Here is a 68498-nt window from a genome sequence, read left to right as displayed (position 1 = left end):
AAATATGAAGATGGAAGAACAAATGAGAGTGATACAAGAACAATTAGGATAGGAACATGCATGAGTGGAAAGGAGAGCCCGAAGAGCCCAGAAGTCAGAATGTGAACAAGCACGATGAGATAAAGAGGTCAGAAGGAGGAACAAGCAAACTCTAGAGCCAGGAGAGAAATATAGACAGTGGGAAGAGTCCCAAATGTCCAACCTGAAGGGGAGAGTCCACAGATTCAGGCCGACGCGTCTAGTCTAAATCGTTATCTAAATCAGATAGAAAGATCAAATTTTTAAAGGACATGGTCCAGAACTTAACATCCAGAATGAGATATATGGACATGAACATGAGAAAATATTCAATGGACGAGTTCTTGCTCGAGGAATGTGACGATGATGATGACACGCCTACCAAGTTCTTGAACTTCAGTGGAAAGGGGGACTCAAGAACTCACCTATTCTTTTTCATGGAAAGCATGGCCAAATATCGACATAACGATAGCAGGTTGATCAATTGGTTCCCCCAAAGCTTAAAGAGAGAGGCACTAGAATGGTTTGCCACCCAGAACCTCCAAAACATAAGAGAATTTAAGCAGATGATCAATTTGTTCATGAAGAGGTTCAGATTTAATGTGGAGGCCCTTGCTACCATAAGTCAACTTTGCAATCTCAAACAAAAGAAAAAATAAGGTGCCCACGAATTTATCAACCGATGGTAGTCTATGGTCATCAGGTTGAAAGAGTCTATCACGGATTCTCATGCATTGGTCATCCTGATGGATAACTTCTCTAAACCTCTATAGAGCCTCATCAATATTACTCAGGTTGACACGTATGTCGAAGTCATAAAGAAGGCAACCACCTTCAAGGTAGGCAAAAAGAGAGGACTGTATGATGGGTTCCTGAAAAACAATAAAGAGAATAGCATATATAGAAAATCATATCCGTCTAAGGATCAGATCATTGTTGTAAGAACCTCTGGATAGAACTCTAACAACAATGGACAAAAGGCAGGTAACCAGAAGGCCTCCAAGAAGCAAAACAATAAAGGATATGGGGGCATTCCTAAGTAGATTAGGGATCGAACATTTGCCAAGTTTGAGCAGTCTCAGTCATAAGTCATAGATTTGCTGCTATAGGACAGACTACTCAAGCTACCTGATGTGTCTAACCCTCCCCAGATGAAAGTGAATGACTCAACTAAGTACTGTTGATATCACATAGTTGTGGGGCACGATATCGAAGACTGCTTTATTCTGAAGCACATCATCTAGAACCATATAGATAGCAAGGAACTTCTTTTGAATGCAAAACAACCAAATACCAACAACAACGATCATACCACATCGATTCAGGTATATGAAGTGAATGAGAAATGGTTCTCAAAAAACAGTATAGAGCAAGGGTCCTCTGCCAGAACAATAGTCTGCATTCCATGAACCATCATATGCAGTAATTGTTCTTATTTGATACCTCTCATATCCCAAGTCTGCTATCAAGGAAAACAGAGGATCCAAGGATGAGGAGTTCCATAGGAGAACCGAAAAGCCAGTTAGGTAAACGTGGTTAATCTGGATCCACTAGTCAACAATCATACTAAGGTTTTTTCTCCAGCATCCCACCATTGAATATCCATCATGAAAAAGGTGGTCTCTCTGTACCGTCGCAACATTCCAAACCTAAGGAGCAAACTGACACACTGATTGTTCGAGAAGAAATAAACCCATCAACAAGTTCAGTCATAAGTGGGGCATCATCCAACTCGGGCTAAGTGTTAGCCAAAAGGTCCAAGGTTATTCTTGTTTCACCAAGAAGGAGAACACAAAGTCTCGGATACAAAAGACTCAAGGCAAAAGCCAAAAAGAAAAGCTCATGTGGGTCCAGAATGACCATCTCACAAAAGAGGCCTCGATAAAACGATCGGGCACATCAGATAACAAGTGATGGACTCTCCCCCCAACAAGGGCTCAACTTGGAAAAGAAGAAGCTCCAAGGTAGCCTAGACTCTATTGTCTCACCTTTAGAAAATGGTCACCATAAAAGGGCAACTACACATTAGGGCAGAGCCACCATGGTCTGGTGAAGGAAAGATCTTAAGCACAAATCACCATCCTTTAGCCTCAGGTGAGTCTCCAAGACCTGGACTTTGTAAATTGTTTTTGCAAAATCCAAAAAAATAAAAATAAAAATCCCCCAAAAAATCGAAAAAATACTAAAATCCAAAAAAAATGAAATATTTAAAAAATTCAAAAATATTTTCTTCTTTTTAAGCTATCTCTTCATTGTATGAGCATGCTATTCTTTTTTATGAGACTAGGAAAACTTTTGTCGTACAATTTTTCAATGATGCCTTTCTATCAAAATCATGTGGAGGCAAGTCAAAGGAGTCTAAACCTATCAAGAACCCAAAGATAGGATATTGTAAAGCGATCCAAAGTTTAAGCTTCTCAAACAAGAAAGAACCTCTAGTAGCAAAGCATTCAAACATCACATCGCAAACCTGGGTTGACCTTGTTCAACAAGATCCAAATGGTCTTTAAAGCTCGATATACCTCTAGACACTGGTCCGACCTCCGTTCAGAGGGACCTATAACGGTCTCTGCACTCCAGTTGTCCTGAACACTGGCCCAACCTCGTTCGGCGAGACCACAAACGGTCTTAACACCTCAATCATCCTTGAATTGATCTAACCTCATTCAGTAAGACCCATAATGATCTTGGCAATCCAGATCACCTTGAATTTCATAGTCATAGAAAGATGATAGAACTCCATTCTGATGCTAAGCATATAATTGCATTAATCATTAAAGGTTAAAGATCTTCCCTCAAGATGGATCCAACTCTTTTCACAACAGTCCTTTTCCTCAAGTAGATCCTTGCACCCGAGAATCTAGCACATAAAGCATCCAATTCTTACGGTAAGATAGAAAGTGACACAGTGAGGCCAATATACTTTTATCCAATAATTTCATCTTATGAATCTATAAGGATGAATTATAGGGGTATAAGATTATTATCAATGCATAAATGTAAAGCCTTTGGAAGCTCAACTAAGTGACCGACTCTCTAGGAAAAGAGTTGGCCTGCTGGAACAACTACAAAAAACCCTTACTTTTCTGCGCAAATGCTGCTGAACGGACAAAATAACTCTAAAGCCTAAAATGGACCCCATCTTCAAAAAATGTGTGTTTGTTTCTTCTTTCCTTCCTTTTATTTGTTTATTTTATTCATTTAATTAATTTTATTACTTTAGAGCATATACTTACACATTTCTTTTGTTTATTTGCATTATTCAATGTTTGCATTTCAAGCTACAAAAGTTCAAAACCTGTCTTGGCTTTACCTTCTCTTTGAGGAAGGATGGCAGAAACTTGAATGACACCCCCACATCTTTTAAAAAGATTTTTTGCAATTTAAAAGGTAAGTCTCACAATTTCTATCAACAATTAGTTTAAAAATAAAAATAAAAATTATACACAACTGACGATAAAAATTGTCGGTTATATTTCTTATACTACGATAATTTATCGTCGGCTATGTTAGTTTAAAAACAAAACAAACAAAAAGTGAGCATAGCCGACGATAAAAATCGTCAACTATATTTCTTATATCGACGATAATTTATTGTTGGCTATGTTAGTTGCAAAATAAATAAAAAAATATTGGATATAGCCGACGATAAAAAATCGTCGGCTATATTTCTTATACTGATGATAATTTATCATCGGCTATGTTAGTTTCAAAATTAAAAAAATGGACATGGCCGATGATAAAAATTGTTGATTATATGCCTTATACCGACGATAAATTATCGTCGATTATATTAGTTTAAAATCGATGATAAATATCGTCGGCTATATGATTTTAAGCCAACGATAATTATTGTCGGCTATTGATTAAAATCAACAATAATTATCGTCATATGATTATTGGCGATGATTAATTATCATCAAAATTATAAGTGATATTTGGTGATATTTAATTATCATCGTAAGTTAAATTCGATAATATTATTGTTGGCAATATCTCTTCCTGACTATCTTCCATGTCTTCCTATTTATATTACCAACAAGATAAGAGCGATAATAAAATATCATTGACAATAGATGTTTTTACTACGACATAAAATATCATCATGATCAAATTATTATTGACGACGAACGATAATTTATCATCACTGTTTTTTTATCAGTAATGACATATTTTCTTGTAGTGAAGAGGAGATAGGATGTAGAAGCTCACCCAACAAGTTACTCACTCTAAGGAGGCTCACATGCAGAAAACAGCCCACACGTGGGGTCACTCCTGTCACACTCTAGTACACGCAATTATTTTTTTTACTTGATTTCATTGCTTGAACTTTTATGTTTGATTTAATACATGGGAAACATTATACCTATTTATACTATTGGTGGCACGGTTTACACCACCCATTTACCGCGATACTTACATAATTATTAAAACTAATATTAATGGAGGATAAGTATGAATATTAATTAAGTTCCTTGTCTTGATGACTTTAGAAGTCGCCGATGTCAACTGACCTCAAGGCTGCTAAGTAATAGACTTAGATGGCCGTCATCCAATTTGAATAAGGCCAACTTGGATTTTTGGTAGTGAATCCATATAGGGTCCAGATCCAATTACAAATTATCTACATTAAAAAAGTATACAAAGCTCTACCCAAATTGAATGTTTGTTCGTGGTAATAATGTGATAAAAAAGCAACATTTTTAAACATATCATGTCTTTATGGAATAATATTGGTGCTGCAAAACTGTATAGCTCCTATAGCGCCATGACTCAAACAACAACCAGGATTGTAATGTAGGAATGCTGAGTGAGGAAGTGAACGGGCCGGATTCGGTTCGGATGTAGGCATAACAAATTCGGGTGAACATATTTTCAAATAATCCAAATCTGATAAACTTGAATAGCTAATGAGTTATGCAGATTACATGTAATAGATCAAGTTTAGATGTTAATGGGATTCAGATTAAGATTTGTGGTCATATATAAAACTCTAAACAGTATCTGAATTTGATTAATAATCCGGTGTTGTACCCCATACTGAAATCTGATTAAACAGAATAAGATTTGGTTGGATATCCCACCCAAGCCCGAACCATTGACATCCCCATTGCTGAGGCCAAATCTAAGCCGATCAAATTGCAGGCTGATTTACTCACTTGAACCCAGTTGGGAGCCCAATATGAATGCTCTAGCCAGCCACCTAAAGGACTGACTTTCCAGCTGGCATCAAACCCAGTACCCGAGAGAAGATCAGTCGAGAGTAGGTGTCGGACCCAGGTAGAACCAGACTTGGATCAGATTTTTAGGCATGGTATTGTCTTCGGACCTAGGTCTAATCAGGTCTACTATAAGAAAAACCATGCCCAAACCCGATAAGAACTTACATGAACTAGACCAGGACCATACCCTGTAAAGTAATATTTTTTATCATTTTTACATTGAGAAATTGCGGGCCTTAATCAGAACTCGGGTCAGGTCCAGGTCTGGTATAAAATTTCACAAACTATACCTGGGTCCATGTATTAATCGGACTTTCAGGTACGGACCTGGGTCTTAATCGGGTCTTCTTAGTTGTCACTATACCCGGACCCTATAGGGTTTGGTCCGGGTAAACCCGACCTATTGACACCCCTGGTCCAGAGGCACCTCTGACAGTAACACTGTCAGTTGTGCCTTGGATGCTGTTCATCTTAAAAATAAACGGCATCGATGGCATCCAAAGGAGATCTGATGGTATTACCATCCTAGCGCACCCTGACCTGTTCCCATCAACCAGTACGCCAGCAGGGAGAGACTGTAGTCTTTACCATAGTGACAAAAATTAAAAACGGCAAAAATCTTATGCGTCAAAAACTCTAAAGATTTTGAAAATTTTCATAAATCTTATATTTTTTGGCAAAATCTCGGCAATAAAAAATAAATTTAAAATATAAAAAAAAACAAATTTATAAGAAAATATAAACGAAACACATCTAAAAATAAAAATCTCACAATAAATATCTGCTAAAACAGTAAATATCACGATATTTGTTACGGTTTGAAAATCTCACGAGAAATTACTGTTTTAAACTTTCAGGCAATTTCTTGCGATATTATCTTGAGATTTTTTATAAGTCTCGCGATATTTGTTACTGAGGTCTGTACCCATGATATTGGTATAACAAGGGGATCCACTGTGTCTGTTGCATGCACATAAAAAAAATTTGGCCTTGGAATTTAGCCCGTGACTGGCCATCCCATCGCAGAAAAAATATTTTATGGGAAGAAAAAACGTAGGGTCCACACTGACCCAATCGTTTCTTGTGGGTCGTGACTTTCATAAGAAATGCATTTCCCGTGTAGGTCTGAGAAACAAACAGGCCCCGTAAGAGAAAAGAATGGCTTTTTAATTTATGATGATTTTTTTTGGATTTTCACAGGAAGTGAATTTCTCTAAATGAAGTTGGTACAAATTCAAAACATCGGCGTTATTTGTGACTATGGGATATTTATTATGCATGAAGAGCACATGTGAAACCCTAACTTGATAACCTGTCATGCTTGGCTTCATTCATTTGTAGCACTGAAACAGGGACCCTCAAGGCTACCCGTTTTCCCCCTCTAGTAAATTTTTTTTTTTAAGAGAGAGGGAGTGGATTGAGGGAAGGACCATCTGTGGATAGCTGTTCAACTTCCTATTTTCCATTGGTGTTTTAATTCAGCTATCCACACCAATTCATTTTTTTTTTTTTACCACTGAGATGGTATCCCATGTGGTAAGTGGGGTCCTGTGCCAAGCTGAAAAACTCATTCCAATTTCCTTTTGTTTATATGTAATCGGATTCTGATATCCATCAAATTCAGATATTTTGTCAATTCAGTTGCAAAAAATCAAAACCATATCTGCATCCGATTATAATCAGGTATGGTTTTGGCTTACCAAATGCAACTAATTGGAGTCAAATTCGGTTGGATAAAATCCGATTCATTAACATCCTTATAATAAGTGCAATGAACATCGTGTATTTAGGTCATGTTCTTGTATGGATCTTTTTTGTGGCAGTATGCATGTGGCTGTTGAGATAGAAAAGGGCCCCTTCTGTAAAGCCCTTCCCATAGGAATGTGGAAGTACTCGTGCATGTGGCAACCAATGCTATCAGACTGGTGGAGCACATGAGCAGGACAATATTTTTATGGTAAGTTCCTTAGACAGCTCATTCTCATCTACCCCGTGCTCAAAAGTTGGAAACACCACACGCAACATAAAGAATTTGCAATAAAAATGTGTTCTAAAGGAATCAAAGTGGAGATTGAGATCATGGACATCACAGTCATCAGCCTCATCATTCACAAGCTTTTGCTAATCCACATTTTTTAGTTCAAAAGGGAGAGTATTAAAGGGAACAAAAAAAGAAAAAGAAAAAACGTGTGGGCTCCATCATGTACTTGAACAAGACATAACTACCGTAATACCACCAACTTCCCTTGAATGCCACAAATTTGATTTCTTGCAATGAATTCTCAATGCCACCAAAGGACCATGCAAATCTTTCCTGGTGAATCCTCCTATATAAGTAATTTAAATGCAACGATTTTCTTTCTTTAAGGCACCACTGAATCTGATGCTTATCCTGCATTCCTAGAAAAGAAAAGATGTTTCTTTCCATAGGAAGCAGATAAAAGAAAATCAGTTACATGCACTATGTACTCAAATTGTTGAAGGAGAGCAATGACAATTAATGTTATGAGAGAAGAAAGCATTCAGAGATGGGTCGCTGTGGCACGTGGTTCAGTGTTGGTATTAGTTTTGAGAGAGAGAGAGAGAGAGAGAGAGAGGGAAGGGCCAGCTGTGGATAGCTGTTCAGCTTCCTATTTTCCATTGGTGTTTTAATTCAGCACATTACTTTGGTGCCATAAGAATAACAGACACCTGCCAACCGCCAGAGCAACCATTGCGGCACCAAACCAGGCATTCCTACCGGGAACGCCCGGTAAACCACCGGGAAGATATTGTGGGACTGGAGCTGGACTAAAAAAATCTCCCCCGAGTCCATTTCCCCGAGAAACTGAGAAACAGGAGAAAAAAAGAAGGGAAAAAAATATTTGGAGAGAGAGCACAAGTTGGTGTTTTCCTTTAGCAAGTCAAATCTCTCTCTCACTCTCTCTTCGAATGGTTGATGTGGGTGTCGAAGAAACTTGAATGAGAAGGGATTTGCATTGTGGGTACTGAGATTTGAGGTTGATTTTGATGGGGAGAGATAGATCTGGGCGCTGTTGGATTGCCTTTTGGTTATGAGAGGAGGGGAGGTGATGGGTCAGAGTAGCAATGGTGGTGGTTCGAATGGATCGTGGGGATTAAGCGCTAGACAGCCACAACTACCACCCAAGTCTCCACGGGGAGCTCCCTCAACCGGCCAGGATCCCCTAACCAGCAATAGCAACGAAAACCAGCAATGCTCCTCTGTTTTCTCTCAGCAGGCCTCGATCCCACAACAGGTCACAAAGCACCAAAGAGAGTCTTCCTCAATGGGGTTGGTCCCCAACGTCCAGGCAGCCGCATGGCTCCACGAAATCATCAATCTACCTCCGCCTAAGCGAGGCGGTATGCACCGCAGATCAGCAAGCGATTCCTTGGCCTTCGTCGATGCTCATGCTGGTGTTTCTGCAATTCCCCATTCAGAGATTTCGGATAGAGATGGTTTCGATTGCGGGAGCAGCAGCACCACGTCGATTCCCTCCCGAGATTTCGACAAGTTGGATGAGGATCAATTGCTCTCTATGTTTGCAGATATAGAACCGTTTCAGAAACAGCAGAAGCAGCAAGCCCAAGACTCTGGTTCAATGATGGACATTGGGTTAATGGAGTCTCAGACTCCTATGTCTACCTCTGAGAACCCTTCCACACCATCTGAAAATAACAGTACTTGTGAGGCTTTTGTTGACGAGAAGCCGGCCAACAATCTGCTTCCAGGACAGTTTAAGAGCGACCAAGAGGTGCAGAGTGCTTGCAAACCTGAGCAACAACCGCAGCAACAGGCACAGCCTGCTGTTTCGAATTCTGCGAGTGCGGGCAGCGGCTGTATGGATCCAAACATTGATCTCCGAAGGGTGAAACGGTATGATTTCATATTGAATCTTATCATGGACAATGTGTACTTCAGCTGTGAAATATTGCTTCATAGTCGATCTGAAGCTTCTTATTTCAGTATCTGCTTCTAGATCTGCTTTTTTTTGTAGCTTGTTTTACATAAATTTTGATCTCTTTGTAGGATTCTTGCTAATCGGCAATCTGCTCAGAGATCTCGTGTTCGGAAGCTGCAATACATCGCTGAGCTTGAAAGAAGTGTGAATGCTTTGCAGGTACATTTCTTCTGTGTTATTTTTCTTGTAGTGGTTCATGTTTTATTCAATCTTTGGAGATATTTGAACGAAAAAACTTATCCAGAGAAATGAGATAAGTTGGAATATTGATTTGTGAAGAAAAGCTAAATTCATTAACCATTGACTTTTATTTCAGGCGGAAGTATCTACTCTTTCGCCGCAGGTTGCGTACCTTGATCATCAAAGGTTAGTCCTCAATTTGGATAATAGTGCTCTGAAACAGCGGATGGCTGCTCTTGCGCAGGACAAGCTCTTCAAAGATGGTATGAATTGGGCAGTTTCCTATTCTTATTGATTTTTGATATATAATGTTAGAACAAGCTGATTTTCCTTCTAATTTGACGATGTTTGCAGCACACTATGAAGCATTGAGGAAGAATGTGCAGAGGCTCAGGCAGTTGTATCAACAGCAGCAGTGTTTGCAGAAGGAAGGGCAGTCAATTGGATTAGAAACTGAGCATCAGCAGATACATGGAGATGAAGTGAACAGGAAGCTGTTGCAATTAGAGAACAGCGAGGCAATTAACGATAGCAACTGCAGTATCAGCAACCAGCAATTGTTGAAGCCAATGATTTGTTTGAATGCTGAGGCAACAAGCAACATGGCGTATTCTTCAGATTACATTGTTCATAATCCTTAAGGGCTCTATAATTGCATCATTTTGTGTTGATTTTTTTTTATTTCTCTGCCTGAAACCTTATGGTTTAGGCAGATTTTTTTTTCTTCTATTTTTCTCTCTTCATTTCTAATCGTTTTTGCTTATGGGGAGCCTACCTTTGTTTGAATAAGAATTATATTGTGTAACATAATTGTTTTCCTTGAGCATGTTATTTGGCTGGAGAGTGGATTGAGGCATGAACGAATTTTTGATTGACCCATTTACTCAAAGTTCTTGCTTTATGTTCTTTTTCTCTTTTCTTTTTTACTCTTTTCCCTTTTCTTTTATAGCATTTGAGACCTGCTGATATCATTGGTGTAAAGAGACATCAATTTGCTCTTTGTACATGGTATTATTTCAATAATGTATTTCTTACTTCTGGTCTCCTATTTTTTTTTTTCTTTTGTTTTTCTTTTTCACTAATTTGGTATGCTTTTTTTGTTTCTACCACCTTGTGGTTACCAAAAAGGTTGTAAATTCTTATGGAATTATACTGCAAGGAGTTCTCCTTCAAAGGCATCTCATTTGTTGTTGTTACTGAAATTTCCGGAGGTTACTTGATGGTTGCAATCTCTATGACTTGGCTGGCTTACTTCCCATGGTCCAGGATAGCTCCAAGGTTTATCAGAAACTCAACTGATGGAATCTATTGCAGCTGGCAAAATAATGGCTTATCCACCTGCAATTTTCTAATTCAGCAGAGAATCAGACTGACAAATCTAAGTGTTTGTAAAATACTAGTGTGTTGGGAGAGTCTTGGGAACATCACTTGCTTAAGCCTTATCAGGTTGCATGAAAAAAGGATAAACCACTGTGTCAAATGGCATAATTCATGCAAGACTTGCAAATGCAGCATAATCAAGTGAAGAAAATGTTATGGATTGCAGCATAACCAAGTTTATAACAAAAAGCGTGCCGATGGGAAGCGTATATGTAGCGCCCCCTTCCCAAACGTCTGCAGAGGCGCATCACGATTGCACCATGAAAGTGGGTCTTGCATCTTGCTGCTTCGTAAGAACTATGTCCTTCTTGGTGCTTTTGTAAGTATTAATATTTCACGATACGTGTCAACTACTACTATAAAGGGAGGGGAACATCAGCATACATTTGTCCATGGGGAAAGCTAACTCCAGTTCCTCAATTTTAATCCTTCCACTGCTATAAACTAAGCAGTTTGAAAAATGAAAATGGCAAAAATGACATGTTTCTCAAAATGCCTCACAATTTCCAAAATTATCTACACGTCTAAATTTGCAAATGCCTTGTTTTTTTAGGACCTTTTTACCCTTTATATGAGCTAACATCTTCAGGCCTGCATAATATATAAGTACATTGTCCAGATCTTGCAATTTTTCATTAAAAAGTACATTCACATGATGATTTTTGAAAAAGAAGAAAGTTTGCATAACCAAATTTGTGAACGTAAAATTATTGTATTATACAACAAAATTGATGTGTTTTTTGAAATGCCCCATAATTTTTGAAATATGTACCATGTCTAAATACACAAATGTTCAACTTTAAAAGAACTTTTTTACCCTTTACACAAGTGAATTTTTTCTAGATATGTGAATTTTCTCTCAAACATGCAAATATGTGAATTTCTTTTTAAATATGTAAATTTTTTCTCAAATATATAATTTTTTTTCCAAATATGCGAATATGTGAATTTTCTCTCAAATATATAATTTTTTTGCTAGATATGTGATTTTCTTATAAATATATAATTTTTCTCCCGAGTTTCATCGTTACGCTCTTCAGATCTCGCAACCTCTCACTAAAAACTATATTTACATGACGTTTATGTAGAAATCTTGAATTTTGCATAAACTAATATGCAAATCTGACTAGTTTTCATACCAATAAAATATATTTGCATATCAAACATGTGCATTTTTTCTATTTCTCAACCTACACACCAAATTGGTCTCCTTGAAACGTTGTACCTCACTACGTTTCATAATATCCTTGTAAAATACAAAAATTTGTGTGTATGTCATGTGCATAATTGAAAATATGCTCACTTTCACAAATACCTTATGAGTTTCGCATATATAGTATAAAATCTGAGAGAAACCATGTGAAACTTCCGTTAGGATATGATCCTTCAGGAGATCTACAAATGTGTAGAGAATTTCACATATTACAATACGAACTTTATGAATATAACCTGCGAACCTCTGTTAAGTAAATACTCATCGAGGAGATCTACAAATGCATGCTTGCATTTGCAAATATTTGTACATGAGGATCTTGTGCATCATTCATAGACTTTCTGACATTTGCACATTGGACATGAGATTCACAAGTTTTCTAAAGACTTAAATGCAAACCTTCTCATTTTTATGAATGTTCGTATCAACATTAAATGTGACGCTTCAATATTTAAAAAGTGCAGTTCACATTTTAGGTTTTTTTTTGCATTTTAGGGCTTTATTTGTAGTCCCCAACCCCTTTTATCCTATTGTGTTTCTCCTAGTAATTTTTTCCAGCATTTTTTTGGTAACTATTTTCGGTGAGTATTTTCAATGACACTTCATTAGTGACTTTTTTAGCATCCAAGACATCAATGACGGTGAGATATTTGGTAAACACATCGTTAACGGTTGAAACAATTATTTTTAAATTTTTTTGGCATGAATCTATTTTTTTAACTGAAAGTTGGCATGAATTAGTTATTTTGGCATTCTCTTTTCTTGTTAAATGAATAGATAAATATATAGCTTTAAAAATTGCTTCATATTTTACATGTTTATGTTATTTTGACATTATCTTTTTTAGTAAGCATATTTTTTTGGCATTCTCTGTTTTTACATATTTTTTACATTTAGGCATGCACGTTTATCCTATGCATTGCATTTAATTTTTTTGTGCTACTTGATTCCACTCTTAATAATAAATCCAATACATTTTTTAGATCTTGATTTGGGTTTCATGATAAAAAGTTAATCCTCTTCTCATATGCCTTTTAATTTGATTATGTTGCACAAAGTTCTTCTCATTTATGTTCATTTGTACAATATGATGGTTGACGTGTGCATTAATTCTTCTTTTTGGAGTTATGTTTATGATCAATATGTTTTTTTTCTATATATATGATCTTCAATGTAATCCCTGAACGATAAGTTTTAAAGACAATAAGTATCAATCACCAGTTTGTTCATTTTGTTTTGTAGAAAATTCTTTAATTATTGAAAAGACAATAAAATGATGATTGAAAATATAGTTATGAAGGCAACAATACCTACACGAACATCAAACAAAGTAAAGAGAGCAATAAATACCTTACCCACTTACTGATCCGTCATGCTATGAAGTACAACTAAGGCTTAACATGTGGATAGAAAAGGTACATGCTCCATGGCAAAAAATATGGGTGTCCAACATATACAACGATAAATGTAGCATGAATAAGAAGAGGCCCAAAAGGTTTAGCTCAAATAAAAAGCATTCAACACCTTTAATGGCCAAAAGTATTGTAAAAACAATAATAATAATAAGTCAGTGGTCAAAACCATGTCTCCCATCCTAAAAGCATCTAAAGAGAGAGATTCATGTACACAGTCAATGGTGAAGAAGTTGAAGGAGCAAATGATTGAGTATGAGGCTATTGCTAACCTTAATAGCCGACTAGAGGAAGTAGGAGACGCAGCCACCTGTAGTGGTGAGATAATAAGGGATAGTGTGGACACTATGAGGTGGGAAGGGCAGATGAGGTACTTTAGTAAAGGGAGGATGCTATGGTTGAGGCAAAGAAGACTTTAGAGAAGATAGGAGGTGGAGATGAGGTGATGAATGATATTGATGGTCATCAACCGAAGGAGAAGGAGAGTAACAGTTCCTCTACAGGGAGGTACCTCAACAAAATAAGAAGCTCCCGGTTATGAAGAATGCACACGAGGATGTTGAGGGGACTGAACAAGTGGAAGATGAGCCCTTGAAGGAACAAGTGCATGCTTTGAGGAAGATGTCGCAATGATAAAGAAAGTTCACTTCTTGTGAACATTTACTTTCTTCAGAAGTTATTATGTGCAGTATGTTTGTAAGATGCTTGCGATCAATTTTAATATTATATCCAATCAATCATTAAATTATCACATATATATATATATATGTGTGTGTGTGTGTGTGTGTGTGTGTGTGTGTGTGTGCTTGGTTTTGAATTTGAAATATAATATTATATAAAATTTAAAATTAAAGTTATATATTTTCCTATGAATGGTGATATTTGACTGATTTTATGAAAATTTTATTGCTATTGCAGGATTTGTATGCTCAAGACTCAAAGAATCTAAGACCTCTTATGCATCAGTTCTACTGGTTTCAAGCATATACTTAGTTCTTAACACTATCAAAGGAGGCGAATGATTGGATGGATCAAATGCATTTTTAAAAATTCTTGGAGGTCACAAAATGAAAAATCCATCATAGTCTTGTATATTCCATGGTGTAATTATATAACCCGATAACCAACACGTTTAAGATCTTTGATTTTGATATGATCATCACCTTGAAAGATGTGGCACACATCATTGGATGAAAGTGCCCTGGGGAGATAGTAAATGTACTTTAGTTTGGAGATTTGAATAACTTATCTGAAGTCTTATTGAGAGCACCTGAGGATGCATTCGAAGGTAAAATGTTGATGTTGTCATGGTTGAAAAAAATATATAACAACATGGCTAGAAGAATGAAGGAAAAGATACTTTGTGTTAGAGGAAAGGCCAATCATAGGGTAGAGAGTGAGTTGAAGGCATTCTTGCTCTACTTCTTGGGCACATGTTTATTTATTGTCTGTGGTAGAAAGTTGATCCATACAACACATGTGAAATTGCTGCAAGACTTGGATCACATCGATGAATTTACAAAGGGAGTTGTAAAGTATGCGATTTTTTTGAATTTTTCATAAATGATACGGGATTATTCAAGGTATTTTTATGAGAAATTCATCAATCATGAATAAATCGATGAACTTTTGGATGTTAAAAAGATATCTAGCTTATACTAACTCTTTATGGATCTAGATCTCGATAGGGGATCTACAAGGATCAACCCCCTCTGAAACCCAATTCTTACTATATATTTAAAAATACGAAGCACCCACTGAATTTCTTATTTTAAATAGATTTGGATGTAGTGTATATATGACCCGAATCTAAGTAACCTCATAACAAGGACTCGAATCCATTTAGTGGACCCAATTTGGGTTCAAAATAATTCAAGGACGGATCTTTAAAGAGATTCAAATCGCTCAAAACCTGTAAGATACAGGACTGAATTTGTTATATGGATCCAATCTCAAAACAAAATGGATCCAATTTAGATCCATATTGATAAGCATAATAAATCAGGAATTTGATATAGAAAGATGGATCAATTCTCAAAGCATGCGAAAAACTCATTATATATATATATATATATACACACATGAATACTCGTATTTGGATTCGAGATCCAAACAAGACCAAAAAGGGGTCTCGCATAAAATAATGCAGGGTCTGGGTCCACTCGGATCGAGACAAATGAAGAACAAACCACTAGTACTTGAAATTAGAATTGAATTCGAAATTGGATCCAATCCAATCTCAATACTTTACTTAAAACTAAAAATATGTTTTTGAGAAATAGATTTGGATTTTTTCCAAACCACACACACACACACACACACACACACACACACACACACACACACATATATATATATATAGGATTGAATTGGGTCCAATTGGAACTAACCCAATCCAAATCAATTTATATATATATGAATTGAGTTGGGTCCAAATGGACCCAACCCAATCCATATCCCCCTAAATCGAGCCCCTTATAGTGTTTTGGACTTGGGTTGGATCCAACCCAGACCCAAAAAGCCCTTATTTGGGTTGGATTCAAGTTGGATCTAATCGGATCCAACCCAGATCCATACCCCAAACACCCCCCGCCCTCCCCCCCCTCCCCCGCCTCTTCCTCCACTCTACTTAAACCCCTTATGGGGTTCTCTCTCTCTCTCTCTCTCTCTCTCTCTCATAGCCGACACCCTCTCCCTCTCGTGTCCTCACTCTCCTCTGATTCTCGTTCGTGCCCCATCATCAGCATCATCAACGAATTGCCGCCACCGCTTGGCCCAGAAGAGCCTCCTCTCACCTTTTCCCCCTTGTTCCCTTGTTGAAGCCAAGGTGGCTTTGGCCCGCCAGACAAGAGGGTGCTTGGGTCCAGAGCCGGACCTGTAAAGAGGCCAATGAGGCTTGAGCCTCAGGGCCCTTGGGCCCAAAAAAAATTTAGGGGCCCATTGTTTAGGTAGTTTATATAAATATTTTATACATTTTTATTTAATATAATATAAATATTTGAAATATTATATTTGTTTAATGTGAATGCAAATTTTATTGTTATTTTGATTCTTTAAAAAAAATTTGGAGGCGCGGCCCTCGAACTCCTACTATTAATAGGGGGCCCATTTTTTCCCTCCGCCTCAGGCCCCATAAAACACAGGTACGGCTCTGCTTGGGTCATTGCTTTCGGTAATGGCCCAGCTGTTGACCCCTCTCCTTGTTTGGTTTGATCGGGGAACCAAAGCCACCAGGGTGGTGGCTCCATTTAGCAGCCCATGGCTGCGGCGGCGACATCAGAGCTACTATCGTGCTAGCCTAGGTCCGGTTTGCCCAGGCACCCCGAACCCTGTCAGGGAGGGGGAATGGCTCGACCCTATCAAGCACACCCACTCCTTGTTTGCCCCGGGGGTTCGAGTCGGCGGGGTTGGGCTCGACTCACCAGCCCAACTCAGCCTTAGGGACTGGGTGGGCTGGGTTGGGATCAACACAATCGAACCAACCAGCCCATCTCTGCTGATGGTCTTAGTTGCATTGGGTCGGGCTCGACTCAATCGAGCCCCCCAGCCCAACGGAGCCAGGGTACCCCCAAGCTGGGGTGCACCCTGGGGCTCGGGCTGGGCTCCACTCAGCCGAGATACCCAGCCTCCCCTCCCTCCTACAGTTGGATCGGCTTAGGCTGAATTGAGTTCGGCTCAGATGAGACCCAGCCAAGCTGAGCCCCCTTTTTTTTTCTTCTTTCTTTTGGGTTTGGCTCGGTTAGACTGAGTTGGCTCAATTTGGAGGTTTTTTCTCATGAATCAAGTGAAGCTCGGTTTCCTTGAATATTCGCTCTTGAGCACATTTTTGTCATTTTGTATGAGGACGTTTGTATAATATTGTTTGTATATAAAAACCTTATTTTAAATTTTCATGGTTTTTAATGAATGTATAAAAATGCGGATCCAAATCCAAGACATTTGAGGAACCAATTTTTTTGTTGAAAATTTGTCTTGTAATCTACCTAGGGTTTGCCGACTTATTCTTTTCAAATTACTATTTTCGTTGAACTATCGTTTTAACTCTGAAAAATATTTTGACTATTAAAATTTCAAAAATAAAATAAAATTTATAAGTTGGATATTTTAGGGCATTACAGGAGTATCTTCACTTTCACACTTGTATGTAACATTGTGTCAAATGAAGCATGAAAAAAAAATCTGACTTATTGGTGTTATTGGAGGTACAAATATTGATTTGATTTTATTGGTGTTATTTTTATTTACTAATTTTTATATTGATTCATGTATTAATTCTTGTAGGTTTGGATATGAAAGCACATATCCATTGGACGATCCATTGAACATGACTCAGTCTCTCAATTTTCATGTATTATTATATGGACTATGTCACACACTAAAGAGGAAGAGGAGGAAAAAAAATTGCACACTGATAGAAGCACATATAAGTATATGTTGAAAAAGTGATTATATTTTTATATATAATACAATATAGAACTGACCATGAATGAAATTTTATTCTGTAAGTAACGTGGTGCCCTTATGGAGAAGATGTAGTAGAGAAAGGTGTGGTTGTCTAAGCCATAGACCTCGCAAGAAATGACATTTGGTTGCAAATATAATTGAAGTTGAATACCAAATGATCAGTTGAGTTGTCCGACAGTTTAAATATGCGTAGCAACAGACTCCATCATCTATAATAAACATGAGAATATATTTGCTGACAGGTAGCAGTTGCCAATTCTTTCCATGATGAAGAGGGGCAGCGAGAAAATGGTAATATACGTATAGATATACATATACATATATTAACCCGGTTTTACAAATTTACTTTTATTATAGATTGTTTACCTCGTATAAATCATGCCATTTTGCAAGGATAATACAGTTATTTTGCGAAATAAATATTTGTTTCAACTTATAAGCAATAAGATTTGAACTCTAAACATGCTGCTTGCAAGCTAAACACTTCAATCATCTTCATTCTATAATGTAAAATATAAACAAAAAAATTTATTGTTAATTAGCAGGCGTAATGAGAAAAGCTGAGTTAAACATTGGTTGAACTTAATTACTGAACCTATTCATAAGTTTGAACGAGCACTTTACAAGCCAAGTACCAGGGCCCTATTTGCATCTGTTTTCCCATCTCTTTTTAAGTTTTAGAAGCAATTCCTACTGAGAGAACATAATTGTGGTTTACATGTCCCCACATCCTCCAACTCTCTCTCTCTTTTCTCATTTTTCTTTTATTTTTTTGCCACCAAGAAAAGGAACTTTTTTGGTTCTTGGTGATACTTCTTGAGGTGAACATCATTGTGGTATTTTCACGTGAAGATCAGCAGGTTTGCTTCAGCGAACGGTAAAAATATTATAAAAATGTCCAGAATCAAAATTTTAAGCATGGGAAGGATTTTGGCAAATTGCAAGGCATTTTCAAAATCATGCCATTTTATGAAAACAGTATAATCATTTTCTGTAGTTGAATTGGGTACCCAATAGTAGCGATATAAATGTGTCTGATTCCGGTTGGATCTTGGCACTACTGAATCTGACCTCATTGGATTTGGACTCAGATACATTGTTGGATGGAAAAAAGACATGCCAGACCCATACCCAATTAGCTAATCGCATATATTTTATAAGTAATCCGTCCGATATGAATTGAGATTTGGATTCAAGTGAAAAGTCTGCTCAACCAATCTCATTATTATTCGACTTTTGTTTACTAACATGAGCACATGCAGGACAATCAAATTTCTCAAATTAGAGTAATCAAGAGGAGTTTCTGATCAGACAAAGTGACATTCCATATAGGCCTCCTCTGCCAAGAACTCTTTTCTTAGTCTTGTATTAGACAACATTCATGTGTTCTAGCATTCCATCTTGTTTTATTGTCATCGCAACAGTGTGATGCCTAACAATGCCTTCATTCTTGTAGAAGTCAATAAACTCATTATTGCAAAACTCAAGACTATTATCAATAATGAATCTCTTAATATTTTCTTGATTATTTCTTAAGTAAAGTTTTCTACCTCTTAAAAATAACAAATGCCTCACTTTTATGTTTCAAGAAATAAACTCAAACCTTTTTAGAAAACTCATCAATGAAATTAAGCATGTATTGCGCACTACCTTTAGAAACAACCCGAACAAGTCACCATAACTGAATATAATCTAAGGTGCCCTTAGTTGTGTGCACCCTAATGCAAGGTGACTCTCTTATGCTTCCCAAAAATATAGTGCTCATAAAAATCTATCTTTCATGTACTTTGATCACAAAGAAATCCTTTTTTAGTCATGCCTTTCTCACTCATATGACCAAGTTTCTTATGTCATGACTTGGTAGTATCAGATTTGTGTAAGTGAACGAGACTGCAACTGAGCATATTTTCATGGAGCCTTGTAACACATATAAGCTCCCAATCTTCTTACCCTTCATCACAATTAGAGCACTTCTGCGGGCCTTCATGACACCACCTTCAATTGAATACCTCCATTTGTTTTTCTTAAGAGTACCTAATGAGATAAAGTTTTTTCTTTTCATGTTTGAAATATGCTTGACGTCTGCCAACATTCTAACCACCATTATGTATCTTAATTTGAATTATGCCCTTACCAGTGATTTTACAGGATACATTATTGCCCACCAACATGGATCCACCATCAACGACTTCATATAAATAAAACCACTCTTGATTTAGACACGTGGAAAGAGCACACCTAATCAAGAATCTACTCATCAATGGATCAGATCCCATTGTCAGTCGCCACAAAGACTTGACATTCGCATCAACTTGAGCGATACTAGCTTTTGCAGTGATTTTTTTCTTTTTCTGATCCTTGTTGTCATCCTTTCGCTGCTTGTTTTCGAGCTTGAAGCACTTGGATTTGATGAGCCCTTTCTTGTGATAGTAGTTACAAGTCAAGTTCTTATTTCTAGATTTTGACCTAAACCTGTTTTTACTACCATTCGCATCTCTATCCTAAGTGCATTCTCTAACAACCAAGTTAACTGAGCGGTCACCACCTTCACTAATGATCAACTCTTTATCAATTTGTTCTTTACTTATGAGTTTAGTTTTAAACTCATTTATGGTGAGAGAATCTCGACTATAAATCATAGTATCCTTGAAGTTTTTTAACAAGGATGATAGGAAATACAATAGCAATAAGCAATCTTGACATCTATGTTTTCAATTCTATAATGATACATAAATTCACATATGTGAGATTTAATAGGCGTACATTCTGCCATGCAGAGCTTGTACAATGCTACTAAGGACTTAATTATGACATCATTGGTAAGAGACTTAGTTAAATATAACTATGTTAACTTTTCTTAAAGTTAAGAAATCATCTTCTCCATGAGAACTTCTCGGAGAACACCATTGGTTAGGCAAAGTTAAATAACAGTCAAGGCTTTGTCATTCAGCTCGTTCCAATCATCATCAATCATGATAAGCGACTTATTTGTATTTTCAAAAACAAGGCTTTCTTCACTCTACATTGTGTCAATACAACAAACATCCTCACTACTTACCATACCATACGTTGAAGCTCATGACACTATCAAATTTCTCAATATCAAACTTCATTTGACATCTTGAAAAGGCCAAATGAAGTTTTGACAATTTGTTAGGAAATCATGAGCAAAATTGAAATAAACCACATTAATAAAAAGAATAACAAAGAACATATATAGGATACACGTGGTTCGGTCTATAACCTATGTCTACAAGCAAATAGCAACAAAGTCACTATGATGAAAAAAACAGGAGGTACACCCAAACCTTTAATGTCAAATACACCCCAAAAAACTATCGCTCATCCCACCTAATTAACCTACACACATGAGGTTCTCCTACTTTTAATTATATCTCCACCCCTATATGTACGACACTCCTACATAAGAGAGGACTCCAAAGAAGACAAAATTAAAAAAGGACTTTTACAATTACACAAGTTCTCATGATTTGAAAAGTGAAAGTAGTCTTCTTACTAGATTAAGTCTTTAAGTGAGATTAAGAAACTTAGGCTGCTATGGGTTTCCTATCCCAATATTCTAACAAATCCAAACGGGTTGTAGAGCAAAGCAAATCCAAAATTCAACACATTTAACATACATAGACTCACACATGGAAAACATAACACCTCTCAGCCCATAGGACGTCCAAACCATAGTGGTGATTTCTCCACACTAAATCTAAAAAAATAAAAAATAATGACCACACTACCATTGATATTTTAATATCCCTACAATGGCTAAATATATTAAAAATATAAAATAATAACAAAAAATTAGTTGGCCACTTAACAAACATTTTGAATTAATAAAAGTCCTTCAATGGGAAAAGTTTATGCTTGGTTCTATTTGGGAGTTGGTGTTTTGAGTGGCGATAGGAGTAATAAGTGTGGAAGAAAATGGATGCTAAGAGTGGAGTTGTCAACTAAATTGATGTAGTTGAAATAGGGATATGGGGGGCCGTCTCCACTCCCATCTCTATTCTCATCTCTACTCTCATCTCCCAAATCTTAATTATCAAAGAGCGAGGGAGTTAAACTGAATGAACCTGAACGAATGTGATGTAATTACAAATTTAAAACTTATTTAAAGATCCACATGCAAAAATAAGGTGTTAAATCTAGATCAAAGGACTGACCGAACTTGACACATTTATGCCGACACTCCAGCTACCACCATGTAGTTGTCTACCTTGTAAGAAGCTCTTGAACAAAAACGCCGGTGGGAGAGGAACGGTGGGAGAGGAAAGACCTTCCTAGTTCTCAATGGTCTTCCATGTGTCAAACCCAGGATGAGCCTATCTTGGATCAAGAAAATACTAACTAGGTCTTTTCCAGAATGATATTGACATGACAAGTGTCCCTAAACAGACTATTAGTGCAAACTCCTTTTTTATTCAATAATCCAAAAATTCAGTGTTTTGCCCCCAATATTAAAAAAAGAGTATAGATTGCTTATAAGTTAGTGATTTTACAAATTTGTCCCTGCCTTTTGCATTGTTAGTGCAAAATAGTCCTTCAGTTTGGTTGACATCAAGCATCAAGCTAACTGAAACATGGCAATTCGGTGAGCCGCATGCCAGCAACGAGGCAATAGCAGGGTGGCCATTGCAGCCCTATGGCACGTTGTCGAGCAACACAAAAGAAGTTGTGTGCACAAGTGACAACAGGGACATTGCCACGATACCTCCAAAAGCAGTGGACCGCATGCCCATAAAGAGTTGTAGCAAGGATCAGGCTGCAATAAAGTGCCTGAGTCATGTGCTCGAGATGAAGTAGCACGCTGCGACGTATTGAGATGACCTTTTTCCATTCAAAAGATAGAGAAATACAACAAGGATGGTGTTTCCCTCTCAAGGCTTAAGTACTTAAGACTAAGATGGGACTTGGTCATGTTGGCTAAGCAACACACATGCATTGGACCCAAGGAGAGGTATGTAATGATTGTTTGAGGCACTTGGTCGAGCAACACAAAGAAGTTGTGTGCACAACTCAAGCTTGAGGTTGACAGGTTGGGGGCGACATGTATAGGGCTGCTCGAAGGTGGGTAGTTTGTGCTGAAAGCTGGTTCATAGCTAAAATAGGTGGTGTGACCTTAGTGTGTGATGTAAACTACTGCACGTGCAGTGGGCTAAGTGAGTTGGTTGGGTTGCCATTTGTTGTAAGGCATAGTGCCACCTGATATAGATTGCTTTTACAAGATGTGTGTATGGGACCTTATATAAGAATCCCTTTATATCCTTATAAGGAGAAGAGGGGGAAATTGGGGAGTGTAGCACTAAGTGCCAAACAATAAATAAACTATTGAGTCCTTTCCCTCCCTTTGTGTGTGTTGTGGGTTAGTTTGGGTGGGTGCCTTAAGCTTCTTGCGCCAAAGGCCTTATATGGGTAGCACAGACTGATCCTTAGCATAGTATACGTGGACAAAAGGCTATTGTACACCCATGGTTGGACCTACAGGTCGCACATAGGCTAAGAAAAAAAAATCTATAGTACGTAAATACAGAGCCAACGATATCAAGCGGACTTGCAGAAGATCTGCATGTGGCAATATGCACATGGATGGGGCTCTGCAAGTTCAATGCCATGCCTTTCAACAACTTTGATGCCATTTTGGGCATGGAGTTCCTATTGTAGGCAAAGGCCATTATGTATCATCACTTAAAGTTGATGGTGCTAAGTGAAGAGACTTGTCTCTGCTCAGTCCCATTGGTGTGTAGGGCCATTCCGGAGATGCCCATGATTTCCTGCCTGCAGTTGCAGGATAGGCTGCAAAAAGGCGAGGTCACGTACCTTGCCTCTATTCAAAAACTCGATATGGAGGGGGAGGCAATTGACGAAGTCCTTGCCCAAGTGCAAGGGTTGTTGCAAGCATACACATAGGTAATAACCACAGAACTGCCCAAAGTGTTGTCTCCCCAGAGAGACATGGATCATGTCATCGAGTTGGCTCCTAGTGCGAAGCCCCATATCGAATGACCCCTCCAGAGTTTGTGAAACTCATGCGGCAGTTGGATGAACTGCTGCACGCAGGGTACATCTGACCTTCGAAGGCCCCTTTTGGTGCCCCGGTGTTGTTCAAGAGAAAGGATAACATATTGCAGATGTGTGTGGATTATCGAGCTTTGAACAAGCTCACAGTAAAAAATAAGGACCCTCTACCACGCATTGAAGATTTGTTTGATCGTTTGCCACACAAAAGCACATGTCATCCAAACAGGCTTAGTGACATCTGGCGTAGATTGCTTGTACAAGATATGTATATGAGACCCTATATAATGATCCATTTACACCCTTGCAAGGGAAATAGGGAAAAATTGGGGAGTGTAGCACCAAGTGTCAAGCAATAAATAGACCAATGAGTGCTTACCCCTTTTGTGTGTGTGTGTGCTGTTTAGGGTGGGTGACTTAAGCTTCTTGCACCAAAGGGTGTATGTGGGTTGCATAGGCTGGTTCTTAGAGGAGAATACATGGACGAAAGGCTGCTGCACACCCGTGTTGGACATTCAAGCGACATATAGGCTAAGCAAAAAATATATATAGCCATGTGACACTAACCATGGTTAGGCATTCACCATGGTTATATATTAACAAAAATGACCATTATATCCTCTGAAATGTGTTCTCCATTTTTGCAAATCATACCTGCTTTATTTGTTTTTTGAAAAATGGTCTTTGATGATGGTATGATTTTAAGTTTTACTCACCTTTTGCAAATTAGTTCATGTTATTTAGTTTTTGCAAAATGGTCTGCCCATGAGGGTAGAATAGGGATGGCAATGGACCGGGGTGGGGGCGGGGGACAGGATCTTCACCCCCGCCCCGTCTCAAGATTAGAACCCTCATCCCCGCACAGGGATGGATTTTAACCTCCACCCCGCCTTCATCCCCGTTTCATGTCCTCCATCCCCGGTTCAAACGGGGATGAGGCGAGGCGGGGCCCCGTTTCCCCGTAGTCTATTGCCATCCTTTAGAAGGACTGGGGATGGGGTGGGGTGGGGTGGGGTGGGGCGGGGCGGGGAAAAGTGTAAGTCCATCCCTGCCTCCATCCCCGAACGGGGATGGATTTTAACCTTCGTCCCCGCCTCCATCCATGTTTCATACCCTTCATCCCCGGTCCAAACGGGGCGAGGTGGGGCCCCGCTTTCCCCCGGTCCGCTGCCATCCCTAGGGTAGAACCATAATGGCTGTTAACCTCAAGAACTAATTTGCAAGGTTTATTAAAAAGGTGGGGGCCAATTTGCAAAATCTCATAAGGCAGAGACTATTTTATAGATTGCCAATAAGGTGAAGACTATTTTGCAAAAAAACCTAAAAGAAGAAAGCCTTCAGCTTAGTAAGACTAAGTCAGAGATGACTGGCTTTGCATTTTGTCATGTATGACTGGCGGGAGGGAGCCACCTTAGACTGATCAACCTCATACCCTGCCTTGCAAGACCAGCAATCTCTCACAACTAGAAAAAGGGACGGGGGATTCAAATCCAAGTCACACCAAATTGAATCTCATACCCATCTTGCCACCATGCACACTTAGAAGTAGGGCTGGTACACGAACCGGCAGCTTGTGTATGGGTTTGGTTTGGTTCACCACGATGGCAAGCCAAGCCATGAGCAGTTCGTTTAGCATAAATGAGTTGAGTCCGAATACAAGGCGCGTGGCTGGAGTGATCTCGTATCAATAAAATATATTTTATGTATTTTAAATGTAATATATAAAGACAAGAATGCATATATATATATATATATATATATATATATATATATATATATATATATATATATATATATATATGTCATGTAATAACATAGAATTTTGACAAGCTAGCTCGTGTTTGGCTCGTTTCGGTAAGGGACAAGCCAGGTTCAGTCAAACAAAAGCATGATCCAAGTCACGAACTCAGTCCATTGATAAAAAATCTGACTCCGAACATGCCCTACTCGGTTTGTTCGCATGTCTACGAGACTTGAAAGCTAGTAAAGGATTAGGATATATATGACTTTGGAGTTTAATCATATCCTTTTGTTGACATTGAATAGTGTCATCTTGTTAATGCCATGTAATTATCTGTCACGCATCAAAATTAGCTGTTTAGTTTTGATAGGCTATCAAACAAGTTATTTCTGTGGCAAATGCCTCCAAAAGCTTCATGTTCAAGAATTCAAAGAAGAGAAATTATTGTCAATTGAAAAGATAGGAAGGGCGATCACATGTGCTGGCCCTCATGTTTTTTTGGACAATCCCTTCGTCGCGTAGCTAGGGGGGGAGCCCAGTCCTGCCTCCCGAAACAGTTAATTTTTTTTTTTGTTTTTAAAAGCCCAGTCCTAGCCCAGCCCTGATTCCATATGAAATAGATTTTTATCCATTTTTTAGCCCAGTTCAGTCCTAGCCCAGCCCTGACTGCAGCAAGTAGTTTGATTTGTCCATATGAAATAGATTTTTATTAATAATTGTAGCCATTTTTTATTTTATCTCAATTTTTTTTTCGGGGGCGCTGCCCCGAACCCCCAACTATCGCACAAATAATTTGTTTGTCCTACACCCCTGTTTGCCCCCCCCCCCCCCCCCTCACATGAATCCTAGCTACGCCCCTGTTGGTCTGGGCCATGAACCTCGGAAAACGATGTCAGGGATGATGAATGAACAACCAGCTTTAATGCGGTAACTTGCCTACAATAAGTTGATTTACCAAGGCTTCCCAGTTTTCAAGAGCCTTATGATGAGAAATGACTTTGGTTTAATAAATAAATAATTTTTGTATTGGTTTCTATAAGATATACATGTTATCATAATAATGAAATAGTTAATTCACGTTTCTTATTAGTGACGCAGTGTATATATATATATATATATACATATATATATATATATATAGAGAGAGAGAGAGAGAGAGTGATGCAAATATGCTAAATGGGGTTTTGTGTTTTTTTTTTGTTCTTTTATGATTTCAACTTCATAGATGTGTTCGGCATAATCAATTTAATAGGAATCAACACCGGGATCATGTGTTTTCGATGAAAAAATGATATTTGAAATCTCAAAAATTTATAATGATTTTAAAACGTTGATTTTTCAAACCTTATAAAAACCCACTTATGTATCATAATTGAACACTCTAAAAGCTAATCCCTATAAAATTTACCGTGTACATCACACCTCTATTACCTTTAAATGCATTGTTGATTAATCCCAATAAAACTTCACATCATACTTAAGTTTTCAAACCTTACTAGCTCTCCATGACATGTTAATCATATGATGTGTGTCATATCTTTTAAGGTGATCGTGAGCTCAAATCTGGAGAATTGAAAAGTGTTGGTAGTGATTCTAAAACAGCATCATTGAATCTACAAGACTATTACCAATAGTTCATGGTGCAACCTGCAAAAATCGTCAAAAGTGCATTTGATTCAGTCAATCCTTTTACTCATCTAATAGCTTTACAAACCACTCATGTTTTGAAACTAATAGAACATACATGTCAATGTCTGAGGATTTTATGTTATTTGTGGTTTTAAATCCGACAATGACTATAGATTTTTTATAAAATCAATCATATATCACACATTAATCTTTGAATGGACATTAGAAATGATTAATTGTAGTATACTAGTTACAATTACACACATAAACGAATAATTGACCTGCTATTGCATATACATTAATAATTGAATACATGTCATGAATTGCAATATTTAACTAGCTTTTTTACAAACTTGTTTCATACACACTCACTTATCACTGAATAAACTTTAAAATTGATTCATTATAGTATACTAATTATAACTACACACATCAACAAATAATGGATCCACTATTGCACACACATCAATCAGTGAATACATGATCATGAATTGCTAAATGTCATGGGTTATCTTACAAACAAGCTTCATAAACACTCACATATCATAACTTAATAATTGAATATAATATTAAAATTTATTCATTGTAATATACTACTGACAACTATATACATCAATAAATAATTGATCTACTAATGCATACATATCAATAGATTTAGAAAGTGTCCACAAACACTGGACCTTGTGACCAGCTGCAACCTTTTCATGGGAGCATGCACTTCTTCCTTCATTGAATGATCTTCTCCCTTCCCCTTTTCTACCTTCATATCACTATTAGGGGTGGCAATTTCTGACACGACCCGCGAACCCGCTTCTTAGGCGGGTTCAAGTTCGGCTTAAACGGGTTCGTGTCGTAAACGGGTCAACCTGCCTAACACGTTTATTAAACGGGTCGGGTTCGTGTTAGGGGTATGCCAACCCGCCAACCTGTTTGACCCGTTTAATAAACGGGTTAGGTGGGTGTGTCAACCCATTTACCGGAACCTGACCCGCCAACCCTTTTACCCATTTCCCTTTGGGTCCTTTTTTCTTTTGAATACTTGATTAGGGATTTAGGGTTTCTCTCGGAGAACGAAGGCTAATCCGGCAACGATCTTGCCTTCCTTGTGGTCACTCTTCGGCTTGATCGTCGGCGGCGTCCACTCCGTCACCACCACCCTCATTTGACCAGCACCACCGGTGGCATCCTTTCTCTGGCCGAGATTGTCGCTAAAGTGCAACTTAAACTCGTCGAAAAATCTGGTGGTAGAGAGGTCGGAGAGTTTCACGACGATGGTGGTAGCAAGCTTCTTCTCCTCTTCGCCCTGGCTCGACTTCGGTCGCTCGTAGGGGGAGAGCCATTTGGCATGCATGTACTTGGGCTTCCGCCAGGGTGGGAAGTGGAGCAATGATTGCTTCACGGCCTCAGAGACGATGGTGACGATCTGGTGGAGTCGGTCGACTTTCCCTACGAAGATGGACGGCAGGGATTGGAGCACTGCCCAGTAGTCCCTTTTCCATTTTATCAACTTATTTTCATGATAAAAACACGATACTTGCAAAATAGGTGATATTTTGAAAACATGTCCCTTTTGGGTATAAGATAGCCTTTGAAAATATATTTTCAAATTCAAGGGATGTTTGCGTCCAAATTTTTTCTAAGTAAACCATGTCAAGCCCGATCATTGTAACATGCGAGGCTTTTTTACCAAAGGCAACTAAAAGTAATCTTACCAAATGAGACAATGTAACCTTTCATAATGACTTGGAAAATTATGCCAGTTGGTGGAAAGATTCTACGATGAAAAACATCACTGTTGTGGATATACATCAAAATTTTCAGACATAAAGTACTTACAAATACAAAAAGTTTGTTAGATTAGTACCTTGGAAGAAAGAATAAGGATTAGGTGGGGACCTCCATTTATTGAAAAAAATTCTGATACCAACACCATCAAAACGACCCAAACTTCAAGCTTACTCCTCCAAGCCATATGACTATATCGATTAAGAATGCTTTTGATGCACTTGGACTTGAGATCCTCAAAGATCTAGACCTGAGACCGAGGATCTCCGGTCCGAACACTTCCTTGCACCTAAGGATCCGAGGGGTTTTTGCATTATGATATGCATGCCCCTGATCGTCGTGTCCATGGATCTCGTTCAAAGATTCATGATATTCAAACACACCTTAAGGCTCTGTTTGGGAGGCAGTGTTGCAAGTGGTGATGAGAGTTCAAAGGAATCCTCGTCGATTTCCACTGTTTGGTTTTGGCATTTGGAATAGGAGGAAATTTGGCAAAGCAAATCCCTTTCCATCTCTAGGTTTCAATTACATCCTTGTAAAGATGTGGTAAAAATACACTTATCCATCGCCCTCCTAACACAGGTTCCCAAACAGAGCCTTAGTGAAAGCTTCAAATGGATCGGTTCATAACTCATGGTTTACATTGTTTGTGTAAGAATCCAGACCTGTTTAATTCAAAAATCAAATCATCTTTCTTTAGGTACTTTCATACAAGTAAATATTGTTGATTTTCTGCAAAATTATAGAAGCCAACTTCTAGGGATGCAAATGGGCCTGATCTAGGATGGAGGTTTTGCAGTTTTTGGTTGTTCTGAATCCGAACCATTTACATGCTTCCGTATCTACTCAATTCGGATATGGATTGATTAGAATCCAACCCATTCCAGCCATCATTTTAAACGCACCGACTATTTTGCCAAATCCAACTTCCTTACAAAACGGTGGTCTCTCCTACGGCAGCTCACCCTCTCTTACTATACATTCTCAACGTACGGAAGCAAGGGGTAGGGCCTTCCGGGAAGATGGAATCAAGCCCACCCAACTTCAGTACCTAAGAGGTACGATCCAAGAGAGAGAGAGAGAATGGGGACAAATATAACGCATTCTTTAGTGCACAAAGCCAGTTGGACTCAGCGTGATTGCTGACCCATAATCCATACTGTAAGCCAATAAAATAGTCACCCCCCACCCTGCAAGAACGGGGGCCGGTGATGAGGTCAGATCATGGTGATATGTCCCAAACACAATTTTTTTTTTTGTTGGTGTTTTGGAATCACAGTCGTCCAAAGCCTTCATCACCACCATAGTGACAAAAGTTTAAAATGGCAAAAACTGGGGAGATTTTGAAAATTTTCATAAATCTTGCATTTTTTTTCTGCAAAATCTTTGTAATAAAAAATAAATTAAAAAATAATAATTTTTATAAGAAAATGTAAATAAAACACATTTAAAAATAAAAATCTCACAATAAATATCTGCTAAAACAGTAATTAAATATCATGATATTTGTCACTGTTTGAAAATCTTGCCAGAAATTGCCATTTTAAACTTTCAGGCAATTTCTGGCGATATTATTGCGAGATTTTTTATAAATTTAGCCATATTTTGTTACAGAGATCACCACCATTCACTGGACAAAACAGTGGGACCCACCATAAAGGTCATCGTTACAGAATGGATGGTGGTGATTTCAAAACGCAAATCTTTTGTGTTTTGAGATATCACTTGATCTGACCTCGGTGAGGAGCCCTCTCTCGTTAGTATTATTAACGATAATTTTGAGATGAGCTTGCACCACGTGGCTGGTGCATCATCCTCCCTCCTTCCTATAGGACAGCATCCCCACGTCGTCGCCATCCCTCTCTGAGGGAATCGTCCGTGTCCCCAAAACACCCGTGCGATGAAGCTTCCTCCTAGCGTGCACCACCTCTAAAAATATATATATATATATATATAACTATCTTTTGATTCCTCAAGCAACAGAGAATAAACATAGGCACCTTTCTCATATAAACGAAAGCCCCTTGTTTCTGCTTTCATTAAGGCCTTGCCCCTTCATTCAGAGATCTTATGTTATTTTTAACAGTTCGTCCTACCATTAGAGTAGTCTATTTGGCACACATCGACAGTGACTAGAGTGGTAATTTCTAATGGAGAACAAGTTTGGACCTTGGAGCCACTTTTGAGCAGGCGAAGCCAGAGCCCACCGTGCAGTCTTAATTGGTCCGGGTATGGTGATAAATAAGAAGACCCGGGACCGGACCCGAAGGTTCAATTAATACATGGACCCGGTTTAATTTGTTTGTGAAATTTTATACCAGACCGGGACCCGACCCGAAGGTTCAATTAATACATGGACCCCGGTTTTGTTTGTGAAATTTTATACCAGACCCGGACCCGACCCGAGTTTTGATTAAGACCCACAAATTTTCAATGTAAAAATGATAAAATTATGGTTTTACTGGGTATGGTCTGGTTCATGTAGTTTTTATCCGGTCCGGATATAATTTTCTTATAGTGAACTCGATTAGACCCGGGTCTGAACCCAATACCATACCCGAAAATCATGTTCAAGTCTGGTTCCACCTGGGTCCATACCAAACCCAACCCCTTGTCAACCCTACTCACAAGGGTCATAACTTAATTGATTCTCTTAATTAATTTCCCAGGGATCCAGGATGAGGTAACCAATGATTCCAGGTATTGTCCAGATAAGATCCATACTAGATCTGACCAACTGCCCTGCTCTATGCACTGTACAAGCACAACCCACATCGCCCCCAGCACTTATGGCTCTATACCCCAACTCGCTCTGGGTCCGGGTCCACCATTTCAATATATATCCAGCTATCTTTACGATCACATCAGTTGTGAATTGAGGCACGTTTGAATACTATGTTCTGATCCATATTTTGAAATAATGTAGTGGATTCTAATAAGTCCCAATCGAATCCTATCCATTCGCATCCTGCCTAGTCCAACATGAACAATACATAAGTTTGTTCACAAAAAAAAAATACATTATTTTTTATAAAAAAGATACATTGTTTTAAAGTTTAGGAAAATAGAATTACACAAAAATATGTATAAATATGCATAAATTCTTAACTACCTATTGTTTTTTCTTGACAAAGAAAGCTGGGGTTAGGCAGACTACTACCGTACCATTGAGATTCAAACTTGCAACTACCCCAACACAATGTGGCATGCACTAACTACTCCTGCCAGACAAGCCCTGGAGCCTCAGAGTGGTCAAATGCTCGTTGTTCATATTCAGCTTGTTAAGCCTATTTTACAAGTTTGAACAAGTTCTTTGTGACCCGAACTATGGGTGGCAATCGGGTCGGGTTGGCGGGTCAACTTACCTCAACACGAACCTGACCCGTTTATTAAACGGGTCGGCTGTGGCAAACACGAACCCAACCCATTTATTAAACGGGTAACCCGACACAACACGATTAACCCGTTTAATAAACGGGTTGGCGCGTTAGCGGGGTGGGTTTAGGGTTTTACATTGAAAAGTTTACGGGTTAGCGGGCGGGTTGGTGGGTCGGGTTTGGGTAAATGGGTTGACCCAACCCGCCTAACCCGTTTATTAAATGGGTTGGCATACCCCTAACATGAACCCGATCCCATTTAATAAACGGGTTAGGCGGGTTAACCCATTTACAACATGAACCCGTTTAAGTCAAACCCGAACTCGGCTAAGAAGCGGGTTGGCGGGTCATGTCAGAAATTGCCACCCCTAACCCGAACTAGGAGCAGCTCAGCATCTCTCTCTCTCTCTCTCTCTCTCTCTCTGGTTAGGATGAATTTCATGCAGTAGAAAAAGGAATTGGGAAAACGGTAAGAAGATCTAAAAAGAGAAATGGCATCTTCGAAATTTAGAGGAACAACGAGACGCATTTATCAGCTACTCCAGCTCAGGTGCTTCCCAATCACCTAACTCCATTCGTTGCTGGTGAGGAAGAGTTAGTGTCGTTTTCTGATGGCTATACAAATTCCATCATCACCACACTCCCCTCCCACAATCATCCTTCACTTCTTCTCTCCCCCTCCTTCTTCTTCTTCCTCCTCCTCCTCCTCCTCCTCCTCCTCTTCCCCTCCGTATAACCTTCCCGAGAGGAAGAGAGAGGAACTAAACTGAGCAATTATAGAAGATACAGAGAAAGAAAGATGGGCAACAGCCTGAGGTGCTGCATCTCTTGCATCCTTCCATGCGGCGCCCTCGACGTGATCCGGATCGTTCATTCCAACGGGCACGTGGAGGAGGTCAGCGGTTCGATATCAGCGGGGGAGGTCATGAAAGCCAACCCCAAGCACGTCCTCAGAAAGCACTGCCCCGAGGGCATCCGCATCATCATCTTGCCTCCCGACGCTCAACTGAAGCGCGGCCACATCTACTTCCTGATCCCCATCTCTTCTTCTCCCTCTGGTCAGAAAACGTGTGCTAAAGGAACGACAAAGAAGAAGAAAACGTCTCATGATGACGAACCATCGTTGGATATCAAGTCTACCATAGAAAATTTCAAGGCGTCTTCTCATGATCAATACCTCACAGAGATCCTCTCAGAGAGGAAGTGTTCGTTGAGCAGAAGGAGAGGGAGAGTAGGGATCTGGCGCCCTCATCTTGAGAGCATATCAGAAGACTTGTGATGTTAAACGCCTCTCTTCCTTCTTAGATCTATAGATTTCGACAAAGTGGTCTTTGTTTTTTTTTTCTCTATTGGGTGGGGGCCCGTTTTTTCCTCTCGTTAGAATTTAGTTTCGATTGTGGATATTATATAACTTTTTCTTTTTTCTTTCATCTGCAAAATTGCAGAAAGAAACAGAAGAATTTTCAGTTTCTTTTCTTTGTTGTATGATTGGTACATGGTTATCATTATGCTTTGCACAGATTGTCGAGAGAGAGTTAAGCTGCATTTTTTTTCCTTCCCCCACCAACACAGTTCTGTAAATTACCGAATTACGCATTGGAAAAGGGATGAGATGTGGGATTCGATGATTCAGTAAAGATTAAAGAGGTTTAAAGAACAAATCATTGACCAAAAGATGTGATTAATGCACCTCACAAAGCAATAAAGCTGTCAAAGCCAATTATTGGTAGGGCCGGGCCAAATCAAGAATCAAGAACCAGAAAAAAAAAGTAGTGAATAATTAAGCCACTTGTTTGTGATCAAGACCTCACAGGTATTGGTCCATGATCCTTCTTTTGATATATGTCAAAACAAGGCAGCTCACTAATTATACAACTTTCACGTGGGCAATGGGCCTTGTGTACTCAAAGTCAGTTGACGGCCTGTGCTCTTACATCTACGTTGCTATTTAAACCCAAATGGGTTCCACTCATCCCCTATGTCATCCTATCTTCACACCCATCATTGGGATTTCATAGATTCCAGTATCTTGATCAAATCAGACTCCGTGATCTACATCATTCATTTAGTAACGATCAACATAGCCAAAATCCTTTTTGTGAATGAATTTTTTGGCGGTTAAAAAAACAACAGTTGACAAAATACAAAATTTTGTGATTTAAATAAGCAATTTTTTCATTGAAAAGACACGATCCAAGACTTGATTCGTATTAAATTGACCATGCTGATATAAGGTCAGATTTGATCAATAAAACTTGCATCATAAGATTTTAGAAGAGTATAAAGATGGGGGGTGGCATAGGAGATGAGTAGAAAAGAACTCAAAACTGTGGAGCACATTAATGAAAATACCGGTTTCAAGCATGAATCGATTTTCAAAACAATTTAAAGAATCAGCCGAGTTTGAATCAAATCTAGCTGAATCAGTCAATTTTATTTTTAAAAAATAGAAAATTTACAAAAAATAAAAATAAAATAAAATAAAAGGCCAATTCAAACTGTGTGTTCTTCCCGAAACACAAATTTGCGTGTTTCTGTGTGTACGGAGAAATATCTTGGGACCCGTGATAATTCATATGCCAATGTTGCCCACGATGACTTTATAATAAAATAACATATAAAAAATATAGATATGCTTTTGACAAAAATGTTCTCCCGTAACATAGATATGCGTTGGATAAATGTCCTCTCGCTCCCCGTAAATAGATTTGCACGTTTCGCTTTTGTTTTTATCTTGTGTTACAACACATTGCCGCCTTCTCGTTCCTGCCTGATGAGTTGTGGAGCTTGATTCACAGTTTTTTTCCTTACAAAAGGAGGGGTCCGAGGGTTTATGTTTGAGACTCGATTTCTTATGGATCAGACCAGACTTGTTTAGGTTTAGGGTTGTTATCCTTGCCTTGTATAAATTCTTTATTTTCTTTGTCTCTTATAACTATTGAAAAGAGCAATAAGATTTTTCTCTAGACGGCAGTGATTTTTTTTACCCTCTCTCTGTTGAAAATAGCGATTTATAGTAGAAATCATATAAGAGAGTAGCGATTTACAGTAGAAATCAAATCAGAGAGTAGCAATTTACAGTAAAAATCAAATCAAAGAGTAGCGATTTATAGTAGAAATCAAATCAGAGAATAACGATTTACAGTAGAAATCAGATAAGAGAGTAGCGATTTACAGTAAAAATCTGATTTGTAGTGTAAATCGCTACTCTCTGATTTGATTTCTACTGTAAATCGCTACTCTCTAATCTGATTTCTACTGTAAAATGCTACTCTCTTATATAATTTTTACTGTAAATCGTTACTCTCTGATCTGATTTATACTATAAATTGTTACTCTCTTATCTGATTTCTACTGTAAATCGCTACTCTCTTATCTAATTTCTACTATAAATCGCTACTCGCAGATTTGATTTCTACTGTAAATCGCTACTCGCTTATCTGATTTGTACTATAAATCGCTACTCTCTAATATGATTTTTACTCTAAAACGCTACTCTTTAATCTGATTTTTACTGTAAAACGTTACTCTCTTATCTGATTTCTACTGTAAATCGTTATTCTCTTATCTGATTTTTACTATAAATTGCTACTCTCTTATCTGATTTATATTATAAATTGCTACTCTACTCAGTTCGATGTTGCCACCATTATCTCTGCTGTAAATCACTATTCTCTATCTACTCAGTTCGACGCTTGCACTTTGGTATCATGATGAACAATAGACAAAATATTGATTTCTCTGGTAGTTCAACTATTTCTCACGAACAGACAACGACAAAAGGTTCTTTGACGATAATAGATGACGACGACGATAAATGGTGCTCCAACGACGGCAAAGGGTAATCCAACGACAACAGACGACGACAAAGGGTGTGTCGTCAATTGAAACTCCTGTTATAGCAGATGATGCATTGTCAAAGGGTGATCTGAAACGTTTATGGTGACATATTGCGAGGAGCTCCTGTTAAAGCTGAGGAGTTTACTCCTTAAGGAAGGACTTTTTGTCCTTTACTAGAAACATAGTTTTATGACGCTAATGGCGGGAAAGGGTACTTAAGTCTTTGCAAACGCACCGAACTCTGATGCTAAGTGATATCGACACACACGAGAAAACAAGCCTCACGTGCTTACATACGTGGCACTCATTCAGACCCGAGAACACGCACTTGCGTGTTTTGGGGGAACATATAACCTGCTTTGCCAATTCTGCCTCATTTGAGGCGAGTTTGGGTCGCATGAGCCTATATATATATATATATATATATATATATATAGAGAGAGAGAGAGAGAGAGAGAGAGAGAGAGAGAGAGAGAGAGAGAGAGAGATGCCGTCTCTTTCCAAATTGGTTGGTAATGAAATGAAGGGCATAAAGTATGACTAATTAATTGGAATCGAACTGCTGCTATTCAAGCACTAGTGGAGGATGGATCGTATACGTTTTCTCATGGTGCTGTAGCAGAATGATAACACTGTTGTGGTGCATCATTGAGATGGAGGGTTCTGATCGTAGGTAAACAACCACTCAACCTGCCCCATTACATTTTGAAATTCGAAAAAGCACTTTACGGATGAACTTTACAAAGCACTATAGTAGCATTTCCTTGCAAGCAGGGCCTCTTTAGTTTCTAAAATATCATGTCCTATTTCACACGGATGGCTATACTCTGAACCACATTATTATAGAGATGGCAGTGGACCGGGGAAAAATGGAACCCTGCCCCTCCTCTTTCCATTTGGATCAGGGATGGAGGTTAAAATCAAAGCCCGTGCCAAGATGGAGGCTGGGATGGACATACTCTTGCCCCAGCCACATCTCCGATCTCCATTAAGAAAATTATTATTATACCGATATATTATAAAATCATGTATATATATTCCTAACCCTAACCTAAAACTCTTTCTGGAATCTCTCTTTTCTTACTTTCCTTCCTCTAACAAGCTTCACTTACCCTCATTTCTCTCATTTTCTCTAACAGCGGAAGGCGACAACAGTGGAAGAACTGGAGAAATGCGGCTCCACCCAGCCTCGCTCCATTTGGACCGAGAACGAAGGACATGAAACAGGGAATGAATCGGAGATGAAAATCAGGAATAGGAGCCCATTGCAGAAGGAACGTGCGGGTGCTAATCTACACACTTTTTTCCACAAGGTGTTACTCTCTATGGACAAACATGAGAGAACTGATTTTCTATATGTTGAAGAAGCTAGTTTTGATGGGGACAGGGTTACGTACGTGTACGAGCTGCTCATCCAAGGCACGAGCAGGCTGCTCCTTGTGTGGTCATTTGAGTATTCCAAACATGCTAAGTGAAACGTGCTAAATGAGTCTTTCCGCTTTTTCACTGTTTTTTTTTTTTGGCGATTCCGACCCGGTAGACGTATCAATTTACTAAGAATGAGCAATGATCTCTCAGATCATGTATTTTCAGTGAATAAATGATACTTAGAGCCTCTAAAATTTACAATGATTTTGAACTGTATATTTTTCAAAATTGAATGCTTCAAGATGTAGGTCACACCTGTATGGTTAGAATTTAAAAATAAAAACAGAAAAGCCTAAAAACCCTATTTAACATTTGTGCATGCACACACACACACATACATATATATATATATATATATATATATATATATATATATATATATATATATATATATATATATATATATATATATATATATATATATATATATATATATATAATGTCTTGTACAAACAGAGTATACAAACAACAACAACAACTACGCCTTCATCCCAAAACAATTGGGGTCAGCGATATGAACCAAAAAAAGAAATTCATTTTGGGTCTTCCACATGAATCCGTTTCCTCCAATCATTTCTATCCAATGTCATGTCCTCGGTGAGGTTCAAAGCATTCATATCATTTCCTATCATCTCCATCCAAGTCTTCCTAGGCCTACCCCGACCTCGTTTAACTAATATATTTTCCCATTTCTCCAACCTTCTAACTCGAGCATCATTAGGCCTTCGCCGAATATATCCAAACCACCATAAACGATTCTCTCGCATCTTATTTTCAATGAGTGCAACACCTACCTTCTTACGTATCTCCTCGTTCCGAATCTTATCTTTTATTGTATTTCCACACATCCATCTAAGCATTCGCATCTCAGCTACACTCATTTTTTGAATATGATGTCTCTTGGCAGCCCAACATTCCGTACCATATAGTAAAGTGGGCCTAATAGTCGTCCTATAAAACTTTTCCTTCAACCGCAATGGCATTCTACGATCGCACAACACTCCAGTTGCACTTTTCCATTTCATCCACCCAACCTTTATCCTATGATTTACATCTCCATCAATTTCTCCATACTTTTGAATGATGGATCCCAAATATTTGAAATAATCATTCACCGGTATTTCTTGCTCACCAAATTTCACTACACTTCCATCACTACTTTGTTGCTTACTAAACTGACATTCCATATATTCAGTCTTTCTCTTACTCAACTTAAAACCTCTAGCTTCCAATGTCTGTCTCCATAATTCTAACTTAGCATTAACCCCAGCTCTAGACTCATCAATCAAAACAATATCATCAGCAAACAACATACACCACGGTACATTTTCTTGAATTGATCTCGTAAGCTCATCCATCACTATCGCAAATAGAAAAGGGCTTAAAGCAGATCCTTGATGTAACCCAACCGTTATCGGAAAATTGGTTGTCACCCCTCCACAAGTGCGGACATTGGTTATTACTCCTTCATACATATCTTTAATTATACTAATGTACTTGAGAGAAACACCTTTCTTCATCATTGTCCACCAGAGAACGTCCCTAGGTACTCTATCGTATGCCTTCTCTAAATCAATAAAAACCATATGCAAATCTTTGTTCCTCTCTCTATATCTTTCAATAAGTTGTCTAAGAAGATGCATAGCTTCCATAGTTGATCTTCCAGGCATAAAACCAAATTGATTCTCCGATATCATGACAACCTTCCTCAACCTAGACTCAATCACCCTCTCCCAAAGTTTCATAGTATGACTCATGAGTTTTATACCACGATAGTTTGTGCAATCTTGTATATCACCCTTATTCTTATATAAAGGCATCAAAGTACTCTTCCTCCACTCATTAGACATCTTATTTGTTCGCCAAATCAAGTTAAAAAGATTTGTCAACCATTCTAAACCTTTCTCTCCCAAGCATTTCCATGCCTCGATAGGTATACCATCTGGGCCAACTGCACTTCTTGATTTCATTTTCTTCAAAGCCTCTGCAATTTCTTTCTTTTGAATCTTGTGCATGAAGTCACGATTTATCTCATGAAAAGGAATGGAGAAGTCTTCAAGATCTTGAGTATGACTATCATTAAATAGCTTATCAAAATAATCTTTCCATCTCTCTTTAATCTCCTCATCTTTGACTAAAACCCTTTGTGTTTCATCTTTGATACATCTAACTATACCCAAATCCCTTGATTTCTTATCTCTCATTTTTGCAAGCCTATAAATATCCTTCTCGCCTTCTTTGGTATCCAACTTGTCATAAACCTCCTTATATACCTTAGCCCTCACGATAGTTTGTACAAACAGAGTATAAAATGCATAATTTTTGAAATGTTTTTAATAATCTAATTAACCCCACAGATGTAAGCATCATGATCCAACTAGGAATCAACACTTTGGATTATGTTTTTAGGTGAAGAAACATGATATTTTGAGCTTAAAATTTAAAAAATTTGTGGGTTGGCATTGATTTTTTAGGCATAAAAATTCCTGTTCATGTTGTGACATGACCCAGTCGTCAGATCTGAATAACCTCATAAATAGTAGTAAAGTAATGGTAGATATGTGGTTTCCTCTTTTTAAAATTGATTCATGTACACCAAGATATTCCAAATTAGTAATTGCCTTCACAAAGTTGGATGCCGTTAACTAAATTAACTCATTCTAAGTCTCCAGCTGCAAGGTTCAGTCCCCATGAGTACTGTCATCTACATGACTAGAAAACTTGTTACTCAAACTATCACCAAGAAGTGGAAAATTAATATTCTTTTTTTTATTTGTACTCAGAGAAACCGCCCCCAGGCGCAAAGATCTAGCAGCGCTGGCTCTGCCTGCTGTACTTACGGTCTCTGTCCATATCAGCATAAAACTCCGAGGGCTTACCCCTCAACCCCAAGGAGTCACCAAGCTTCGGCTTACGCGGTGGGGTGACACCCATGGAATTTGAACCTAGACTACCTGTCAAACAGTCTAGGCCCAATCCCACTATGCTAAACCCCTTAGGTCTGGGAAATTAATATTCTTACTCTTTATTTTTTGTGGCTTGAAAGTGCGACCTTCCCATATCATGCCATAAATCTTAGGGTCCAATCTAAATGTCATGGATATTAAATCCTCAGCGATTTTAAATCTTAGAAGGTCTCCAAATTTACAGTACCATAACAAATCTCAAATTCTAAAACAACGTGAATGAAAATATAATTCTAAGCCAGTGTTGTTAGTATCGATGCGAATCAGCCTGAATCAACCCATTCTTATCGTATCGGTTCGATACAGTACAGGGCTTATTCGTGCTTTTTTAAATAAAAAATAGTTGTCCTATTCAGTCCGATTCAGCTCTGAATTGGAATCAGACGATTCATCAGCTGAATTGTAACGATTCACTGTCCGATACGATATTGACAATGTTGGGCTCAGCGTTTTCGTTGTTAAAAATTTGGTGTGGGCCCTATGTCAAATCCTATCCTTGGATCTGAGAATAGTTTATCCAAATCCAAAGGTATTGGATCTCGGATCCACGGACTAGAGATCCTCTATTCACGTAAAACATGGATTTGACAAGGGCCTCATGCCAAATTCAATCCTCAGAGCAGATACATTTATATTAAAGAGATAGGATCAGGTCATAGTGTTGATCTGAAGATGAACGACATTCAAACATGTAAGAAGAGATCGATGCCCATCACTTGGATGGGTCCCAAATTTTTCCCGGATGTCCTTCATGCTTGGGATGGACGGCATCTGAATGGTTTAAAATGAAGAGCTCACAATGAGTCTTGTTCACTGTTTGATGGGTGTCGTTCATTTTTAAGATGAACGGCATCCAAGGTGCCTCTAACCTGATCCTCTCTCTTTATTAAACTAGGCCTTAGTCTATTTGTTTGCTGGGCTCCTTATGGTTGTTGAAAATGAAAATTCATCAATGAAATAAAAAATAATTAACCAAGTCACATAAATTTCTTTTCATCTGTGCAACCATTTGTTTAAAGGTGCCGAAAGTGTGTTAAAGTATCACCTGCAATTCCTGTCAAAATATAATTGCAAAAGAATTTCACGCGTCGGTTTGCTTTTGGCACAATATAAAAGATATGGAGGCGTACCCCCTTTTATTTTATTTGTTAGTGGAAAAGAATAGCATTTTTTGTTGGTGCATTATCATCCACAAAAATTCCTTGGAGTTGTAACAAGTTTGAATGATGAGCACAAACAATGATTCCCTCCAGTTTTCTTTTTCTTTTTATTCTTTTTTTTTTTTAATATCATACCCTTTAACAAGAGTGCCATTTAAGCAGTAAGGCATCGCTTCTATTCCATACATTGAAGGACTGAATTCGGCGATTGCTTTCAGAAATTTCAAGTTAATTTTAATTAACAACTCCCTAGTTTCCAAAAACAAAAAAACTTTTATCACGAGGTGATGGACTATTTCCCTCCTACCAGTAGATAAAGGGTTAGATAACTTCTTGCCGGCCAATCTCGTACGAACAAAAGGGTGCCATATCTTTCTCTCTCTCCAATTTATATATATATATATATATATATATATATATATATATATATATATATATATATATATATATATATATATATATATATATATATATAAGTTGGTAGCTGCTAACTGGCGAGTTAATCGGGCTTTCGAAGGGTTTTTCCCATGAATTACTTAAATCCTTATGTGTTTGGCTCAGTCTATTTACTAGTAAACAACACTTTGATCATTTTTTTTTTTTTTGAAAAAATTGTTCTTTTAAGCCTTGAATATTTAAGAAATTCTTAAGCTGTCGATTTTTTTTTTAACTTTATAAAAACTTACCTGTGTATCAAAAGGACATGATCCAAGAGTCGATTCTTATAAAATCATGCATGTACAATGCATCTGTATAGTCAAATTTAAGAAAAAATAGAAACCCCCTTTGAAAGCCTGGTTAGCAGCTACTACTCTCTCTCTCTCTCTCTCTCTCTCTCTATATATATATATATATATATATATATATATATATATATAGTTCGTTGTCTGTTGCCAGAAATTTCAAGATAAATTGGACTTAAAAGAGCTTTTCAACTTCATCGTCAACAAAGACGAGGAGATATAGCAATTTTCCTGCTACCACTAGATAAAAGGTTTGACAAGTACATGGTGGCCAAAATCGTACAAACAAGTGTACCATCACATTATTCCGTGGTCCAAATTTGTGATTGATATACTCTCTCTCTCTCTCTCTCTCTCTCTCTCTCTCTCTCTTTATATGAGTAATGCATTTTTTAGGCCTTCTTTTTTATTAGGTCTCATTAGGCTTCTTCAAAAACAGTAGTTTTTGGTATTTTTCTCACATCTAATATCGTAGATGTGATCTATAGGTTTTGTTTAGTGAGAACAGGCTTTTGGATTCAGTGATCTAAAATCAATGGCTACGAAGGTACCAATTTTTCCTGGCTCAGAAAAACATATTTTTTTATTGAAAAAACATGATCCAAGAGTTGTTTCCCACTAAATAAAAAATGCTAAAATACATCTAACGATTTGTATCTGTCATAAAACACTTAAAACCTATGGGGGCAGAACAAGAAATGGGGCCTAATATGTTCAATTATATATATATATATATATATATATATATATATATATATATATATATATATATATATATATATATATATATATATATATATATATATATATATATATTGAATTCTCTCTGTGGAATCAATCAGTGCCATGCCATTGAAGTTTAATGAGCAAAAGGAATTGCTCAGCTGTTTGGCAGTCCATATATTAAGAACAAAGCAATGAGCAATAAATTATTTGAGGAAAGATTATCAGGTTCTCGTGTTGTCTTGAGAGCCTCAAGGTTTGCAACTTCTTGCTTTAAACTGTAGCGTTTGGGTGTTGGCCCGTGCCCAGTACGTCTGGACTGAGTCACAGGGCTTAAAGTCGTTCTAACTTCTAACTAATGGTAGGGCCCAGCATCCTCAGTGTCCATTGAAAAGGAGATGCTTTTGGTGGCTATTCTTGTGGGTCCCATCATAAAAAGGTGACAGGGAGTTGGGGGTTAAGTGGTTAATAATAGCCTCACGTTGTTATCCACAATTCAATTCAACATGATGCTGCCAAAAGGCTGTGTTCTTCTTCCTTCGCTGCTTTTGATTATCACCTCCATGTGCTGCTTGTATGCCCTGTGGTTTGTTTTGAAAGGCAAGCTGGGGTTAGGCCGACCCTTATCAGTTATAAAACAATACCATTGGGATTTGAACTTGCAACATCCCGTCACAAGGTAACGTGCACTAGCTGCTCCTACCAGACAAGCAGAGCCCCCAGTGGTATATATAAGTGTTATGGCAGAAAAAGGGGGACAAATTGCTAATTTTTTAAGCCGTTGATAAGGGCCAAGCATGATTCTTGAGGCAGATCTCGGTCCCTCCTTGATTGCTTGAGCTCCACTAGTTTACCTCCGGCAGACTCCAGCCTCTTAGATCCCTCTCAGCATTTGCCGCCTAGTCTCTCTCTCTCTCTCTCTCTCTCTCTCTCTCTCTCTCTCTCTCTCTCTATATATATATATATATATATATATATATATATATATATATATATATATATATTACTGCAATAATCCTGATGTGTAAACAAGGGTTGTTGTATATTCGATAAAATGGCCATTTAAATCATGTAACCTCGTCTTAACGATAACCTCGTTCTAATGTAGTAGTATAGGTATCTCAAATGCTGATGTGACAACCCAATTTGTTACCACATCAGATGGAAAGTTAGGTGAGTTAGGATTCTATCTTTATCGGATGGTATCTCCTTTTAAAAGGTTGGAGTTTCCAACGGGAATGATATTCTCATCTTCACCAAAATCGTCATTCATGTTTTCAACCACTATTCTCGTTTAATATGATATCAGAGAGCGGGACTAATCCTTGTGCCTACGTCATCCTCTGCATAGCATTCATCGACGGTTCAATTCTCACTGTCTGCCTAGTTCAAAACAGTGATGGTTCATTCTCAAGTTGAGACGTCCTCCCTACTGCATTGCATCTTGATCACATCAAATTCATCCTTGATCTGGTAATATCCCTGAACTAATGGCTGGCAATAATGATAATCAAGTGAGTGTGCTGCCCAATGACTCCTTCCGTGAGTCAATGGCAGACTCATTATTTGCATCATTCAGGGAATCCTGAACCAATAAGTCTTTCTAGATTTTCTTGGCCATTAGTAAACTTAGTGTGAACACCCCAAATTTTTCAAAATTTATAAAAAATCTTTTTTTGCTTCTAACTTCCATTTTCTGAATAATTAAGTCAGTTTTGATCAAAAAAATATAGAAAACATAAAGAAAAAGAACAAAAAATAAAAATAGGAAAAGAAAAACCAAAAAAATGGCTTTAAACCACCCCTTTTTGAAAAGAACTTGCAAAGGAACCCCCTTTTTGAAAATTTCAAAAATATAGAAAACCACTATTTTGAAATTTTTTAAAAATTAGAAATCTGATCTGTAAGGCTCCTCAATGGTCTCTCGTTATAAAAGAGACCGCAGGGGAGTCGATGAAGATCATCCATCTTCGACCCTTCCATTGCATATAACCACCTCTCTTCCGCTGGTTCCCTGTTTCTCCTCTCAGCTACTGAAGGAAGCCCTCCCCCCTCCTTCAAAATCCCTGCAAGCAAGGTAAGAACTCCTCCCTTTCGTCACTTTTCTCTAAGTTTCTTTGATTTTTGTAGAGTTTTAACGCATGTTTAGAGTTCAATTTCTTCTATTTTCACCTTCATTGTCTGTTTACATATAATTTTTCATCTACATTTTAATTTCCAGTGTTTATTTCTGTTTTAAATTCACAATGGATTTTCGGTTTTCATTTAATATCTTTCCTTACATACTAATGACCGACGATGCCTCGCAATGGCATCGCCGATTCATCCGGGTTCTGAATTTCAATTTTATCTCTGCATTTATTTTACTTTTTCCCCTTTGGTTTTTTGGTCTTCTTCTTGATTTTTAGTTTTGGCCCCATTAACGCACCATCGGAGGTGTTGAGTTGCCTATAGCAATCTCAACAACTTCTTGTGCTACAGCAAAAGGAACAGTCATGTTCCAACATTTTGTGCTTCGTTTGTTTTGTTGATCTGCGAATTTATCGTTGTTTTGCTTATGCTATCAAGTTCAATCATCCTATGTGGTTCATTTGGATCCTCATCCTATCATCGACTTTGCTTTCATTTCGATTTTTCTAAGAATTTTTTATTTCCCATTCATGTTATTATCTTTGTTCTCGGAATTTGATTTTTCTGTTTTCATTGGTCATTATATTTTGATCTTCGTCAACATTTTAATTTCTCATATTCATCCTGATTTCTGAGTGATGTATGATTCCTCTGTTTCATATTAATCATGGCATCATATATGTGTTTTCATCTCTGTGTATTTCTGCTTAAATCCATCATTAACGTTCATTTGCTGTATATCTAAAGTTTATCTACCTTCTGTACCTGTGTCTCCCTTTCGTTTATGTGCATTTCATTCCATTCACGTTACATTCATTCCATCATCTGATCATCCATCTATTACTCCTACATTTCACATCAGCAATGGCACGAGATTTTTGTTCCATTCACGCTGGCCCAATGACTTGAATCATAGCGTCAGTCATACGTTCATCATGACACCTCCTTTGTCATATTTCATTCCTTCCTGTTTATGCCTTTCTAACCCACCATGTTCCATCAGATTCATTGAGTTTTATCCATTCTGTATAATTGGTCGGCTGAGATCAATTTGTCATGTGAATCCGATCATATAGCAGTGCTTGCTATATGATTGATTCACAACAAAGTTTTCTTATACGATCCAGCTTGGTGGAATCAAGTCATTAGTGTATCTAGTCGTTTGGTTGTTCAGTAGAATATTCATCGGATTATTTAATGAAATGTATGGTTTAGTTATTCAACAGGCTAGGTGTTTTTTATGTATTTCATATTGTTCACACTCCATTTGTTATTACCCATCCATCAACGCCATCTGTGCACATCCCTTTTACAATCCCCTTTTCGTATGTCTTTTATTTTTAATTCATCATTTAAATATTTCATTCTGTGTATCGATTAGTTCCATCATCGGTCCATGTATGACAATTTTTCTTACTTTCATTCTGGTTTTTGCATTTGAGTTCCTGTTTAGGCTTGATTTCCTGTTTCATTTTAGATAGTCTGTTATATGGCATGAATATGTCTAATCATCATGTCTTCTGTTTGATCTATTCACGATACACCATAATTGTTTGTGCCTAGCATCATTTCATTAATCCATCCATCTCATTTCTCACTCCTTTGAGTCACTACTGGAGTTATATGCCATTCATTCGGCATATTTCCTCATGATTTTGGGTTCGCATCCATCGTTCAATCCTTGTTACATTCATATTGTCCCCTTTGTTATAATATATCTATGTTCTGCATTATGGTCAGATTTCAGCCCTAATAACTCCTTCCCGCGAATCTCATACTCATGTATCATCCTCTGCCTAACTCATTTACTGTCATAACTTTCTGTCCACCATCACATGTGTAAGAGCTTACAATCCACATCTTCAAAATAACATCATACATGGCCATTTGCATTTGTGGGTCTCTGTTGTTGAGTATTTATAAATGGACTGTAATTGTAGATTCAGCAATAAATTTGTTCCCTCTGAAGTTTGCATGTCAATAGCTGGGACCTTAACGCATTAATTTCTGCTGGTAGACAGGTGAAGGGGCTATGTAGCATCATTACCCCTTTTCTCCTTTCATTTGTGGTATATTTATATGTACGTGTTGACAACCCAATGGTTTTTTATTCATTTTCATAATCTTCAAAATGAAATCCTGATATTATTATATACACTACATTAATAAATGGATACTTCAAAGTGAATTGCCTATGAGAGGCCTACAGTCCTTTTAAAGAGATGAAAGACAAGGGTCTAAAACCTGATGTTATTGCACACACAGTTTTTAGTCTTTGGATTCTTTAAGGAAAATTCACAGCAAGGTTGTAGACTCCAGGAACTAAGGAAAAGAAAATGGGGAGCGGTTGCCTGGGCTTCTACATTGTTCAGTGAAACGAAAAAAATGGGGATTAAACCTGATGTAATTTGCTATGTTGTTTTGATTGGTGGTCGGTGCAAGAAAGATTGTCTTCATGATGCTTTTATTCTCTTCAAGGAGAGAATGGAAAGAGGATTAATGCTTGATGTTGTAGCTTACACGGTGTTGGTCTCTGGTTATTGTAGTCAAGGGGTTGTGGATAAATACATAGACCTTGTTGATGAAATGATGGTCAAGGGAAGTGTTGCCTGATAAGCCGACCTACTTTGTGCTAGAGCATGGGGTCTGGAAGGCGAGAAAGATGCAATTTCACAAATGATATGCTTGTTGTTTCCGAAATATTTATCAAACATACCTCCACCCACATTCAGCATTTTTACCTTGCTGAATTTTCACTTTTCACAGCACTTACAAACACCCACATTACTTCACCACCAACCTGAAAAGCAACACATTCATACTATAGCACCTCACTTCCACTTCCTGTGCACCTGTGTTATCATTCTCACAACACAATAGTTGTTCACACTTATTATACAACACCACTCACATGTTGTATACTTACTACAAGCACTCCACTACACTTGTAATTATCACATAGCTGCACATTAACGCCTCCACAACATACACTTTGCGGCACGCACCTGTTAAATACACTATTCACCACAGCTACACTTCGTCCTCCAGCTCCACCTGCATATTTTTCATCTCAGCACATTCTCACCTGTACATTTCCATTTTATTGCATGCTTCCCTTATTTATGATTTCCCATGTCATTGATATTTGATGTATATCGTTTCTTTGTTGCAAGTATAACACAACATCTACACTTTTAATATTGCTAGCTACCTTCACAGCATGTCATTTAACCTTCACCTGCATTTAGCCTATTAATAGCAACTTTCAAAATTGTTATAACCTCTGTAACTTGCATTCATAGCAAATCTCAAAGTTGTTGTAGCTCTTTGGGCATGTATAAAGCATCTCCTATTAAGCATGTATGATCATTTTTCATAGGCATTGAGGCTTAAGAAACTCTATAAGCCTTTCACATTTAGTACAAGTATCATAAATAGATATGATCGTGTGCATCATGACATTCGCTTTCACATTAGCTCAGGATGCATCTTGCTATCTCTTTTCTCATTAGCTAGTATACCAAATAGGCATTCCAACATACATTTTCTTGTTAACATGATGCATAGTATTTTTATTAGTATAAAAACATGTGCATGAACATTTCGTGAGTTGCACCTCAGATTCGATATGACATTTTCTTCTCTATTGGCCAAGTTATCATATGCTAACTCAATGTTTTGTAGGAAATATGTGGAGAATGCAATTTTCCTTCTTAGTTTAGAAATTTTGATTTCAATTCAATTCAAAATTTGTAATAGCGAGATGATAATGAGAATTCTTTACATTTCCAGTATTAGAATAGAATGTATGAGCATGTAAATATCATGAATTGCCTGTTTCATATCATTTTTTTTCTTTTATTTCAAAATTTCATGAATGAAAACATAAATGGCACGTGCACCGTTCTAATAAGAAGTAATTAAATTTTAAGTAAACAATTTGCATTTATGACCATAGTCAAAATGTGAACAATACTTAGGATTTTTATCTTTTATGGAATAACATTGGATCCACACTTGGGTCGCTTTCAAAAATCATCATATTTCCTAAAATTTTCTTCCTTTATCAGAGTTTGGCTTGTAAATAAACTTAAAATATATATTCATGGCCATAGTCAGGATATATTGAAAGTTAATTTTATTTCAAACTCTATAAAGACACCAAAATGTATTTTATTCTTTATCTGAATTTAAATACAGATTATTTTATAATACATTTGTGACCATAGTCATGAATGTATTATGTCTTCAATCTTATTTCAATTCTCCTAAAGAATAAAATATGCATTTCAAAATCAATTTTTAAACTCTTTTCAAAGCATATATCATTTAGGATAGAATTATATTCTTTTTTATAGTATTTGAAAAATTCAAGTGATTTTAAGATAAACCTTCAAATATTTTTCTCATTTCTCAAATCAATCTTCAATTCTTATTTATAAATTCAAATTCATCTTTCTATTCTCAATTCTATTTTATCTCAAAATTCAAATTTCAAACATTCCAATTTCAAAGTTCAATTCAACTTTGAAATTTCAAGTTCATCTCTCAATTCAAAAATTCAATTTCCAAAGTCATATTTTAGAGTTTAATTCAACTTTGAAATTCCAAATTCATCTCTCAGTTCAACATCAAATCACTATTCCAGATCAAATTTCAAAGTTCAATTCAACTTTGAAATCCCAGATTCATCTCTTGATTTCAAGATTCAAGTTTAAAATCAAGTTTATTCTCTATTTCGAATTTCACAATCTCCAACTTCTATATAAGATTGAGTCTTGATTCTCAATCCAATTCATTCATCTAAAATCAAAGTTTTGAGATTGATTCTGAAGCTCAAAAATAGGTTTTCTCTAAATTTAAGACAGATTTCAAAGATCAATTCAGGATTTCTCAAATCCAATTCCAAATTCAATTCCATTTTCAATTTTCATCTGGATTTCTTAAATCCATTTCTATTTTTCAAAATTTCCATTTGGGTTCCTTAAATCCAATTCTGTTTTCAAATTTTTATTTGGATTTCTTAAATCCAATTCTATCTTCAAATCCCATCTGGATTCCTTAAATCCAATTATGTTTTCAAATTCCATTTTTGATTTCTTAAAATCCAATTCTATTTACAAATTCTATCTGGATTGCTCAAATCCAATTCCAGATTCAATTCTATTTTTCATCTGAATTTCTCAAATCTAATTCTATTTTCAAATTTCATCTGGATTTCTCAAATTCAATTCTATTTTTAAATTCCATCTGGATTTCTCAAATCCAATTCCATTTCCAAATCTCACCTTGATTTTCAATTCCAAATTCCAATTCCAACTCTATTTTTGAAATTCACTTTTCGAATCTATTTCTCAAGTCTAAATTCAACTTCCAAATTCAATTCTTGTTTCAGGTTCTGAATCTAAGCTCAAGATCGAATTTTTTTTTCAAAATCGATTTTTTGATAATCAAATTCAAAGTTCATTTTGACTTTGAAACTTCATTTTTACTTCAAAATTCTATCTTAGTTCCAATTCTCCTTATTCTTTTCAAGATCTGCTTTCAAATCTATGATTATTCCAAGACTTAGAACTTCAAGTCTCTTCTTCTATATCTATTTCAAGTTCTAAGTTAGATTTAAAATCTAACTCTTCTAAATCAATTTTACAAAAACCATTTCTTCAAAATATTTTTAAACTTATTTCAAAATCACTTGGATAAATCCCAAAAGTTTTAAAATTCTTTTTCTTAAAAGCATACATCTCTACATTTGCATTTGCACAAACATGATTCTTTGTGCATTCTTAGACTTAGAATAATTTCTTAGACAATATTTAGGCAAAGCAAAAGGCATGAATTCGATCCTTGGTTCAATTACCCCTGGTAAAGGCACCAGGAACGGTTGAACTTCATACCGATGAGTGAATCCCGTCTCTCCATTTTCCTATTAATTTTCAAAAATGAAGACGAGTAATTTCAAAATATTTTTAAAGGTCAAGTGAGACATTTGCAAAAGAGTTTCTCCCTTCTTTCTTTTTCTTTTCTCTTCTCTCTTTTTTTCTATCTTTGATTCTTCTTCAAAAAGGAAAAAGTGGCTAGAAAGGAAAAGAGAACGAGAGGAAAAATTTTGCAATGATCACAGTTAGTCACTATAGAAAGAAAATCATTTGATTTTTCTTTCAGACTTGATATTTCTTCTTGTAAGATATTGGTTCTAATTCCAATTTTTTTATCTCGGATGCTTGATAAGAATTTCCCCTCTTGAGATCTTCTATCTCTTGAAGTAACACTTTGTTTTGAGAGTCAAGAGTTGAATTTTTAGTTTTTAACTCTTTATTTTTAGAACTTAGACTCTTAAATTTAGTATATAAATCATTAAATGCTTCTAATAAATCATCATACTCAAATTGACTTACCGAATCTTCTTGTGCTACAAAGCACATATTGGCGACTTCTTTATTTGATTCTTCATCAGAAGAAGAGTCAGTATCATCCCAACTTGCTTGAAATGCCTTTTTCTTCTTGAATTGGTCCTTGGGCTTAATTTTAAGAAGAGAATAATCTTTCTTGATGTATTCTGCCTTTTTGCAGTTAAAGCACTTGACTTCATTAGGATTTAAAGAATCAATTTTCTTTACTTTCCTTTAAAATCTTCTCTTTTTTATGAATCTTTTAAATTGCCTTGTGATGAGGGCAATATCTTCATCTTCTTCTGAATTTTTAGAGTTAGAAATGGCCTTGAAAACAAGAGATTTCTTCTTGGGTTCTTCTTCTTATCTATCATGAAGTTGAACTTCATATGTCATTAAGTTGTCAACCAAATCTTCAAGACAAAGGGTATTTAAATTATTTGCTTCCTTTACTACTGGAGTTTTTCTCTTTCATTCAGGAGTTAAACACCTTAGGATTTTTTTAACTAAAATCACTTGCGAATATTATTTTCCAAGAGATTTTAGAGTGTTAGTAATATCAGTCATTCTTGTTATCATGTCCGATATAGAATCATTTTGCTTTATTTTAAATAATTTAAATTTATGAACTAAAGAAGCAATCTTAGATTTCTTTACCTTTGACGTACCTTCATGAGTAACGAGAAGAGTATGCCAAATTTTATTTGTTATAGAACATTGAGATATGTGATTGAACTCTAATGCAAGAAACCTTGCACTAATGTCTTAATCAAGCATAACATGTCGATTCTAAGAACAAGAGAAATATCATTTTTTCCTTGATTCACCTCTAGCAAAACATGCATACAAGTATATAAGCATGCGAGTGCAATAACAATAAACTTTCATAATCCATGTTTTCAATACATGCACATGTCCATACATTCACATGCATAGAAAGAAAAACTAAATCTTTAACACATGTAAACCAGAGGATAACATGAACACTTTTCATATGAGAATTTGTATATAGCCATATGCAATTTGTTGAGTCACTGAACTTGAAAACAATTTTGCAATCCTAATCATCACCTAAGCATTGATCTTAACTGTGCATAAAAAAAATTAGTTTTATAAGCATCGATCAAGTCATTCAAACTATATCCAGCATGAACCCAATTCAAGAACAGAAAATGCAGATTAAGGTATATATATACAAGCATAAATCTTGATCATAACAAACAGAAGTAAATCTCAATCATAACCCAATATGAGTCTGTTTTGTATAAAAACCCCATACATAGATTTTTTATGTGTAAAGAACTGAAAACACCCATATAAAAGAGGATCTATGGATCTTCATCCATGTAATTTAGAGTGAACACATAGAATCACTCTTTAACCATGGATTTGCACTAAATATTGCATGAAAATTGAATCAGTATTTGATTTCTCACATGATTCAAAAGAAAGAATCTGTACCTCGGAATCAACGCTTTGGGGATGCTTCTGTTGCAGGAAGAAGATTTGTCGGCCACTGATCCTCTGTCGTGAGGGGGCGATCAAGAGGGAGAGCAAAAAAAGGAGAGAGAAAGACAGGGAGACAGAGATATTATAGTTAAAGCTTATGCTCACCCATTCGAAAGACAGACTAACAACCCACACGCAAATCAGGGGCCTATTACAGAAATTAAACTCGCAAAATAACAGAGATTTAATATTTTGCAGAACCTAATAGTAAACCCAAAGAACTAGAATCATGAACTAGAGTAGCATCCATGTATCTCTTGCTATTACTGAACATGACACAGGTTTAAACCTCAAAATATACTTACCCACAGGCTTGTGTCACTGAGTCACACAGATACATCAAATTTCCCTATAGAGAAAACAAGTTTGTGCACGTAACCATGCGAATACGAGTCCTCTTTTTTTTGCAATAACACCATCTCAGTCTTACAACGACTGGTAGTATTATTATCACTGCATACTAGGAATGCAGTCACCATGATAGGCATAATATACTCAAGAAAAAATTTTGAGCTCTTACTATATTTACACAACAGAAGAACATAGGTGTAAAGAATTTGGGGCTCGACAGATTTCACGTGTGGAGGTTGTGGAATATCATAATGCATGCTCGGTATAGGTACTTTGCAAAAACCTAGGAACTCCCAATATCGAAAATCCAAAATCCCCAAAATTGGAGATATGGTATTTTTTATAGCTTAAGCCTCAAATCCCCAATTTCCTGTTCGATTTAGGTTTCCTTTCACAGCAGCCGAAATCAAAGGTAGACAGAACTTTGAATTACACAGACATCGCTAGTTCCTTTTTGTTTACCGGCCTGAAATCTCCAAATCTATCAATTTGGAGTTTTCGGCAGCCTTAAACAAATTTTTTTTCATAGACCATGGCAGCCAAAATTCCCAAATTGAGCGATTTGGGTTTTTTGTCAGCCCTCGCAGTACCCCTCTTTACTGAATCGAAAACTAAAACCCCATGGTTGGAAATCCGATTTCCCCCAAATCAAAGATTTTGGGATTTTTGACACCTTAACCCTAAAATCTCCTTTTAATAAAGATTTTCGGTAACCACATGGTCGGAAATCGAAAACCCCCTTTCACTAAGGATTTTCGGCAACCACACCATACCCAACACATGAAATACCCAAAAGAAAAGAAACAGGAGGACCTACCTTTTCCGGCGTGATGGTGGTTTATGCTACCATGAGAGGGTCGATCAACGTTGATTGCTTCGGTGTCGAGCTCGGGTCAAGAGGGTGTCGACGAGAGAGGCGGAGGAGGGCCGACAGTGATGGTCGGCCGCGGCGTCGAGGCTCCGACGAGCTGTGCAGGACAGAGGGTGAGAGGGTCACCAATGGGGGACAGAGGTGGATGGTAGTTGCCTACCTGCAAGGGCCAGCAAACATCGGGTGTCTAGCGTTGGGGCTGTATTGCACAGTCGATATGGCTTGCGTAGAGGGAGACGAGGGACGCAATCGAGGGAAAGAGGGGGGAGGTGCAGGCGATGAGCCTCCCCTCCCCTCTTAGCTGAACTTAAAGAGGTCGGGGGGCTCAAATCGGGAAACCCTAAAGGGGTTTCCCTTTTCTGCCAGAGGAAGGAAGAGGGAGTGGCGCGGGGATGGGAAGAGGGGCTTAACGAAACCCTCTCTCCGCGACCCTTTTATTCCTAGCGGGTTACGGATCCGGGTCTGATTCAGATCTGAGCCGGGTTCGAAAGGATTTTTTTTAACCACTTATCATTAACGGGGTGCGGCCCATGTCCGAGACCCGGAATCCAATTGCGGGTTTGGACCCGCGCCACCTTTACGATACGGATCCACGGGTTGCCCGCTATATCATACATATAATTATTATTATATTATCATCTTATTTCTTGTTCTAATAGATATATAAATATATATGATAGTATAAGTGTTTTTATATATGGATCCTGGATTTCAAAATGCAGATCCTAGAACCATTTTAGAAAAATACCTATTATTTTCAGATAAGTTTAAACAAATAAATGCCAAAAATCGAGGTTATTACATTCATTTTGGTATTTTGCCATTTCCTTTAATCCTAATTTCATTGATCTTCAAGCTTTCAATTTAGATCTTTAATAAATACTTTTATTTACATTATAGATTTTATTGGTGTCAATCATACACATTTGTCTAAAATATCTTCTATCTTGTCTATTCTCTGAGACATATCTACCATTATTTATTGTATCATTATTTATTGTATCATTATTTATTGTCAGGGTTTATTTTAGGGTTTGAAAGCATACAAGAAAGCCGATGTCAATATTTTACTTTTCAGCCATGAAGAAAATGCTTTAAGAATGAAGATGGGTGCAGAGAGGATGTGCATGTTGTATCCCTCTGTTCAACAGTTTGTGGATGCTGTAAAACAGACAGTTTTGGCCAATAGGCATTGGGTACTGCTAAAATTCTTTCTGCATGAATACTATAAAGCACTTACTAAATGTTGTATCATCCTTTTGTTTTACTGAGAATTGTATTTCCTATGCAGGTTCCTCCAACTGGTAAAGGTTCATTGTACATTCGTCCACTTCTCATGGGAAGTGGAGTTGTTCTAGGCCTTGCTCCAGTCCCAGAATACACATTTTTTATATATGTTTCTCCTGTTGTCAACTATTTCAAGGTTTGTTTGGATTTTTAGTTTGGTTTATTAAGATCCAGAACCAGAATCAAGTTTTAGACACAGAGAATGACAACGAAGGAAAGATATCCAAGTGAAATAGGAAGGATGGTGAATGATTCTGATAAGAATCAAGAGTTTAGAAAGAACAAGACTCAAGTTTTAGACACAGAAAGTATGACAGCAGAGGAAAGATATCCAAGTAAAATAGGAAAGTTGAAGAGTGATATGAATCAAGAAAGAAATCACACACAAATTCAAAATTCTGAATCAACTAGGATTACGTACAACCAGCATGGAAGATTTTCTAATAAAGTCAAGGATAAAATAGCCAGCCCAGCTACTCAGTTGTAACATTTTTTTTAGTCCAAGCTTTTGTATTTAATTCATTGATTTGTTGAATAATACATAGACCGAGTGTGGACTTTGGTCATGAATGTAGGTTCATCTGAACCGAACCACGTTAGATCTTTTTGCCATGTCATCTTATTCACTTTATGGCATCAGAGCTGGTTCTTGGGAGGGTATTGTGCTTCTTCTTTTGCTCACTCATGGCTGCGTCCTTTGTCCCTTCTAGCTCTTCTGCACCTCTTCAATATCCCTATCCAGCCACGTTGAATGTATCCAACTTGGTGACGCTCAAACTTAGCCATACCAACTTCCTGTTACGAAAGACCCAAGTTATGGCACTTGTAGAAGCCAGGATCTGCAGGGGTTTATCAATGGAGAAACCGAGATGCCTAGCCCATTTTTGCCTAGTTCTAACGGGGCAAACGCTGATCAAGGAGGAGTGACAAATCCTGTGTATCTAACATGGCGTTGTTCTGATCGACTATTGAAGGGATGGATCACGAGCACGTTGTCTGAAAGCATACTCGAGATTCTTGTCAGTCTTGAAATGTCCAGGGAGAGTTGGACGTCCTTGATCGAAGCGTTAGCGCAAGACTCTCAAGAGAGAGTTTCAGCTCATGCAACAAATGACTCTACTCAAGAAAGGTACAGAACCTCTTACTGACTATATCATAAAGTTCAAAAGTATTTGTGATGACCTCGCCACTATTGGCAAAGCGATCAATGATGAAGCCCAATTTTTCTGGCTTCTTCAAGGTCTTGGTCAGGGTATGAGCCGATTGTTTTTCATTAATTAAACCTCCTGTACCGACATATAAAGATGTTCTGCTCCTTCAAAGCAATGAAGCTAGGAGCACTCTTTAAAGTTCAAGCAACCAGCCACAAATGGCATTCTTCAATCAGCGAGGACAGAATAGAAAAAGAGGAAATGGGAACCAACGTTTTAATTCCAGAGGCTGTGGCTTCATTCAATGTGGTAACATTAATGGGACTAAGAAGTCTCACATTGAACTTGGTAAGGAAACTGGAGACAATCAAAATCAAGGTAATGCAGGTAGGGGAACTCTAAAAGAAAATAAAAATAAAGGCATGATATGTCAAATTTGCAATAAAAAGAATCACTCTGCTATAGATTGCTATAATCGCTTCAATCATGCCTGACGACGTTCCTCAGGCTCTTGCTGCCATATTTATTGCTGATGTCAGGAGGTAGAGTGGTTCTGAGTGTTACAGGTAATGTGGGTAAGCTTTTTAGTTTAAAAAATTATGAAGGAAATAATTTTATTATGGTTGGCAATGGTGAAAAATTAGCCATCACCCACACTGGGGATGCTAAAGTTAATTCGGCTACATTGCCCATTGTTTTAAAAAATACGTTGTGTTCCTAAGATCAAGAAGGATCTAATATCATTTAGTCAATCAATGATTGACCTTTTATATTTGAATTCTCTTCTTCTTGCTGTTTGATTAAGGACAAAATCTCAAAGCAAATAGTGGCAAGCAGAAGTAGAAAAGGAGAGCTGTACACATTTTCCAAGCATCTCAAAATCATGAAGCCTTCTTTTTTAACAGGTTTAGGAAGACGTCTGAAGATAGATGGCATGAAAGATTGGGCCATCCTAGAATCAGCATTGTTACGATTCCAAAAAAACAAGGGTCTTATTAGTGTTTCTGATGTTGAAAATAAAAACTTTATTTGTTCTAGTTGCCAGCTTGAAAAATCATGTAGGTTGCCTTTTTTTTTTTTCTAGTGAAGAACAATGTATTGAGCCTTTCATGAAAATTCCGACTTATGGGGGGCCAGCATAGTTTTATCAAGAGAAAACTATAGGTTTTATGCCATTTTTGTAAATGAATATAGTCGTTTTTCGTGGTTTTATCCACTTAGAAAAAAATCAGATTCTAAAGATTGTTTTAAGCATTTTCATAAATATGGTGAGTGTAAGTTCAACAAAAAAATTAAGATCTTGCAAACCGACGGTGGTGAAGAGTTTGTTCAAGGAGAATTTTTTAAATATCTCGATAATCTTGGCATCAATCATCAAGTTTCATATCTGGGGACGCCAGAACCAAACAGAATTTCTGAAAAAAAGCATAGAACCATCACAGAGTTGTGACTCACAATGATGTTCCATGCTAACGTTCCAAAAAAAAATTGGGTGGATCTTTTTTGAACAGCTATTTTTCTTATAAATAGATTGCCATCTTCATCATTGAAAATTGAATCTCCGTTTTTAAAATTATATTGGAAGCATCCTAACTACTGTAGTCTTAATATTTTTGGGTCACGTTGTTTTCCTTGCGTGATTATAGCAAGAGTAAATTCGATCCTAAATCGCTCCCATGGGTCCTCCATTGGATATAGTGTTAAGCACAAGAGTTATAAATGTTTATATCCACCTACTAGCAAAATCTACATTTCACGACGTGGTTTTTGATGAGGCTAATCTTCCTTTTGTCAAACCAGCATTGTTATACAGAAATGAGATTGTTGTTGATGAGAGTCATGGTGAAAGATGGTCAGTATTGATGGTAACGTGGTGAGTGCAGGCCTCGAAAGTAACAGTCAACAAAGGGGAGATTCTGTATCTCATAGCCAAAATGTTGATGATCATAATCAGATTTCCGCAGCTCAACCAGATGAAACTACAGAACTACCAAATGAAGAGAGTAGTCAAAGTGAACAAATTAGTGGTACGCAGAATTTATCTTTTCCTGCTGGTAATGACGAACAAAATTCTGATAACAGCCAGGATGATGATTCTTTTCAACATCATGAGGATCAAACAGACCAAATCTTGCATAGAATGTCGATTTCTGATAATAGCAGAGTCGAATATGAGGCTGACAATACCCCAACATGCTGCTGAAAACCACATCATTACACACAGCATGCATGGGCTATTCAAACCTGCTTTGCACCAAACTGTGCATGACAATCCTGAGGAGCCAAAGTCCATTAAAGCAGCTCTCCCACATCCTGGATGGAGAGATGCAATGGATAAGGAAATTAGTGCTTTAGTTTCTATTAATACATGGGACCTCATTCCCAAGGATCTAAACATGAACATTATAGGATCAAGACGGGTGTACAAAGTCAAATTAAAGCCAAATGAGACCCTTGATGGCCTAAAGGCTTGGATCGTTGTTCGAGGCTTTACTCATGTGGAAGGTTTATATTTCTATGAGACTTTGTCACTGGTTATTAGGCCCGAAAGCATATTTACGGCTCTCACTGTTGCCACTATTAAAAGATGGGAAATACGACAACTTGACATAAAAAAATGTGTTCCTTCATAGTGATTTAGATGAGCAAGCTTTTATGAGGCAACCCTTGGATTCGAGGATAAAAAAAAATCCGAGTATGTTTGCCACCTCAAGAGGGCATTATACGAGTAAAAACAGGCATCACGGGCTTAGTTCAATCGTCCAAGTGATTTTCTTTACAATTTTTGTTTTCTTTTTTAATTCGGCAGATCCATCAATGTTCATGAGTCTTGGGATAAGGGGTTGACTCATTCTTCTTATTTATGTAGATGATATGATTCTTACGGGAAGTAACTCAGATCTCATATCTAATTCTGTCCTTCAAATGAGCAGGGAATTCCATGTTAAAGACCTTGAAAAATTGCATTTCTTTCTTGGAATTGAAGTGGAGCACACATCAAATGGGCTCTTTGTATGCCAAGCTAAGTATGTCAAGGATTTACTTGAGCATGCAAACATGGTAAATTGCAAACCGGTCTACATACCCATGATTTTGAAAAGGATGAAATTTTTTTTGATGATCCAACATACTATCGAAGTCTTGTAGATGCACTTCAGTACCTAACCATTTCTTGACCAGAACTCTCATTTAGTGTCAATTATGTTAGTCAATTCATGCATGCACCTATTGTCTCACATTATCAGGTTAAGAAAATCCTTCGATATGTCAAAGGAACCATTGATCTAAGAATCAAGTTTTAGACGCAGAAAGAAAGACAACGGAGGAAAGATATCCAAGCTAAATTGTAAGGATGGGGAATGATTCTAATAAGAATCAAGATTTTAGAAAGAACATGACTCTAAGTTTCAAACACAAAGGAACGATATCCAAGTGAAATTGGAAGGATGGTGAATGATTCCGATAAGAATCAAGATTTTAGAAAGGACAAGACTCAAGTTTTAGACACTGAAAGAGTGCAACATAGGAAAGATATTCAAGTAAAATAGGAAAGTCGAAGAGATATGAATCAAGAAAGAAATCACACACAAATTCAAAATTCTGAATCAGCCAAGATTAAGTACAATCAGCATGGAAGATTTTCTAATAAAGTCAAGGATAAAATAGCCAGCCCATCTACTCAGCTGTAACATTTTTTTTTAGTCCAAGCTCTTGTATTTAATTTGTTGATTTGTTGAATAATACATAGAGTGAGTGTGAACTTTGGCCATGGATGTAGGTTCATCTGAACCGAAGCTCGTTAGATCTTTTTGACTTGTCGTCTTATTCACTTTATGGTTTTCATGCTAGGTTGCTTAAATTATGAAATCTAATTATCTTGGTTATTTTATATTATCAGATTTAGATTTTTCTTTTAAATGTTTATTTGCGTACTTTACTACTTGCTAAAGTGAACTTATGTGTGAATAAATATTTTGCTTATCATATCAGCTATTCATTAGTTGCATATTGTGTAAGGAAGGTTTATCACCAATAAACTTGGTTGTTGAGAGTCAGTTTCATCGTGCTATTGCTGGTGGAACTGGAGGTATAAAGGCAATATGGAACTATTCTCCAGTAACTATATCAGCTATTCATTAGTTGAAAAAACTGAAGGATATTCGGATACCTTGCAGTCCATACTTCCCCAAATTGGTAGCAAGGATATCACAGCCCTTTGGTATTCCTTGTAATTTAGCTAAATCTGTTTTTTTTTTGCTATTAATCATGATTTTATATATTTTTTTTTCTATTAGCCAATTAGCACCAGTAAAGGTCAGATCTTTTGTAGTGTGTTCTATTCTTTGTAATTAAAAAGTTTTCTCTGCAATTGCATATTTCTTTTCACATGTGAAAGGAAGGGGGTCTTTTCGACCATGATAGATATTGCAGATGATTTGGTAAAGGACATTAGATTATTCAGTATTTATGACATTATTGGCATTTGAAATATTCTGTTATTTCTTTTGTTTATAAGACAAAATACACCCTTATCATGTGAAATATAAATTTGTCTGTAGGTTAGATACCTCATTTGATCATGGCAGTCAAAATTTCTAGTGTGCATTAATGGCTTGGAAATTTGAACATGAAAAACATTATTTTATTATCCACTAGCAACATGGTGGATGATTTAAAAGACAAGAATCCACTCTCCTGTGTTTTTTTTTGTGTTGACGATGAGGATGTATGTGGCACCGACGGTTTCTCTTTTCCTAAATATTTGTTCTTTCCTTCTCTAAATGACTGTAAATGGCTGGGTACTTATCTTCCTTTTTTGGTTGCCATGATTTGTGGATCTGGCACTATTTGTAACCCATCCTTGAGATAATGGAAAATATATTGATCGGTGTTCTCTCGTAGATGTAGGTCTCTATGACCGAACCACGTTATCTTGTGTGTGTGTTGCTTCCTTCCCTTCTCATCTACTCTTATGATGAATTGCACAATATCGTTTAACATGGTATCAGAGCCAAGTTTGTGTAGTTGGTTCCCTTCACACAAGGTGGTGTTCTTCACCATCATTGAGTGTTCAACATCAATCCAGGCTTGAATTAGGCAGGGCCTCTCGTGTAGTGATTTTTGCACCTTGTTCAGTTGTTGATCCCTGTGCAGCCTCACGTCAAAGTGTTCTTCGTTGCTCATTGGTGTTGGGTGACATTGGTGTTGGGTGTTTGCTGATTTGCACCATTGTTCAGCTTATGATCTCTATCCAGCCATATATTTCTGAGTTAAAGCCTACATTCTTTGTGGGTTATCTGAATCGTAAGTAGTGGTGTTGTAGTGCTTCTATGTTTCTATGGCTAACAATAGCCAGAATATCGAATATGTTGCTCCCACCGTCAGTCAAGAGCAGATAAGTACCTCTCTGAAAATCAATATTGTTCCGCTTAATGGTTACAACTACATGGCATGGGCAAAGTTTGTCGCTCTGGTTCTCAGCGAAAAATCCAAGTTGGGACATGTTACGGGAAAAAAACCCAAGCTAGCTGAAAACGATTCCAATTTTTAGGAGTGGGAGTCGAGCGATCATATGGTCATGGCATGGCTTCTGAATTCCATGGAGCCACGTATTTCTGAAGGATTTTTGTTTCTTGATTCAGCTAAGGCTATTTGGGATGTGGCTAATTATCTTTACGACCAGCAGTATAATTTGGTTAAGAGCTACCAGTTAGCTCAAGATATTCATAATTTGAAGCTTGACGATATGCCCTTCAACGAATATTTAGGGTGGTTGAGAGGTATGTGGGATGAATTTGATTCTTACATTCCTCCCATTATTGATGCAGGGTCTTTCAAAAAGTGGAGAGATCACGAAAAACTCTTTCAAATGCTCGTTGGGCTTGGACCGGGGTATGAACAACTTAGAAGTCAAATCTTAATGTCCTCTGAATTGCCCTCTCTCAATGTGGCTTGTGCTATTGTCATGTGTGAGGAGTCTCGTTGAAGGGTTATGAATGCAAAAAATAAAGAAGTCGATGAAAGCAGAGCATCACTCATGACCAAACAACATGAACAACAATCAAAATTCTTTCAAGATGCCGAAATAAAAAAATTCAAAGAGAAGAAATTATTTTGCACTTTTTGCAAGAGAGACAACCATTCTCGAGAACGGTGTTGGAAGCTCAATAAACAGCCAAATGCATTCAAAGGAAAACAACAAGCTCATGTTGCTCAATTTGAATCAAGTGAGGAAATCTTAACTGTTAAAAAACTCACCCAGATTCTTCAAGGGTTCACAAAAAATAATATGGCTGCCTTTGCATCCAAAGATTCAGGTGTACCTAATGAATATTGCTCTTGCTTTACTACTCATCAGTCTAACGGTTACGCTTGGATTATCGATTATGGTGCTTTTGACCATATGACAGGACAGACTTCTTATTTAGAAAACATCATATCTAATATTAGTTCTAAACATGTCTCTGCTGCAAATGGTTCTCTTATGAATGTCGAAGAAAGAGGAAAAGTTAGTTTTTTTTGTCAAAAAAACAATGCTCTTTATATGCCGACATTAACATCTAATTTGTTGTCTGTCTGCAAAATTACCAAATCCTTGAATTGTTATGTTATTTTTACTCCTACTGAGGTATTATTTGAGGACAAAAAAATAGGGAGGATGATTGGTAGAGGAACTGAATCTTGTGGCCTTTACATTCTTGACAACCCAAATAAAGCGTTGGTGGCACAAACGGATGATAAAGGAAGAATGTGGCATATCAGGTTAGGTCATCATTCCAGCAAGGTGCTAAAAAAATTGAAGCCCAGTTTAGACTTTGACTGCAATAAATGTGAGGCATGTCGATTTACTAAAATGGCTCGCCTACCCTTTTCCTCGTCTGAAAGAGTTTCATCACAAAAGTTTGATATTGTTCACTCGGACGTTTGGGGACCTTCCCCAGTTCTATCTCATAAGGGTTACAAATATTATCTGACTTTCATTGATGATTTTTCCAGAGTTATATGGGTTTATTTTCTCAAAACTAAAGACGAAGTGTTTGATACATTTTTCAATTTCTACACTATAATTCAGACTCAATTTAATTGCAATATCAAAATTTTGAGAACCGATAATGAGACTGAATATATAAATGATAAGTTTGTTGATTTTCCTATCAAAAAAGGCATGGAACATGGAACCTCATGTGTCGGAACACCTCAACAAAACGGTGTCGCTGAAAGAAAAAATCGTCATCTTCTTGAGACCACTAGGGCTTTGCTGTTTCAAATGAATGTTCCTGAAAAATTTTGAGATGATGCAGTTAGCACCGCTAGCTATATTATAAATTGTCTTCCTACCCGCAATTTGAATTTTAAGTCTCCCATTGAAGTTCTCAAAGAGAGAGAACACTCTATTTCTCATTTGGAAACTTTTGGTTGTATTGCATATGTTTGAAAACGTCCTATGTTTAGGAGCAAATTTCAACAAAGAGCCGTCAAATGTGTGTTTCTTGGGTATTCACCTTCTCAAAAGGGATATCAATGCTATGATGCTAAAAATCATAAATTTTATGTTTCACGGGATGTTTCTTTTGATGAAAGCACATCATATTTCAAAAATAAGGAAAATGGGAGCAAGGGGGAGCAACAACCTAAGAATGATCATGTTCTGCCCATCATCACCCTTGATAGTGCTCCTTTAGATAATGATGTGCCAAATCTGACTAGTTCGGTTTAGCCAATTAATGATAACGTTAGTCAGAATGAAGAAGGAATTGTTCCTCGTCGATATGAAAGAATCACTCGGATGCCCAGTAGATTGCAAGATTTTGTTACATATATTGCTACTACTTATCCTATTGAAAATCAAATTCAATATGAGCACATCTCAAAAAACTATGTTGCATATCTTGCTAAAGTCTCATAACATCATGAACCAAGTTTGTATAAAAAGCCTGCAAACAGAAGCTATGGTGTGATGCAATGAGGGAAGAACTTGAGGCCATGGAAAAAAATAGAACATGGGAGGTTGTTCCAACACCAAAAGGCAAAAACATTGTTGGGTGTAAATGGGTCTACAAGGTTAAGTATAAAAGCGATGGATCAATAGATAGGTTCAAAGCGAGACTTGTTACTAGAGAGTTTTCTCAAACTGAAGGAATTGACTACACAGAAACATTTGCTCTAGTAGCGAAAATGAATTCTCTCAGAATTTTATTATCCATTGCATGTAATAAAAATTGGAACCTATTCCAATTAGATGTTAAAAATGCTTTTTTACAAGAACATCTTACTGAGGAAGTCTTCATGAAGGTTCCCCCTGGACACCCCAGTTGGAATGACTCTAGTGTTGCTTGCAGACTTAAAAAATCTATCTATGGTCTTAAGCAATCACCCCAGGCATGGTACGCCAAGTTGAGTCAGGCTTTAGAAGAAAAGGGCTTCAAGAGGTGCGTTTCTGATAATTCTCTTTTTATCAAGAAAAGTGACAAATACATCACTATTATATTGGTGTATGTGGATGATATAATTGTGATAGGTGATAACATGAGTGATATAGATAATATCAAGAAATACTTACATAAAGTTTTCGACATTAAGGATTTGGGAAAATTAAGATATTTTCTTGGAATTGAGATTGGGCATTCAAGAAAGGGATTATATCTCTCTCAAAGGAAGTACACTATTGACTTGTTGACAGAAACCGAAAAGTTGAGCATTAAACCTGCTGACACGCCTATGGAAGTGAATCATAAACTTGAAAAAGCTGAATCAGAACCAATCCAAGATATTAAGCAGTATCAAAAGCTTGTGGGAAAACTTATTTATTTGACTGTTACTCGTCCAGATATTGCTTATGTTGTGGGAGAAGTTAGTAAATTCATGCACAACCCTCAGAAGTCTCATAAAGATGTTGTTGATCGCATTCTACGATACTTAAAAAAAAAATCTCCAAGACGTGGCATTTGGTACAACAGAAATGAGAATACAGATATTTGTGGCTACACGAACGTTGATTGGGTTGGCAGTGCCCTCGACAGAAAATTCACTACTGAATTTTGCATATTTGTCGATGGTAATTTGGTATCCTAGAAAAGTAAAAAACAGAAGGTTGTATCTCGTTCGAGTGCTGAAGCAGAATACAGAGCTATGGCTACTACGACATGTGAATTAACCTGGACTAAAGCGCTTATTGAAGAGATGGGATTCGAAGTCCAAACTCTGATGCCTATGTATTACGACAACCAGGCAGTAATACATGTAGCTGCAAATTCAGTGTTTCATGAAAGAACAAAACACAGAAATAGATTGTCATTTTATAAGAAATAAAGTGCAAAGCAAAGAAATATCTACTCCCTTTATAGCCAGTACAGATCAACTTGTAGATATTTTTACTAAAGTCGTGCCCAAAGATAATCTATATAGAGTTCTTGACAAGCTGGGAACTCATGATATATTTTCCCCTCAGCTTGAGAGGGAGTGTTGACGATAAGGATGTATGTGGCACCGACGGTTTCTCTTTTTCTAAAATATTTGTTTTTTCCTTCTCTGAATGACTTTAAATGGCTGGGTACTTATCTTCCTTTTTTGGTTGCCATGATTTGTGGATCTGGCACTATTTGTAACCCATCCTTGAGATAATAAAAAATATATTGATCGGTGTTCTCTCGTGGATGTAGGTCTCTATGACCGAACCACGTTATCTTGTGTGTGTGTGTGTTGCTTCCTTTCCTTCTCATCTACTCTTGTGATGAATTGCACAGCATCGTTTAACACTTTGTTTCTGAATGGAGTTTTAATTCATTGAGGGCATGTTCTTTGGATATGTATTCAGGATGTTAATGGTTGCTTGGGGGTTGTTAACAGGTTAGAAGCATCAAAATTTGAAAAAAGTTCATTCTGATTAGGGATGAATTTTTTATCACTATCTGACTTGTATAAAAGTTAAAGCTTTGGGCTTGGTATGCTATGCTAGTATGATGTGTGATGACATCTGAATTTGGTTCGTTATTTGCAAATGTTGCAGATTCTTTTTGTTTTGCTTACTATACACGAATTTTTATTGATAAATTCAGGCTAAAGGAACTAGTAAAGGCAGGTGCATCTTCATGTTCTCAAATGAATGGAGACCCATCACATCTGGAGAACTTGTCTCTACATGGTCTCCATCCTGCATCCTGGTCATTGGCAAATATTTTCCTGAAACTCCATTTCTAGATTTTATTTGGGTGATTAGGTGCATATCATTTCTAAATGATTGAGCTATGCTACTATCTGGACCCCTCCTCCTAAATAAAGAGACAAAAAAGAAAGGAAATTATAAAATACCGAACATATTGATGTAACATGCTTCAAATATTAAAATCTTTCTTGGGAAATTGTGTGCAATACAAACTTCATTTGAGTGGTTTCATCATTGAGCATGGACTGTGCTGTGCATCAGGTGTTCTATAATGTTTGCTCTACCTTATGTCACGTTTCCCCTCTCTCTCTCTCTCTCTCTCTCTCTCTCTCTCTCTCTCTCTCTCTCTCTCTCTTACTTGGATAAGATGCCATAATTCCTCTAATTCATCCATCGCATCTCTCACATCTAAAAAGTCTTTGAATTTCCACTCTTGTCTATTGTCTGATTCCTTTGTCTCACAAATTTGTTATGTACTGGAATTTTCAGGTATTCTGTGGCATGGTCTCCAATTTACAGAATGCCAGAGGATGGTTTCCCAACAGCACTTTTTACTTATCATTCACTTGGCCATTTTATCACTAGAAGCACCTCATTGTATTCTCCAAGTGAAAAGAAATCTCTTGTTGCTCCTTTTGCTGGATCACAGCGTTACAATGACCAGGTATTTCCATTTTTACTTTTCCAAATGGAATTTTTATACTTGTGTAAATTCTTGGTAACTATTTGGAGATCTTTTAGAACTATGTTTTTTATAGAAATAAGAGAATACCATGTTTCTCTATAGATTGAAGGAACCGTTTACTTTCCGAATCTAATTCTATATTATTTGAGTTTCATTTTATTTCTTTTTAACATAACCCTTTAATGGCGCTATTTGTTTTGCACCAGTAAAATAGGCTTTATACTGACGCGAAATATGCTTCAGAAAACAGCAATTTTTGGCGTTAAAAAAGGCCAATGAAGCGATGTTTAATTAAAAATAAGAGAAAATCTCTTTTTTGGCACCATATTAGAGGAAGTAAAGAAATTTTTATTGGCACAAAATTAGCACCAATAAAGACAATCTTTACTGGCGTGACCATTTTGCACCAAAAAGGCTATACCGACAGGACCATATATGTATTGACAGCACCGGTAAATCTCTTTACTGACACTTACTGGCATGATTTTCGTGCCAATAAATGAGGATTTTTTTTTTTGTAGTGAGTCCAGGATACATAAACAAAGACAGAAATGAGGAATTATAGTGAAACCAGTGGTAGATATGTTACTAACATGGCAAGATACGGTCTGATAGCTGCACAAAGAGCTGAGCTAGCTCGGACTCGACTCTTCCCAGCTTAGTGTCATCCTAGTAGGTAAATGAACC

General features: G+C 37.2%; 3 protein-coding genes across 3 annotated transcripts; 2 read left to right on the top strand and 1 right to left on the bottom strand.

The window, feature by feature from the left end:
- Nucleotides 1-8311: 8311 nt before the first annotated feature.
- On the top strand, nt 8312-10023 carry LOC149839412 (uncharacterized). Its single transcript, XM_090004858.1, has 4 exons — nt 8312-9117; nt 9271-9361; nt 9519-9645; nt 9737-10023. Exons 1-4 carry the CDS (start codon nt 8312-8314, stop codon nt 10021-10023), a joined length of 1311 nt encoding a protein of 436 aa, XP_089860984.1.
- An 18279-nt stretch (nt 10024-28302) lies between these two features.
- Nucleotides 28303-30893, bottom strand: LOC149839411 (uncharacterized). Its single transcript, XM_090004857.1, has 2 exons — nt 30832-30893; nt 28303-28741 (listed from the first exon to the last, which is right to left on the bottom strand). The coding sequence occupies exons 1-2, from the start codon at nt 30891-30893 to the stop codon at nt 28303-28305; spliced, it is 501 nt and encodes a 166-aa protein (XP_089860983.1).
- A 2203-nt stretch (nt 30894-33096) lies between these two features.
- Nucleotides 33097-33900, top strand: LOC149839410 (uncharacterized). Its single transcript, XM_090004117.1, has one exon. The coding sequence runs from the start codon at nt 33213-33215 to the stop codon at nt 33690-33692; it is 480 nt and encodes a 159-aa protein (XP_089860243.1). The 5' UTR covers nt 33097-33212; the 3' UTR covers nt 33693-33900.
- The last annotated feature ends 34598 nt before the right edge of the window (nt 33901-68498 follow it).

The sequence above is a fragment of the Nuphar pumila genome, chromosome 4 (genome assembly GCF_984573655.1).
Source record: "Nuphar pumila chromosome 4, dmNupPumi1.hap1.1, whole genome shotgun sequence".
Classification (NCBI taxonomy): Eukaryota; Viridiplantae; Streptophyta; class Magnoliopsida; order Nymphaeales; family Nymphaeaceae; genus Nuphar; species Nuphar pumila.
The sequence above is the reverse complement of the archived record's forward strand: the minus strand, read 5'-3'. Positions and strand labels throughout refer to the sequence as shown.

Coding starts and splice junctions, on each gene's coding strand:
- LOC149839411 (XM_090004857.1), bottom strand. CDS start 30,893: ATGGCGACGACGTGGGGATGCTGTCCTATAGGAAGGAGGGAGGATGAT. Junction 28,742..30,831: donor GATGATGCACCAGCCACGTG/GTGCAAGCTCAT, acceptor AAAATGGAAAAG/GGACTACTGGGCAGTGCTCC.
- LOC149839410 (XM_090004117.1), top strand. CDS start 33,213: ATGGGCAACAGCCTGAGGTGCTGCATCTCTTGCATCCTTCCATGCGGC.
- LOC149839412 (XM_090004858.1), top strand. CDS start 8,312: ATGGGTCAGAGTAGCAATGGTGGTGGTTCGAATGGATCGTGGGGATTA. Junction 9,118..9,270: donor GATCTCCGAAGGGTGAAACG/GTATGATTTCAT, acceptor ATCTCTTTGTAG/GATTCTTGCTAATCGGCAAT. Junction 9,646..9,736: donor GGACAAGCTCTTCAAAGATG/GTATGAATTGGG, acceptor CGATGTTTGCAG/CACACTATGAAGCATTGAGG.